This window comes from Diadema antillarum, unplaced genomic scaffold (genome assembly GCF_040938485.1).
Source record: "Diadema antillarum isolate AM-2024a unplaced genomic scaffold, OU_Dant_1.0 seq00000901_RagTag, whole genome shotgun sequence".
NCBI classification, from domain to species: domain Eukaryota; kingdom Metazoa; phylum Echinodermata; class Echinoidea; order Diadematoida; family Diadematidae; genus Diadema; species Diadema antillarum.
The window spans coordinates 459,669-529,296 of NW_027271761.1; the positions used below are offsets into that span (position 1 = coordinate 459,669).

Below are 69,628 nucleotides of genomic sequence, written 5' to 3' on the forward strand. Positions count from 1 at the left end.
TTTAAGTACACATTCCGTCAACTTGTAACTGACATAATGTTAATGATAACATTACTGCCCATGCCTTCTTAAAGAGGCAATTCATGTGCTCTATTATGTTGTGAGAAAAGTGAAAATGTTTAATTATCTTTATTCACTATTTTCTTTATACACTTTAACACTGTCCGCATTAAGAGAGAGCACCCTTGCCCGATTTAGCGGCAGTCTCTACCAATTACAAAGCGTTGAACAATCAATGCTTTTTAGTGTTAATCTTCCCTTTTCAATCATCACCATCTTCATTCTTCAATGTCATCATCATCATCATCATCATCGCCATCACCATCACCATCACCATCACCATCACCATCACCATCACCATCACCACCATCACCATCACCATCAACATCACCATCACCATCACCATCACCATCACCATCACCATCATCATCGCCATCGCCATCGCAGTCACCATCACCATCACCATCACCACCATCACCATCACCATCACCATCACCATCACCATCACCATCACCATCACCATCACCATCACCATCACCACCATCACCATCACCATCACCATCACCATGCATCACCATCACCATCACCATGACCATCATCATCGCAATCGCCATCGCAATCACTATCACCATCACCATCACCATCACCATCACCATCACCATCACCATCACCATCACCATCACCATCACCATCACCATCACCACCATCACCATCACCATCACCATCACCATGCATCACCATCACCATCACCATGACCATCATCATCGCAATCGCCATCGCAATCACTATCACCATCACCATCACCATCACCATCACCATCACCATCACCATCACCATCACCATCACCACCATCACCATCACCATCACCATCACCATCACCATGATCACCATCACCATCACCACCATCACCATCACCACCATCACCATCACCATCAACATCACCATCACCATCACCATCACCATCACCATCACCATCACCATCACCATCACCATCACCATCATCATCGCAATCGCCATCGCAGTCACCATCACCATCACCATCACCATCACCACCATCACCATCACCATCACCATCACCATCACCATCACCATCACCATGATCACCATCACCATCACCACCATCACCATCACCACCATCACCATCACCATCAACATCACCATCACCATCACCATCACCATCACCATCACCATCATCATCGCCATCGCCATCGCAGTCACCATCACCATCACCATCATCATCGCCATCGCCATCGCAGTCACCACCACCATCACCATCACCACCATCACCATCACCATCACCATCACCACCATCACCATCACCATCACCACCATCACCATCACCATCACCATCACCATCACCATCACCATCACCATCACCACCATCACCATCACCATCACCATCACCATCACCATCACCATGCATCACCATCACCATCACCATCACCATCATCATCGCAATCGCCATCGCAATCACTATCACCATCACCATCACCAACACCATCACCATCACCATCACCATCACCACCATCACCATCACCATCACCATCACCATCACCATCACCATCACCATCACCACCATCACCATCACCACCATCACCATCACCATCACCATCACCATCACCATCACCATCACCATCACCATCATCATCGCCATCGCCATCGCAGTCACCATCACCATCACCATCACCACCATCACCATCACCATCACCATCACCATCACCACCACCACCATCACCATCACCATCACCATCACCATCACCATCACCACCATCACCATCACCATCAACATCACCATCACCATCACCATCACCATCACCATCACCATCACCATCACCATCATCATCGCCATCGCCATCGCAGTCACCATCACCATCACCATCACCACCATCACCATCACCATCACCATCACCATCACCATCACCATCACCATCACCATCACCATCACCATCACCACCATCACCATCACCATCACCATCACCATCACCATCACCATCACCATGCATCACCATCACCATCACCATCACCATCATCATCGCAATCGCCATCGCAATCACTATCACTATCACCATCACCATCACCATCACCATCATCATCGCCATCGCCATCGCAGTCACCATCACCATCACCATCACCACCATCACCATCACCATCACCACCATCACCATCACCATCACCATCACCATCACCATCACCATGATCATTACCATCAACTATCGATCGGTCCATCATCATTATCATCAATTATGATTATGTAATCCTCATTTGTGTCGATTTTGGTAAATAAGTATTTTGATTTTTTCATGTATTTAAAGGACAAGTACACCGTCACATGTGGATTGAGGTAATGCAGCAATATCAGTAGAACATAATTATCAATGAAAGTTTGAGAAAAATCGGACAATTCGTTCAAAGGTTATGAATTTGTACATTTTCTGTGCAATTAATGCTGGATGAAAAGACTACCACTAAAGTTGATGATGTCACATCCGTAGAACTATATGAGGAAAATATAAGAGATTCAACATAACTTCTCTTTTTTAAAGGGACATTCCTGACGATTTTCATAATTTCACATCATGTAGTACATAAATCGACAACTCCATGTAAAGATTTGTGGAATTTTTTGTGGTTCTTGAGCAGAGAAACAGTACTTTGAGAAATCTTTAACAAATTACACTGAACAAGGATGATGACATAGGAGGTTCACATATTACAGAAATGTAATTGTGTAATTCCATTACAATACCGCTTGCTTGCAAGTTCACCTGTGTATAATCTATGCATGCCTTCTTCTTTTGTTCCGCTTTCTTGAGCCCCAACTCATGCATTCTTATAGTGACTCTGACATGTCATCATCCTTGTTCATTGCAAGTTGTTCCATATTTTGAAAATATTCTTATATTCTTCATCCCAATCATCATAAATTCTGAAACTCTGTCCTTAGTATAACTAATTTATGGTTGTTCAAATGTAAAAAATTGAAAATCATCCGGGGTCTCCTTTAAGTACACATTCCGTCAACTTGTAACTGACATAATGTTAATGATAACATTACTGCCCATGCCTTCTTAAAGAGGCAATTCATGTGCTCTATTATGTTGTGAGAAAAGTGAAAATGTTTAATTATCTTTATTCACTATTTTCTTTATATCTTTTAACACATAGCATGGCATAGTAGTAGTCTTCACATCCAGCAATCGCAGAAACTTCAAAAATTCATAACTTTTGAATGGATTGTTCGATTTTACTCTAATAGTAACTTTCCCTAATGTGTTCCACTAATATTGCTGCATTTCTTTTCAAATCCACATGTTTATGATGGTGACCTTGTCCTTTAAAATTGAATATGGAGTCAGTAAAATAGTAAGGGGAAAAAATATGACATTGTTGATTACGTCATTTCATAAAACAGCCTCACACAGAGTGCCCTGCTCAGTTATTTGTGTGTTGATTTCTGATTGGTCAGGGCCCTGTTTTATGAAGGGTTAAGATTGATTATAAAGATTTGAGCTGTTAGTCTGTGGCAGCCTGTGTGGTAAGGAAATTTAAAATCGATTTTATCTTTTGATAAAACGGGGCCCAGGAGAGCCGATGGTGGCTTTGAGTATAGTTCCCCCGAAGTAGCTTCATGTTTAGCCATATATATCACGATTGTGGAGAAAATCCATTTTGAAACACAAAAGTGATTGAGGTCCCTTGGAAAAAAATAACAAAAAACAACAACAAACAAACATATATGTTATCCCGATTCTTAACGAACTTCCTGAACTTTGGGGAGTTGGAATAATAGTAAAATCAGTTGATGCACATGGTGAACATCGTGTAAGTTGAATTATAGGCAAATGAATATCCAAAGCATCAAATGCTATGAAATATCTATAAAGCGAATGAAAGGAGCAGTTCCGTCCCGTGCATCAAGACGATTTTCTGCGATTCTTTGCTAGTTATAAGTATATAGGCCGTACAGTTTGTGCACACGTTGAGATTACCTTGATGTAGTGGATTACCATTTAGTGTTGCGCATTTCTTGAGCGCCTTATGTTTCTTTTTTTTCCCTTAAAGCTGATAATCAAACAGGGGATGTGGGTTGCCCCCTTTTATGGCTCTTAAAATGGCTTCTCAGCCAGACATACAGAAGCGGGTAGGTAATATTGACCCTTGACCCCATAAAGAAAGAACAATTCGCCTTCCTTATCAGATAACGACAAACACAAACAGATATCATACAAATAGGGAATGCTCTACGATGCACTACACTGGATTGTAGAACGACAAATACTAAATTTTCGCGAGTGTTGTTTTGTAACCGAGGCCGCAGGCCGAGGTAAATAGAACTGCACGAGGGACAATTTAGTATTTGGAGTTCTAGTCCAGTACTGGTGCATCAATAGAGCATGATGCCCGAATTGTTAAATAGGTCCCTCAATCTACATTATTTCCGTAGGTCTAACGTTAGGCCCTTTTGATCTAACGTTAGACTCACCTTATAGGCCTACTGCGATTTATTGCACGCAGAGAGAGAACTGCCACAAACCAATGTCCAGAGGCAAGAGTCAACCGAAATATTATTGATAAGTATCTCCTTCACCTGTTTACTTTGAGATATACCATGAAATATATGTATTATTTACATAATCCTACATTTCTAATGAGTGTTCTTGCTTATATTTTCATGTGAAATGTTGTAAAATTTTGTTCATATTGCATTCATTCATACAAGAGAAGATATAAAACTTTGTACTGAAAATAAAACTAAAATAATTCACTGCGCTGCGATTGACACCAAAGACCCGGTAGGCTGCGTGGGGATGCATTGGTGTCCCGATTAATTCAGCTGCCCACCGGGGTACATTCGCACATGATTAACAATAAGGCACGTGCCGAAATGTGTCTTGCCCACAAATTATTGTACCACAACACATTTGTAAAAATCTAACTTTGATTGTTATAAAGTGGAATCAAAGCAAAGTGTTAGTACAACAAGAGCTTTGTAAAACAAGAATTATTTGCAAAGAAAAGAATTATGGAACAGTACATGTATTTCAATAATATTTGTGAAAATGTCACACGGTTGAAAAAAATGATGCACTATCAATTCATTATTAGAAAGAACATGATCGGAAAAAAAGAGAAAAAAATATTAGGTATAGACACAGTCAAACTTAACATTGGCCCCTAAAAGTTTGTTGACCCCTGTTTGTGACCTTTTACCTTGTGGTGACCTTCACCTCCACAAGGGACACCTACCGTTTAAGTTTGGTCACACGCGCCGTAAAAAACTTAACATTGGCCCCTAAAAGTTTATTGACCCCTGTTTGTGACCTTTGACCTTATGGTTACCTTCAACTCCCCAAGGGACACCTACCATTTAAGTTTGGTCACGAACGGACATACCAATCAAAAGTTATGAGCCATAATCGAAACGCGCCGTAAACGCTTAACATTGGCCTCTAAAAGTTTGTTGACCCATTACAATGTGCTGTGACCTTTGACCTTTTGGTGACCTTCATCTCCTCAAGGGACACCTACCATCCAAGTTTGGTCACAAATGAACATACTCAACAAAAGTTATGGGCTATAATCGAAACACGATGTAAAAACTTAACATTGGCCCCTCAAAGTTCGTTGACCCCTGCCTATGTCCTTCTTGTTTGGTAACATGTGTAACTTTGCATAAACACTCTTCTCTCAAAGTTTGATTGACATTAAAGCACTCAGTACAAAGAACATGTAATTTAAGTTTTTGTAACGTTACGGACGGACGACGGACGTCGGACAGACGCCGCAGGCGATCCCTTAGTCTCCCCTCACCTCCGGTGGGCTCGACAAAAAACCACTCCACTGTAAAACCAGTTTTCCTCTTCCCTTCTCTCCCTCTCTCATTTTTTTTCCTTGCATGAAACTATCGCGAATTTCGCAAGGAGTCATCTATTACTGTAGAAAAGAAAAACGCACGCGTAAGTGTTGGTCTACACACACCATGCAATGAATGCAAGTGGCTTTTCGTGAACGTCTCATGGCGCGAAAAGCACGTCGTCTCCATCGAGTCTCAAGCCAGGAATATTATTTTCTGGTTTCACAGTCGCAACAGTTGGTAAATATGCGCATCGAAATGTATACCCTCGTTAGAACGGTCAACTCTATAGTCGATAATAATCGGCTGTGTCGGATTTCATAGACATCAGAGAGAGAGAGAGAGAGAGAGAGAGAGAGAGAGAGAGAGAGAGAACTCTATACAATGTTTAAACCCTACAAATCCTACAAAAATTGTTAGTCTTACAAAAATTGAATTCTGTATAGTAGGGCAAATGGCTGTGATAGGATAAGCACATCAGTTCTTAAACATAATTATGTCATTTTGTATGTCATTTCGTCGACAAAATGTCCATTTCGTAACGAAATATTCCATGCGACACTTGGCGCCCCATGTATTTTGTCCATGGTTCGTGAATTCGGGCCCAATGTGTTGGTCTCCTGGGCCTTGTTAGCTTAGTGTCAAACTAATGAGCTGTGTGACTAATGTGAGCTGTATAACTCATGGGCTGTTTGACTGGTGAGCTGTATAACTCATGGGCTGTATGACTTGTGAGCTGTAGGACTCGTGATGGGCTGTATGACTCTTGGGTGTCGGTCTCGTGACGTGCACCCATAAAAAGCATGTCAAAGGGATAATTCAAAACGTTTGATATACATGTAGTTATACAATGATATTTTACTGAATAAAGTTGCATTTGTTTGTGGACAGTTGGTGGAGTTACACTCTCGCGGTTAGGGATTATCTATCATAATTGTATAGACAGCAATATGTTGTACATAATGACATGTCATCCAATGTTTTCGAGATCAACTTAGGGCGTGCCCAAGGGATATCAATGACTTCGTTAATTTGTCGTCTATGTCTATCTTATCATCTCATACTTTATGTATTTATGATACAAATATTTTTCATTCGCATGGTAATAAAGATAATATTAGGTTTAGTACTCACACTTACTGCAGAGTTAACAAATCATAATGTGTCAAACTGGTTTAGAAATGATAGATTATCACTTAATATTGATAAAATAAATTGTATTTATTTTAAGAATACAACTCACTTACAATGATTTTGCATACAACGAATGATCGATTATGCACCATTTGAACGTAAAAGTTCTATCAAATTCTAGTTATTCTCATCGATGAAAACCTTACCTGGAATGATCACGTAAGTTATGATACTTGCATGACTTGTATTTCCAGGAACATATAGGCATTCTTTATAAGACTAAAAGTTATCTTCCTAAACATACTCTTTTTAGCCTTTACAATTTCCTTATCCTACCATATATTATGCATTGTAATCCAGTGTGAGCTACATTTAGTGCGAAGACTACACTCAACTCTATTTATTCACTACAAAAGAAGGCCATTTGTATATGTACAGTGGCTCAAAATATTTAGCCCACACACATCCGCTGTTTTATCGGTTAAAACATTGAATCGATTTGATATAAATGCATTTCATTATTTCCTTCTTATGTTTTAAATAATTGAATAGTACTCCCAATCTCCTTTCACGAGATTTTCAAACTGAGTATAGTGATTGTTCATTCTTATCCCACTCGTACTTCGCAAAATTTTCATTTAGTAAATCCCAAGTTATTACAAAAATCCATAGACATAATGAACCAGACCTGTAGAACACACTTCCAGATTATGTCAAGTCATGTAAAACGTTGTATTCTTAAGGCTGGATTAAAACTACAGTATGTCACTGTCAGATTACAATCTGTGAATGCAAATATAGAATCTGGCTAGCACATGTATACATTTTGTTTTGTTTGATTTTTTTTGTGTGTGAATTAGATTTAAAACTACAGCAAATATACACAACGTTTCTGTGCCTATATATTTCATCTTATCTCCATTGCCTTCATCACCACCACCATCACTATCATCTACATTATCACTTTTTTAAAACCATCACTCTGTACTAATTGTAACTGTAATTTACCATATATTTGTTAGTATTCATGCACTAGATAATAAAACCTTATGCATTATATAAATAATGTTCAGGCCTCCCCCCCCCCCCCATTCCTCTAGATAAAACACGTATAATAATGTTATGTATATCAGGTTTTCTGGGCTGCAATGTGTTCAGGCATCGTTTGGCAATACTTGTGCATAATTTCTCAGGTCATTATTTGCAAATTTGGTAATATATGTACAATACAGTATAATGAAATTTTATATTTTGTTAATGGAAGTAATTTACAGATGAAGTAAATATGAAGTTAACATACAGCTATATTCTAGGAAATTCAACTCATATCCACGTTACTTCACGTAGCATGGAATAAAAACATTTTGCACATCATATAGAAGGAAGTTACAAGTTAATGGAACAAGCCTGATCATTAGAAAATTGAAGCGTAGGCCTATTACAAATTCTGACTAATTGAAAAAAATCAAGATTTTTTTTTTTTACGTGATATGATAATCACAATTGATGCAATATGAATTGGAATAGACATTATATCTTAAATCGTACCATTTTTTAACGATCAATGGCAATAAATCAGTGACATCAAATTAACAGCTTGTGATTCACAAATGCAGATGTCAAATATGGGCTTGTGTGTGTGTGTGTGAGTGTGTGTGTGTGTGTGTGAATGCATTGCAGGAAAAAGATATGTTTCAATCTCATTCCTTTTTCTCTGCCCCCCCTTCCTTTTCTCTCTCTCTCCCACACAGTACATACAAAAAAGTATGATACGATGACTACTTTCTTGTACCAACGGCGCACTAGCAGATTCAGTTTGGTAACTGATAATTAAAAACAATACAATAATTTCAACACAGACAAACACAGTCATGATAAGCATATTGTAAATCTATAGAAAATATGTTTTTACTCTTCAACAGTCACGAACATTTACACGTAATACCACTTTGGGCCAATGGGCTCTAATATACATACAAAATTCGAAAATGGGATCTCACGCACGGCGGTATCTCTACTGTCTAATCATAGACCTAACACACACGGACATTCATTGTATCGTTAATTATTTCGTGCACCCGTACATCTCAAAAGCGCCACAAAGACATTATTAGCATGCTTCACTGCTTTGATCCCATGATCGTCACCGCCAGCATGCCGGGAGAAGAACATGACGGAGATTCGAGAAATCTAAAACTATATGCAGAAGAAAATAACTCACAAAAATCAAGTAAAGTGAATGTGCAGTTGTGGTGTATGTTAGGAAATCATACCTCAAACAATTTCGCTTGGGAGAAGCAGGCAGTTTTTAAAAGAAAGCTATCATTTTGGCAGAATGATTGCCATTTCACTTTTCTCCAGCTTATTCCAGAGCAAAAAGGGACGGTAATGGTAGAGAACAGGTATATCTTGCCATTAGGCAAGGTCTTATGCGTGCGCGAAAATGTGCGAATCAGCAGTTGCCCATCTTTTGACACCAAATTTGTATTGAACCCAGGTTTGCTGCTCCTCATCATCTGTATTTATTCAACGACATTTCCGTCTGAAAAAGGCACATCAGCGAAACAAGACTAAAATGAGGGAAAAGATTATTTTGTTAGTGACGACAGAGTATGATCACAAAATCGTTATTGTCCAGACACCTGAATGTACTCATTAAGATGCACATAATCAGGTGTCGGCGACGATCATTACGCAGTGAACAGTCCGTGTATATTAGGTCCATAGTCTAATAAAGATGGAATACATTGTTATAATACAGACATGATGGGTGTAGTAAAACGTTTATTGGTAAGCTATTACTTTCGGAAGCCCGAACTATGCTACTATAGTATGTACATACGTTGCCACATGCATATTTTGAATAATGAGAAAAAGACTATATACATTATTTACAAATTAATGCTCATCATTAACTTAAGCATCTGTATGAAAACCGTTAAAAAAAATGCTTTTTACAGGAACTGAGAATAATTTGGCCATTTTTTAAATAGGTGTATTGCTATAAGTTTACTCGAAGAACGCACGACCAATAAAATAAGAAGATAAGATGATACATGTACAGGATTTCCGTGTATCAATAAGAACAGTCAACCCGTACCATTATTGATATCCAGTGGTATTGAGCTGCAGTGGTGGTGACGGAGTTAAACACCAATCCACGAAGTTTATATACACCTGATGGGTTGCGGACGTGATCTGTAGTTTATGAATCCTCGAATAAAAATCAAATCTCTCAATCAGCAAAGTGAGCGAAATGATTGAGCAGAATGAATCACATTCATTCATCCTCTTCGCATTGCAATTATATTTCTATGGATCTAGATATTGAACGAGAGAATCCTGTGAAGTGCGCATGCACGTTTCGTTTGTTTCTATACCCATAAATGGTAGCGGCACTACAAAGTTATTCATATTTTATGGAGTATGTGTGCCAAATTTAGGTTCAATCTGAATTTCTTTTTCTTTTACTTTCCGAACAAAATAAGATAAAATGTGTGGGGTATTAATTTATTTTCTTCAATAATATTGTCTCCCTATAGATCGCAACTCCTGCTCTACATACATGCATCGGATCAATAATCTCTTGCTTTCAAAACAAATGTGGTCATAATTGTAATTTGATTTTAGTGGGAAGTTACCTTGAACAGCACAAGGAGTGGGGTGGGGGTAAACAAATGAAATTCGCAATAGCCGGTCTTCGTTTGTTTATTAAGGTATTGAAGTCTTTATACAGTCACCATGTAATGCGATAATTCTTATGTCCAATTGGTGTCTGTTATTTACCAAGGGCTATGCTTTCGTGTAGATGTTTGTAAACTTAACAATCTCTCAGCAATCCCCCCCCCCCATTCTGTATATATTATGTAAATTCACATTTACCCGATGCAATATTTAGATGCAGCAAAACAATGTCATATAGCAGTGACGGATCCAGAGGGGGGCGCACCGGCGCACGCCCCCTTTATTTTTCGTTAAAAACAAAAGAAATAAAAAGAAAAAAAAATGAAATGAAACCCAGAAGTGGCACCAGAAATATTAGTCACGCCCCCCCCCCCTTTACAGAATTCCTGGATCCGCCCCTGATATAGTACATGGACGGCATTGCAACTTTTGATTGTATACCTAATGAACAAAAAAGAAATAACGAGAACAAAAGAACCTATAAATGAATTGATGGGAAACGTGAACCAAAAGACGAGGCGACGGTGATACGAGGAGTGAACGATTATTCGACAGACTCCACGTTCTTTGGCAGCTCGGCAGATTGTAGCGATGGGTGCTCACTGAGCTGCTGACTGGTAGCTCCACCGTAGTCTTCACGTGGGGTCTTCCCTTGTCGAGAGGATGCCTTGCTACCGCCTCGCCCGCGACCGCGTCCGCGACCGCGACCACGACCCGGACCAGACCTGGCGGTCGTCGCCTGGCTCGGTGCCGCCTCGCCTCGATCCAGACTGCTGTCCCTCTGACCGCCATCCTCGGTGCCTTCTGCCGCTCGAGATTCTCGCTCACCGCGATCTCTGCTAGCGTCTTCAGAGCGGCTCCGTTGCCGGCCGCCTTCCGATCGGCTGGGGCGACGCGATCGCCTTCCGCGTCCTCGCGCTCGGGTTCCCCTGCCGCCGGATTCTCCTTCATCGGCGTTCCCTTCACCGCTGCGGTTACCGGTACCCGCAGCGCTTGCCGCAGCGCTCGCCGCACCACTGGCTGGGCCACTACCTGGACCGCCAGCCTCCTCATCGCCCCTCTCACTGCTCTTCGCCCCACTCTTCTCGGTCCTGGCAACGCTCTTGGCAACGCTCTTCCCGCCGCTTTTGGCGCCGCTTTTGGCACCGCTCTTGGCGCCGCTCTTAGTACCGCTGGCATCATCTTTCAAGGCGGACGAAGAACCGGCGTCATCGGGGGGTACGCCAGATGGTGCTCCGCTGCCACCTACTGGTACACCCGATTTGTTCTCGATGACACCGATGCGAGCATCCATTTTGTCCAGTCGATCTTTGTTCTGCAAAGCATCATGATAAAGTTATATTCAAAACGTATACATTTGCAAACCTGTGGAAGAGAACACATTGTGCTGTGTATAGCTACAATTTTCATCTCGCAAATACCGTCAGGTGCATAATTTCCTTTAATATAATCGTCGTAGAGGGGTCTCAGTTGTTGACTAACAGTGCAATAGTTGACCTGAGTCAACTTGATAACCAGTCTGCCAGTAAAGGATTCTCATTTAATGTACCCAAGAGATACCTAATTTATACCGCGGGTTCAAAAATTCAGTGTATTCATGTGAAGAATGGTACAAGGCATCCCACCGTAAATATAACAGGGGTGATCCGATCTAAATACATGTATAATATCATCAACACTTTTTACAGTCTTCTACACCATATCGATTTTCTTTGGAATTTTAATGCAAGTGTGAGTTTCACTCATTGTTCGTGAAACTGCCTTTCATTTTGTTTGCGCTTACACATTTTCACGCGCCTTTTTTGTTCCCTTGCGAAGGTATAGGCACATTATTGGGACACAAGTTATGTAATAGGGAAGAAGTTTGGAAACCTTAGAGTTAGAACTATAACATGTAAGATATCTAATCACAATATCATAAGCATAAATAGGCCTTCTTGTCTTTTCTCCTGAATTCAAATGCAAAGTTAATGGAGAAAGCTTCTCTTTGTTTTTAACACCAGCTGCCATTCGTCCGTGTTCTATCATATCAAACATTAATTTTGTTATATCACAACGTGAAAGTCAGATATACGAACTATATTCTTATCGGTTCTAATAAAGAATTGAAATAATGCGCTCCACAAACCATATACACGTATATGTATCTACATATATATAATTATATACATATATATGTATGTATGTATATATATATATATATATATATATATATATATATATACATATATATGAAGGCAAATTATGTTTCAAATGTCCTTTGCAAATTTCTTCTGATCGAAGGTTTCCACAATCTGGAAAAACTTCTGTGAAAATCTTACGTAACAGGGTATCCATCCACTTCTTTTTTTTATCTCTCTCTCTCTCTCTGTGTCTCTCTCTCATATTATCCCACACTGACGAAACATATACACGTACGAAATAACTAAACATAAAGACAGAACAATCTTCCAACGGATAACGATAGTAATGAGAATGCCATAACCCAGGATGTACGAGCATTGCGCGTGATACAACCGTCTCTATAGTAGCAATTACGTGTATGGACAAGTTGATATATATACGTTGCATGCTGGACATTGCTTATATTTCACGCAACGTTTGACTGAATGCAAGTGTACTTAGCAACTTTTGTGGAAAAAACAACAAAATTCAGCGGGATCATACTCGTTACAATGATAAGCGACATCACTTTAACTTGCAAATTTCACCAAAGAGCGATGTACGGAAACAAAACGCCCTTTAGGCAAAGTGACTGATAGAGTTACCATTCTATTCTCATTGTACATTGTATTGACAGACGTAGGTTTATATCTGGAGTAGATTACTCATCTCTATGTGAAAGACACAGAGGTCATTCGTAAACGCACATCCATGGTGGATAGCATTCTCTCGACCAATCAAAACAAACCGTGATACTTACGCAATATCCACAGACGCGTTGGAGAGAAGGAAGGGTGCGTGGACTGCAAATAGGAAATGTCACGCGGCACTTCAGTCACATTAGTACACTATAAGCGATTACTGTGACTGGTATTTCAATTGTTTTGTAACTATACGGTGCACATTATTACTAATCTCTACCGGTAGAGAGCAATTACTATACGTGTATATCAATATCTTGTAGATCGGCAAGATTTTATCACCCTGTACGAACACAAGGTTGACGAGTTGTTATCATCAACATCATACAAGGGGAAAACTTCTTTGGAACTGAAAGGGATGGTATAGTTTTTGTTGAGATGGGGATTCACATTCAAAGCTTTTGCAAGATAATTAGAAACGGCTTGTATTGAAACATGTATTAAAAACATGCAATTTAAAGAGGAATTACAGGTTTATTTGATCAAAACTGGTTTTAAATGGCTGAGATATCCAAAAACAAAGTGGTCCTCATAAGTGTGACCTACCTTTTATTAGGACAACTTTGTTTCACTTACTTTGTTCTACTTGGAATGCATCATCAAAAGTATTTTTGATGAATTACTACTGTACTGTCTTAAATTGAAGAGGGCGTTAGTAAGTACAATCTTAACCACATGGTGTATGAGTTGTGTGATTGAGTGTTAGTAACAACAACGGTAACAAACCAACGGCACTGCACACGTGAAAGCAAAGAACACGCTTATGCACTGTGATACACCTTTTCTATTGGAATCATATTTTATTACATAAAATAGGCTAAAATACCTGATGATACGCATACATGGCATTGTGCGTGTAACTACATGTTGTATAATATGTATCAATATAATTTGTTCTGAAGGTGATAAAGCTCAAGATTTTTGCATATAAAGTCTTTGCAACAAGCCTTTCAATTTGAAATATTTTCATAACACATTGCAACTGCTGCACAATCTAGCATAGCAATCTCACTTTAAAGCACAACATTGTATGAACATTGTTATCAGTTTAGAAGTGTTGTTGGCATACACTGTATCTTGACATGTGGTGTATAAGTACAGCGACCTCGGTTTTCACAGCATGAAAGAAGGTAAATTACCATGATCCTAACATCAGCTTTTGACTTTGGTCGCAATACCATTACATAGAACTATTACTTCAGTCTTGGGAGCTATTCCACCACCCGGGGTCTGTTCCACTAAGCTCTACACTCGATCCTAAGTTCAATTCAACTGATCTTTTGGACAATGTTGGAATTAATCGGCCCTAAGAATTTAGGAACAGCTTCACTAAGCCACTTGGAAACAATATACACTGTACATGTATTGCCCCTACCTTGCCACCATCTACAGTACATCTTGTAGCCTTCCCAACTTGATATATATGATCTTAATCTGTCCCAACTTTGGGGGCATTGTTAGGCTTGATATACAGTAGGTCTCATGCTAGTGAAACAGGGCCCTGGTTACCAGGAAAAAAAAAACAAGAAGAAAACTACACAAAATTATCTGCAATAAAGAGTTGTATGAATTAAGTTGCCATGTTGTGTGTAAATACGCATGCATATGTCTATGAGGGATCAATTAGTCCACGGAAGTTAGAAACTGTTTCATGAAGTCATTTGGGAACAATCTCTTGCACCCTACCCACCTTTCCAAGTTCTAGAATACAAGCACATCTTGAATGTCTATGTATCTTTCCCAATTAGATTTGATCTGAATCTGCCCCAACTTTGGGTTTATTGTTAGACTCAAAATAGTTCCCATGTTAATAAAGCAGGGGACCTGGTTCATGACATCTGTATTCAATATCTGACAATATGGATACAGCTACCCTATCATTAAAACATGCCTTTTTCCTTCCACACACTGTGTGTAAGTTTGTTTTTATGCCACCAGCAATATATATGTAACTACTTCCGCTTTACAATGTCGGAAATACATGTACTGCACAGCCAAGACATGACAGAAATGCAGCCTCTTTATGTGTGAATGGTTTGAAAGTTTGCATGGTAAATCACAATGTAAATGAGGAAGAGAGATTTGTGGTAATACCAGTCTCTTTCATGTTGATAGTACACTTTTTTCTTTTTTTCATTACTGACTTGAAAATCGTCATTGTGTGTGAAGGAAAGGAGGAGCAATTTTGTAGACCCATTTCTTCTGGTACATGCAACATGAAGAAATTATCAAAGATGCAGTTGCAATCATGACCTGAACTCTGCCACAAGCATTGCCATGTACGTATTGCAACATTGTATATTTTCATTGAAGTTTAAAGACTTTATAAACACAACTTAGGCACCTGTCCCTTCCTTCACATACAAAGCTCTTAACAACCAAATACTTCTGAATATATATATATATACAGTACAACTATCAAAATATGATTAATCGCTTTAACACTGTGTACATGTATATATATATATATATATATATATATATATATATATATATATATATATATATATATATGTATACATCAACACACACACACAGCTTTTACAGTCACTGGTACTCTTATTTACATATCATATTGACTATTTAATAATGCACTTAAATAGGCTCTTACCTGTACTGCATACAACAAAAAATATGTTTCCACTGTAAAAAGAAGACTACAGTGTACTATAATTCTTTTTTTTTAAGTAACTGGGAAACTGCGGTGTTAAAGAATATGGGAAGATATCTCGTCAAATATATTTCAGACACACTAAAACATCAAGGTGATTGAGTATTGAAGTATAGATAAGGCTGACAGAAAAAAAAAATAGCAACTAAAGAATGGACAACAAAAGCGAACTGGTTTAAGCACTTTACAACCCTTAATAATTATCCAGATGTGGCATGTATGTATAACATACCATGAGTAAATATAATTCCTCAAATATGGTTTGTGGGAAGCCTTGAGTTTTGAAGCAAAACAAAATAAATAAATAACCATTACAGTTACATCTGAGAAAAAAATATTTTTTCATTATCTCTCATCAAACATTGTAAAACAAAAGCAAAATGGAAGTTAAAGACCTATCTGTAATGAAGGGGGGGGGGGGGCGGCACCCAAAATCACAATCAAAAATCATGTGAAAGAACTTTTCTTTTAAGTCGCCCAAATGTGGGACATCATGTCCACTGTATTTCTAAAGGAAGATATCACACAGGATGACTGTTGGAGAAATGTGTGCATTCAAGCCAAGCCACTTTTGTGTGTCGAAAATTTCAGAACGGATTAATGCATGCTCCTTTCCCACTATCCTATGGAAGCATGATGTTCTAATTTTCAAACTGAAATAAAATTGCACTGGTGTATCATATTTTCTTCAAACTCAAAGCAACATCATCTAGTATTCTTACACCAGCCACACAAAAGCTTTTATGGAACATGTCAAACATGTTCAAATCAGCTATTAAAGGAAAAATATTTACTGTTGCGAACATTTAGTCACTGTAGGCAGGTTTTGGTCATTTTGAGTTGCATGGCAAAAATCATACCAAAGCATCTACACACACAGCGAACCAATGTGCCATACCATCATCATAAGCTACAGCGGGCGCGGATGGGAATTATGTAAATAGCATATACAGTATATATTTATATACAACATCTTTCTTTCTTTTTTTAATCAAGATTTGGATTTGTCTCGCTGAATTGATGAACCGTTACTGTCATACATACAGCCTATTGAATTAATCTATTGGGTAATGAACTGCTGGTCATTGCAATAAGTTGAATACATTGTACTGACTATTACGCACCAAGGCAAAGAGCACTGGCCTCGTGCAATATCACAGCACTAAATAAATTGCTATCAACACTGAATTCTTCTCGAGAATACACTTGTAATTTCAATGGAATCCTAGGGGAGTTTACATATCACGTAATTTACCATCACAATAATTTCTTCAAATCAAGTAAAACTCCTTAATTCATAAATGGCACAGCTTCATCAGTTTTCCCAACAGACCAAGGAAACTGGACTTCAGACTGGTGGCAAGCTCATCTGATAATTTTCACTTGTGCCAAATACAGAACAAAACAAAAACAAACCTTACAGCTTGCTAAACCTGTGGAGCCCTAGCTACATTTATCTATCTTATTTTATTTATTTGTTTATTTATTTATTTATTCATTCATTTATCAATCTGTTTATTTATTTATTCATTTATTTATTTATTTATTTATCTATTTGTATGTTTCAGTAGGGTACCTCTGTCAGTGGCTACAAACACTGTTATTCTCGGTGTTCGATGGAACTTGATGGAGTTGAACCCCTGGTATAGTTTGATCTAAGAGTTGGAGAATTTGTAGTGAGATGTCATCTATGAGATGTTAAACAAAAGTGCACTTATACAAGACTCTGCTGCAAAAAAAAGAGTCAAAGTGGAATTGACGTGAAGTCTTATCTGCAATTAACATTTGGCAAGATTTTGATTCTTCAGTTGCCTCTCATGAAATGTAGGCTTACACAATGAGATGTCAGAAAATATGTACATGAGGATATAATGTACAGAATCAACATTTTTGGCACCTCTACACTGCAGATAGGTGAAGGCTACTTTCTTGTTTCAAGGTTTTACATTAAAGACTTTGGATAGCTGCCTATAATCTACAAGGACCTCGTAAGAACTTCAAGAATTTTCATTCACAGGGTTTTCACTCTGTTCACTTCAGGACAGAAATCATTCCAGCACTAGGACAACTCCTACATGTACATTTATCAATTAACTGTTATTCATATGCATCACAAGCATTAATAAAAATTTTACTCATTCTAGCATGAGTACCAGAAGAACTGAGTCAACACTTAGATCTGGATTTGAACACACACACACACAAACATATTAAGACACGCACGCTCCCACACACTTGATGCAACTAAGCTTGCACATGCATGGCTCATACAGCTGATACTGCTTCTCATGCTAACTGTAATCTGCACACAGTCATCGGACTGTGAGCCATTTGTACAGTTGGTCAGCTTGGCTTTCTGTCTGAGAGTGCAATTAGCCTTCTACAGGTATTAACGTACCAAGACAAAACATACCAAAACTCTATGATATCTTCCTACTCAGGAGTTGATTCAAGGTGCAGTTTTCATCAGGTTCTTACTATAAATCTTCATAAACAAAATACTGTTGGTAAAATAATGGACTTTGTCAAAAAAACAACAACACCAATTCACACCACAACACTGTAGCTGTTACAAGCACTGCTGCAAAGTGAGATGTCATTGATTATCACCCCTACAGAGGGCTGTTTTCCTTGTAGGAAGAATACAAAAGGTAAGATCTTTTTTCTGCTCATGTCCCTCAGTCATTTCCACCACTGCCACCTGCATCTTTGTCATCTTTATCTTTGTCTTTGCTATCATTATTATTCTTTTCCCCATCATCTTTCTTATCATCTTCCTTGTTCTTCTTTCCGCCATCGTCTTCTTTGTCGTCTCCTTTTGATGATCCCTCCTTATCATCATTCTCCTTATCCTTCTCTTCCTTCTTCAGTCTCTCGATGATTGGTTCCAGCTCATCTTTAAATTCCTCGAGGACCAGCTGAAGGTCACGTATCTCTTCCCGTCGCTACGGTAATGCATCACACCATTGCACGGCACACCAAGAGTGAGAGTTACGGCAGAGGAAGGAGAGGAAGTGCGGGTCAAAAAGTGAGAAAGTGGTGGGAGTTAGTTGGTGCACTGTTCTCCTAAACACAAACATCTCCGTGACTGTGTAAAATCTTGTTAGTTAAGTGTTCACAAGTTAATCTTCTTACAAATAGTACAAAAACCAGCTCACAAAACACTCAACATTTTTCGACGAGATGACACACCTGACTGATAAAACATCATGCCCTCTTTCTTTTTTGTGCAACTTCCTGTCATGCTTTCACTTCTATATCACTAATTCCTGACACACTCCCTATCCTCAGTTATTTGGGTGTAAGCATCTCAGAAATGAATGAAGTTTACTTTGTGCCCCTTATTCTTAGAAACTCCACTCCCCCTTAAAAACAAACAAACAAACAAAAACCAACAAACACTTACAAAACATCAACATACTCTCTACCACGATAATACGTCAACTAGGATTTTGTATATGTGCTTATTTATCTTTCTAGAGCATAGTCCCACTCATAGGCACCAATCCACGTTCTGCTTGCACCCTTTTGGTGTCATTTACATTCTCTGCTGAGGTGCAACACTCATCGATCACGCAATCTCTTGAACAGCAACACTTCCGGCTGTTTCATGGTCAACTCACCGCTTTGGTCTCACTCTCCACCTTCCTGGTCAGATGGACCCTGACCGTTTGGACACTGCTCTCCACCTTCGCCATCTGCTCCTTGACCTATGGGATTATGACCACACAGTACTCAAAAGTGACCAAGGGGTGAAGGTATTGCATTATCATATTCACTGAAATGTAATGAAAATTGAAATAAACCAATATTGTTTTGCACCTGAATCTTGAGCTATTTCATACTTATTTCTAAATACACTTCTCTTCATCACGATACAAAGTATGTATGCGATCAATGACGTGAATAAGTCTGAATTTCTGTTCCTTTACTTCGATATGAATGATAATAGAGCTACTTCACAATTCGCCACGACTACAGTAGTATCTACATGTTGTATGGATAACATTTCACAGAAACTGAGAGACAGCATTTTTTTTTTTAATAAAGGGAACTCTAGAGCAATACCAAGCTGAAGAGATTCCAATTTCTTGGAAGTTATTCCAATTAAACTCAAGTTTGCAAATCATTACATAATGCAAGAGAGTGGTCATCACCAAAAAAGTGACCTGTTGGTTTAAACTCTTCAATAGAAACTTTTCATTTATTCACACCAGTAACTTAATGTTTATCTGCAACAGGCATGACAAAAGAAAAATAAATTCATTAAAAAAACAACAGAATTTTCAGCTTGAAAAAAAAAAAGTCAAGTACAATAACACATACATTTTGGATTTACACTTGGTTCGGGATCATGCACATGATGGTTGAAATAATGTGACAACATTCATCAAAACTTCATGACTATCACTCTATAAGCAATATAAAATGGGTCATGCAAACATATTTTGTATATCATACACAGCAAATTACAAACACAAACACGTTTCCTGGATGATTATCCTAGAAGGTTTTTTTTTTACATTTATGCCATGGCTTTCATATACTAATATGAGAGTTGCTGAACACGTAGTGTGTGTGAATGAAGCTAATATTCATGGTCATACAGTCAAAGTGTTGAGATGTGGAATAGAAACAACAAAATGTGCATAGTTATATAGTGGTAAACAACAATTATGTATCAGCAATACAGGGGATAAAATCAACTCTGAAAACACAATCAACTTTCTGACATAGTATGTTAGGGGAAACCAACCAACTACCAACTGACATATTTGACTCTATATGTCATGTGGTGATGGAGGTGTCATCAAAAACAAACCAACCAAACAAACATTGGAGGGAAAATAAGTCCAGGTTCAATATCATGAACACTGGTAAAGGAAACTCACATACAACCAGAATATTTTGTTAGTAAATAAGATATTACTAATGTGTGGGCTCTTACGTAAAGCAACAGTATATTCACCTTACCTGGACCTAATGCAAACTTAACATCACTCATTTACAATGTACAGTATGATTGATCATAAAAACAAAAATGCGCATTTGGAAGGGGAGAGTTAAAACGTTTGATGAATAGAGTGCATCAGCACAGAATAAGTGCATATATCTAAGACTAATTCTGTGACAGCACTCTTTGCTGCTGTTTATTTAAAAAGCATCTGAAGAAGGGGTGTTTTGGCGCCCATCAGAATGCTGAAATCAATCTGCCTGAGCCAAAATTATAGTAATGACCAGCTGTAGTCATTTTTTTTTCTCAAGTTCTACATTGATGACTCTGAGATTCTAGCCTAAACATAAAATGCCAGTTTGATTCTGATACAGCAAATACCAAACATCTATTGTCCATGGGAGGCATTTTATCCTTGTCAGAAGCATCTAAGAGGTAAAATAAGGGTAACTCTGGTCACTTTAATGTGTGACGTGGTGCATGCAGACTCATACAAACACAATCTACTTTGCAAATAACAAAATGTAAGTCAAACTATTATCTGTCTACTTGAAGCTGTAAAAAAAAGGGGGGAAGGGTCTCTGAATTCTTTAGAAAGCAACTACAACCAAAAGAGCATTAATATTATCATCAATGGTATTACTACATTTCCTTTGTTTTTATTATTACACATGCTGTCAAAGCAAAACGTATCCACCAGCTGTTGGTTTACTTGCTTAATGTGGAATACTGGAAACAAATCTCAACATCATTTGTCCTTCTACTCTATGTATCAATCAATTCATTAATTAGTTAATGATTCATGAGAAATGAGGTGGTAAACATCATGTGCTACATTGAGCGATCTTCATACACATACACATACGTGTGAAAACAAAGAAAGAAATCACAGGTGTGCAGAGTGCATACGGCAATCAATTACTCGGTGTGAGAGAGCAACAAAATAATAACAAACGAGGCACCAACGACGTTGTTGGGGATACAAACCTCATCAACCTTTCTCCTTTGCTGTGGTCGCAATGCGGGATGAGTCAATACAAATGTTAACGTTAAGACACTGAGCACAGCGACAGTAATCACGGTAATGATTGCAAGAGGAAAGCAATTGCCATGATCAGACAAGGATCAAATTTAATGCAAAGAACAGTCACAGATGGCTGTGAAGCAACTATCAAACCACTTTGGCAGAAGGAAGCAAGTGAGTAATTCTTCCAGCTCTGATTCAATGGTGTTTTGCTCTCTGTGATATCAGATCGAGCACATTCAATTTGGATGCTTGATTTGGAGCAGAAACTCTTGTCCTCCTGGAAGATACAGTGTATATGAATGAGATATGGAGATGTAAGTGACAGTATGTTTAGCTCATTTATAGATATAGCACTTTCGTCACACGCTTCATCAGAAATGCCAAAATATGAGACTAGTTGGTCTAAATCTTTGTGTGAAAATGGCCATGTTATAAAGATTAATCTTGCAATTGGTATGAGGATGTTTTACTGGGAATTCATTGTTCATATTGGGTAGGCTCCTGATTTCTGTTGAGACAGATTTCAACTTCATGCCCTATCAAAATTCTGAGATACAGACTGAACTTTAGATCTGCCAAAAACTTGATTCATGAGTAAACGAAGATGGGTCTTGTTTGTGTGTATGTATGAAATGCAGTAGTCCAGCAAACCATAAAGCAGACATGATAGACATCAACAAATCAGGCAATGATCATCACATAGAGACGTTACTGCTGCCTGTGAGCCTTGTGAAGCCACTTTTAACCTTCTGTCTCCAAATTACAAGTTTTGCATGATGCGCAATCTTCTAATAAACAACACATGGATGGATCACTGACGTGTCCTGAAATCATTTCAATAGCACATTCTGCAACAATGTAGCAAAATACATCATACCTCCACGCCTTCATTTCCTTTGTATGAAATGATTTCGCATCAATTCCTTACAGATAATTTTTGACATTGTTTCGATGATGTGTCACATTTCACATTTTGGGCAAACATGCTTGAAGAGAATTTGTATGTAAAGGATCTAGCTGTTCTACATTGTAGCTCCATGACATACTGATATACTCTGACTTAGCTCATTTGGAGAGTGAACAGAAAACATGGTACACACTTGTAGTCTTCATGAGACAGACACACAACAACAACAACAACAACAACAACAACAACAACATGGCAATATTTATTATGAGTTACATTGAAACTGACCTTATTCAACTCTTCGTCCATGAAATCGATCTTCTCCAGGACGGCAGAGTCCACCTTGCCTCCCTTGCCTGCTGCTAGCTTCTCCTTCTGGGAGACAGGGATGGGCGCGGCCTGGGGTGCCGCACCGGCTGCCCCACCCTTCTGGGCGTTGGACTCCAGCTGCTGCTGCATCTGGGTGAACTTGACTGAGAACTCCTGTCTGATCATCTGCACATCTCGGATCCTGCAGGAAGAGAGGGAAATGGGGGATCAAGCAGGGTGAACAGGTGCTCCCCAATACTTGGGGGGGGGGTTATTAATCAAGGCATGGCATTCAAACAAGGGGTGTAAAGGTTAAGACCAAAATTGTATGGTATGGACCTTATTGCTTACCATGTAGCAATAGTAAACGAGGGTGTTAATGGAGACTGTATGGGAGGTAAGATGAGTAATAAATGAAATAAGTCAAACCAGGAACACACAGGGAATATTCACAATGTGAGATTTAAAGGGACTGTACAGTTTTGGTTGAGGTGAGGATTTAGCTTTTAATGTTTTGCGAGATATTCAGAGTATCAAAGGTTTATTTGAAAATCGGTTTTGAAATGGCTGACATATCCAAAAACAAGGTGAAACAAAGAGATCCTAATAAAAGGCGTGGCCTGTCGCCTTTTATTATTATCGCTTTTTTATATCTCGGCCATTTGAAAACCAATTTTTATCAAATAAACATTGAATCCTTCTTAAAATTACATGCTCTTTCATATTTCATAAGAGGTTTCTCATTATCTCACTTAGGAATGTTAAAAACCTGAATCCTCCCCTCAACCAGTACTGTACAGTCCCTTTAAGACTGTTGTATCAAACCAATGACTTTCCACTCAGCTCTTGATTCTAAAGAGCAGTGATAATCTGTACAACTTGTATCTGTACTTGAACAAATCAAGGACATACAATCATTCAAGTTCTTTACAGTCCATTACCCAATGTGAACTTGGTAGATTTCAATAATGGTGTTACATACACTGCTACATCAATCCCTGCTCACTTGCAGTTTGAACCAATACAACCAGCAACACACACACAAACATGGAGGTGGCCGTGTAGAGAACAAGAGTGGGGTTGAGAAGGGGGAAATGGAAGGGGGAGGGGAGAGGGGTGGAGGGAATGCTTAATGGCAAGAAGCAGTCCTATCATCACTTATCATTCCTTAGGCTCGGAGTGGATGGGGGGGGGGGGGGGGAGGGCAAACAGGAAGAAGCCATCCTATCATCACCATCTGTCCTTAGTCTCAGAGTCAATGGGGGGAGGGGGGGGGGGGACGAGGGTCAGAGGGGAGGGTTCATGGGAAGACTTGATCCTATCATCCCCACCTGTCCTTAGCCTTGGAGTTGTGTGTGAGAGAAGAGGGGCAGAGGGGAGAGGAGGATTAATTGGAAGAAGCGGTCCCATCATTCCCACCTGCCCTTAGCCTCAGAGTTGGGGGAGGGGGTAGGGTTAATGGAAAGAAGTGGTCCTATCATCCCCACCTGTCCTTAGCCTCCGAGTCGAAGGGGGGGGGGGGAAGGGTTAATGGGAAGAAGCAGTCCTATCATTCCCACCTGTCCTTAGCCTCAGAGTTGAGGGTGGGGTGGGGGGAGGGGTTAATGGGAAGAAGCGGTCCTATCATTCCCACCTGTCCTTAGCCTCAGAGTCGAAGGGGGGGGGGGGGGAAGGGTTAATGGGAAGAAGCGGTCCTATCATTCCCACCTGTCCTTAGCCTCTGAGTCGATGAGGCCCTTCATGTCTTCCTGGAGTGTCTCGTTGGTGCGATTCATCTCCTTGATCTCCGGCCCCAGCTCGTCCATCCGCTCCTTGATGTTGCTCATCTTCTTATCTGCACTGTCCTTCCAGTCTTCCATAGTGTCCAGCTTCTCCGTGTGCTCCTCCACAGCCTTGGACATGATCTGAAGGGATGGGGGGGGGGGGGGGGGGAAGGGGTTCAAAGTTCAGTCTGATGCATGACAAAAGGGCAAAGAATTCAACTATGGGAAGATTGATACACATGTACATTTGTTCTGAGGGTAACAATTTATAAAAACATCAACCAAAGCACATCTTTACCCCTCTACATGAAAAATATGCAATGTCAGAATTTTAGAGCTTGGGTATTCATTCCAAGTTCATCATGTCACTGCCAGCAACCAGGGATAGCCTGGTGGTAGTGTCGCTGCCCGGAAAGCAGCAGATGAAAAGTTCAAATCCTACTGGTTCCTTTTTTCAGACATGTCTGTTAAAATGTACGTCAGCAGTTGCGATCTTACTAATGCATTTGTACAAAGAGTGACAATAGAAAAAAAAATCAGCAATAGCACAAGGTTTTGTTTAGTTTTGCTTTTTCATTTACATTTCATTAAAAGAGGAGAGCCTAAATCTCTCATCATTTTCCTCCATATAGGTACTCTGGCCAATGAACACACAACAAGGATATCTAAACACTGATAAAAACTAAATACTGCTTCCCAAGCAGAGCAGACTATTAAATCATCAATGAATGTCAACTTGGATTTGAGCTACTGAGATTTTAATCAAATATATACCATGTCATCAACACTTTACCATCGCCTACATTGAAAATGGCAAAAACCATTCAGTGTTTCACTTCAGGCAATTCACAGAAAAGTCATTGAGCATATTCATATGAATCAAGCCTCGTACGTGATGTCATTAAAGATGAATCAATCAATGTTGATGTAGCAATTAAAAGTCTCTATCCCACTAGAATATGTCGTCTGCAACCATATTTCATGGTCAAAGGAAAAGAAGACAGGAAAATAATCAATCTCAACACAATGTTAAAAAAAACCCAAAAGAAACAAAACAATATTGTACTTGGTAGCCACAAAGCAATATCCACAAAACCTTATGCCGATATTGAAGTCTAATAATAGCAAAGATGATGAGCCGAAAAATGTGTGTGGCGGAGAAAACGATATTTAGAACTCACCTGTGAATCCTGTTCTGCCATGGAAGCCTCCACAGCCTGAAAATGAACAAGACACAGTGAAAAGGGAATCAGACGTATGAGAGGAGTGCAAATGAAGTAGGTTGGGTAATTACTGGTAACACAGAAGCAGTAATCATGATACTTTTACTATCTAATCACTGCTATTGATAACATAAGCTATGCATACGCTAGCTAGCCAGACGTAACAATTTTTGAAATGCATGTTTAAACAAAGAATGAGCTTGTGAGTGCAACTGACCAGAATAGCCCATCAGTGGACACTTGGGAAATCTTACTCTTCATTGTTTTGCATTGAATGTATTAACAACCTTTTTCTTTTGAATTGCCAAATATCAGGCTTACTATCAGGTGGATGTACTGGCAAGATGAAGCACAGTTCTATAAAGATCACATGAATAATCATCACGTCACAGATGCTCATTTCAGTGAAATTAAAACCAACACGCCTGTTGGTACAAATGACCTTTTTTTGCTCAAGCGCAAAGTGGAGCTACATACTAATCTATTGTGAGGAAAATCTCTTACGGTCTGAAATCTGGTGACAAGAAACTTGTTGAAGTTTAAGATCTCACAGCATATATTTTCTAAAGTTTCTTTCCTTTTTGTTGTACACAATGAATGGACTTTCTTGCACGTTTATGTTCTATGTTTACGTAATTTGTGTTGTAGAATTTCTATCCCATACATTTGCATTTATTCATATGTTCTTTCTTAACTTTTCGTTGTATGTAATCAGATGAAAGCATTTTACTTGTACATTCATGTTCTTTGTTCGTATGATTTGTGCTTGGAATTTCTATGTCTGATATTTTTATGTTACAGGGCCCTGTGGAAGACCGCGTATGCGAACAGGCTACACTGTCTACTTTTCCGTATGAGCAAATTAAGTTTGAAATCTTGTGGCATTTCACTAGTAGTGTGAATGGCTGATGCCCTAGACGATGTCACGCATACCGCCACTATCCTGTCTTCTAGAGTCTCCTCCTGGGTGTTGAGTTTGCTGTTGATGGAATTCAGCCTCGCATCAAGGTCAGCCAGTCCCCTCAGGCTGCTCTGCTTAGCCTCCTCCAAGGCCACCGACAATTTGTCTTGGCTCTGCATGGGTTAGGGAGAACAGAGAGGGTTATCAAGAGAGGGAGAGACAGACAAACAGACAGACATACGACACATAAAGACAAGCAGACAGAGAAAGGGAGAGACATAGAGGGAGAAACTGTCACTTTCATTCTTTGTATGATTTGTTATTGGGGTTTTTTTTTCCATATGTGGATGCAATACGTTTCTATGTCTTGTGTAGCATTGGAGTGGCTCAGTGTTGTTTGGGAGGTACACATGTAGTATCCCTTTCACAAGTTAGAAATAAGCAGTTACAGTTTCCATCAGAAAATGAAATGCCCTAACAGTAACTAACTCTAAGAGAAACCCTGCTATAGCATACATTGTAGATCAGTCAGCAGTCAGGATTACTGCTTGTTATATCATGGGAGTTGGAATCATATTTGAATCTATGACTAGCATTCCAAGCAACAAAGCCCTCAAAAGACATGTCTTTATTTGCAAAAGAAGACTGGTCAAGCATGGATGTTCATAAAACAATAACTTTGATATCTAAGAACTTGGCTTTCAGCCAGTGAACATCTACTCTGCCATGTAACAGAAAGGAAGTCAAATCAGAGATGAACTTGGTCAAATATGGCACTACTCAAAGACTTTCTGCTTATCAGTTCAACTGTGTTCACAATAAAAAGTGAGGGCAGTAGTTTGTTTGTATCATGTATGTATTCCACATTTTCATACATTTCTTATTCAAGTTGACTATTGTGATCTGAACCTTTCAACTGTGGTGCAGTTGACAGATCAATAACAAATCAATAACATATTAAATTGTGGGCAACAGAATACCAAAGTGTAATATCACAGCCATTCATCGCTACGGAAACTGGTTGTAAACAACCTCACCTGACCCAACTATTTGTAAACATTATTGTTTGCTAGCCATGCTTGCACCTGCTTCCAACCCATATTATCACCTGGTACTCTATTGTTTCTAACCATGCTCACACCTGGTCATCCCACATCATCACCTGGTACTCTATTGTCAGTAACCATGCTTGCACCTGGTTTCAACCACAGCTATAACAAATGACTGTGACATCATCACTTTGGTACTCAATGCAACAGGTGGAAAGGGAATATACATACAAACAAACACATTCTTTGTGTGACTTACCACATTGGATTGCACTGCCACCTGCTCATTGATGCCACCAATGGCCTGCTGCAGGGTGGAAATAGCCACGCCCAGTTTCTCTTGGACGTCTTCAATCTTGGTCTCAATTTGCTTGTCTTGGCTTTGCCTAAAAAGAAAGAGACAAAGGGGGGGGGGGATCCTTCATCAGCAGACAATCTTGATTAATATACAAGACAAAATTTGTCTTTTCTTCAAGGGATGTAACGATACAAACTTCATACTACTCAGTATATAGTACAGAACTGCAACCATTCCCAAGTATGGAGGTTTCAAAGGGCAGTGAGGTGATATCAAATGCACCTCCTTGTTTATGACTGAATCTCTAATCAGTGGGGGCTTTGACATTCTCTCTTATGAAGACATGAAAAGACATTAAACATCTTTTTGGGGAAGCCTCTTGCAGAATCAGGAAGACTTAGTTGTTCTGTTGTGTGTGGGAGTAACATCTATCATTTTGATTTTATCTAATTCGTGGAACTTAGATCCCGTTTACAGTGCGAGGCTCGGCCGCGGCCGAGCCCACCTTCATTTCAGTGTAAACGCGCAAAAGGCCAAATGCGAGGCCAAAACTGGCCTCGCATTTGGCCACACTCTGGAGGTGGTCTCGGCCACGGCGGCCGAGCCGCGGCCGAGCCCGGCCTTTTCTCAGTGTAAACGTAAACTGGGCCAAATGCGCGGCCAATTTTAGTCTGGCTTCCAAACCCTCTGCATGTACTATTTCGCTGTTCAGGATATTAACCCCCTCAACGTCGAAACTAGTATAGTTTAAGGTGGTTTTGTCCTCCAAAGGATTTTTTCCTTCTGCAAAGGCCTTTGCCCGAACGGTGACTTCGTCGCCACCGAATTCATTTGGCAAAGGGTCTGAAAACCAGACAATACCAAATTGCATTTGTTTACAAGCAGAGCGCCACTACGACAAAATATTGAAAGGTTTGAATCAAAAGCGCGGCCGAGCCCAGCAGTGTAAACGGACAAAATTGCAGGGCCCAGCCTCGCAATTGAGGCTGGGCTCGGCCGCGGCTCGGCCCAGCCCAGCCCGGCACTGTAAACAGGGTCTTATATGTATACACAACAAATGAGCACAGACCCTCCAGTCTCACCTTGTCTTAATCTCGGCTTTCATGACCTGCTCCAGCTGTTTCCTGGTCTCGGCTGCCTGCCTCTCCAGCTTCTCCACCGAATCACCCATCTTGTTGATGCCTCCTAGGTTCTTGTGCCTGTCCAGCTGCAGATGAAACGTAAGAGACAATTACAATACTGAAACTGAAAATATATCTCTTCTTCTCCTTTCTTTCTAACCCTCCCTTTCAAATGCCTTTTAACTTATCAACCTTCTTCCACATCCCTCTCCTCATCTTTATCTTCCAATCAAATCCTCAATCCCTCTTCCCATTCTCATCCTTCTCATTCCTTTCATCCTGTATCTCTTTTTCTTCTTCTGTCTCCTTATTTTCTCTCCTTCTCTCCTTTCTTCTCCTTTGTCCTTCTTAGTTCCCTCCTACTAATCCCCAATTTCTTCCTTCTTTTCTTTTTACATTCTTTGCTTTCTCCTCCTATCAATCCTTTCTGACACTCATGCTAAAGCCACCAACAGTTTCATCATTCAAATTCATGAAATTCTTCCAGTGAGTTGTTTTTATTGCAACTGATCAACAAATTGCCCTACATCGACGTAAATAAGCACTGAATTGATCAGTGTTGTAGTAGTAGCCATGACAAAAGAAATCATGGGCATTCATACTCGAGTAGGATTCAAAGCCACAACCCCCTGCTCTCCAGACAGGCATCTTATCCACTAGACCAATGAGCTTCCATCCGACAGCCAGTGCTGGTTCTAATCCTTGTAGTTTCCAGTGGGTACTGCATGATTATTCAAATTCATGGAATTTTTCCGTTGAGTTGTTTAAATTTATTTCTTAAGCAAAACTATGCAAACGTAGCAAGCTATTGGCTGAGTTGGGTGTGTGAACATTTCAGTTAACTCAAAGACAAGCACACAGCAGACATCACAGCTTCTCACCTTCTGTCCTTCCCTGACATGCAGCACCTCCTCCTCCGTCAGCTTCTGCAGTGCTGCCCACCTCTTCTCGTTCTCCTCCCTCATGGCTTGCTCATGGGCAATACGGGCTGCCTGCTCCGCATGCAGGTACTGGAAGAAACAACATTTTCTGGTTAAAAGACAACGTTGCTAACCGGAAAACAAACATGGGAAGAAGAATAATAATTAAGTTTTCTCTGACACGTTAACATTTTCCTTGAAACTGAATGGCACGCATCTTGGACAGGGTATAAAGCATGCATTGATGGGACAGTTGGCCATCACTAACAGAATCAAAATGTAGTTCAATGAAGGTAAAGGCATAGAGACTCAGAGAGTATGGGACAAAGAAAAACACAGACAAAGCACTTGGATGTGCCTGAATTTCATCGCAATCAGTCCTGAAACATGGCTGAGCTGATAGAGGAATATTTGACAGTGCAATGAGAAGAAAAACATTCTATATTGACGGGTGATTTTTGTGCTTAACAAGAAAAGAGATACAATGGCAATGAAACCATGGCTAATCCAAATTTCAAAACTTTACGATACTAATACAAGAACTCAGTACATCATAAATATATCATAAATGTATCTACATCATACATTCATAGATATCAAAACTTCTCAAACCTGACGGAAATTTCTATAATGAAAACCGCCCTATCAGAACTTCCATTACTGGATATTTCATGGCTTTACACATGCAATGGCCCACATATCTCTTCTGTTTTCCCACTTTTCTGCAATGTTTGCTGTAACCCTCCAATTAAAGGACAAGTCCACCTTCATATACATAAGGATTGAGAGAATGCAGCAGTATTAGTAGAACACATCAGTGAAAGTTTGAGGAAAAATTGGACAATCTGTTCAAAAGTTACGAATATTTTAAGTATCTGCGAAGTCACAGCTGGAAGAGAAGACTACTACAGTGTATGATGTCACATGCGTACAACTATATAAGTAAAATAAAAAGAGAATTTCACAAAACTTTACTTTTTGAATAAAGTGCACATTTCTTTGACTTGCTACTGATGTATGTTAAGGGTAATATTATTCCCCCTGCCTTCTGAAAGAGAGAAGTCTAGCGTTCTTTTGTTATGCGAGAAAAATGGAGATATGTTGAATTTTCTTTATTCTTTCTTTATATCGTTGTACTCATGTGACATCACAAGTTATAGTAGTCTTTTCATCCAGCCCTGACGGAGCAGAAACTTCAAAAATTAATAACTTTTGAACGGAGTGTCTGATTTTGCTCAAACTCTCACTGATGTGTTCTACTAATATTGCTGCATTCACTCAACCCACATGTCTATGAAGGTGAACTTGTCCTTTAAAGTTGGAAGAAAGGAAGAAGCAGCCGAAGAAGGGAAGGCATTCTGCGTACCTTTTCGATGTTTGAAAACTTCTGCTGCGCCTCCTCCCGCAGACGAATTTCCTTGGACAGGATCTTCTTGCTGACCTCCTCGGCAATCTCCGCGATCTTACCGTGCATCTTCAGCCGCTCGTTGTCAGCCGCATGTTCTCGCTCCCGCTGCACGACGTCCAGGGCGTGCATGGACTCGTCCCGCTTGCGGCCGACCTCGTGGATCTGGGCCTGGAGGTCATTGGTCCTAGGGGTTGAGATGTCACAGACAGGGTCATTGGGGGGAAAGGTCGATGAGATCACACAGGAGAGCTCCAAGCAGAGATATTTAAGGCATGTTAAACTTCTAATATTTTTTTTTTCTAGGTGGAGGAAACCAATTCGACGTCTGGCTTTAACCTTGATGGGAGAACTTTTGAGCGACTACCTACATGTTTTGTGTACTGATACCCAGTGATTTGTGTCAAGTCAGATCAATCTTCTTTTTTTTTGAATGATTTTTATGAGAAGACAAACCTTTAGCCAGCGTACATTTTGTGCCTTTCACAAAAAAAAAAAAAAATTACACTTCCACTGGGGCATGTATGTTCTGCATTGCGATACCTTTCTGTTGGTTACCATTTGGTTTGTTCTCACTTTTGTCACAATTTTACTGTGCATGACTGCAAACAATCTCCAAATCTTATGAGTTGCTCTCACTCTGCACAGATACAATATCCCAAAATTCATCTGGTCCAACTTCCCACATTCCATTGCTGTTCACTGGATCTTTGTTTTGCACTGGATAATTTGGATGAAATGTTTGGTTTGTGTTATACATATGATTGCGTAGGTGCCCAACTCTAGCAACCGAGGGACTTAACCAGGGACCTCGTGATTGAAAGTCAGTGGAGTACAGTATGACCCCCAAAAAATTACAATCGGATTTTTGCAGCGATAACACCCAATATGATTAAACCATCTAAGGGTGTGTTCGAGTGCTCTCCTAAAGCGAACTGTACCGTACCATACCCGCACCAGAGGAGCGTTCGAGGAGCGTTCGAACTTTAGGAGCGTTCGAACGCTCCTAAAGTGTACCGTACCGTACTGTACCGAGCCAAAAGTGGACCACTTCCCGATGTGCTCCAAAAGCGTACCAAAGCGTACCAAAAGTTCGTTGTAAAGCATGCGTGTATCATGCGCATTCATCACAATGCAAAGACATCATTCTCTTTGTTCGGAACAGCTGTAAGTAGTTCAAGCGCCAGGTGAATGACATTGTTGCTACAAACAAGCATGACCTTTTCTAAAAATAACTTGTGTGGTACGCTTTCTCCCTACGGTACGCTTTGGTTCAGTTCGCTTTGGTTTGCTTTAGAGCGCTCCAATGCACCCTAAATGCTACTTCAGGGTCTTAAAATAGAACATCTTAGCTCTATTTTGCAGAAAACCCCATTCAATTTGGTTAAGCGGTCACAAAGAAATGTGGAATACTGTAAAGCATGTCATGAGTCTGATTCTTCCAAGTTTTGAACTTGGATGCTCGTGGAACTGCATATCAATGTGTAAACACAATAGACAGAAATTGGAGGGAAGAGATTCCTGACATGCTCTACAAAGATCCTCATTTCTATTTGACCACTGAAGCAAATTGAATGGGGTTTTCTGTAAAATGTGGGCAATGAGTTATAGTTTCATATCCTGAAACTGTGTTTGGTTTGATTCACTATTTTCAAAGTTATCATTGGGGAGGGTATCATTGTAATTTTTTTTTTTTGACATACAGTATATTCTGTATACACCATGCATATACACTGTATCAATGCATCACACATGCCTTACACATCCTATACATTAGTTTGCTAGCTGGGAAACAGAAGGGGCAACAGGTTCAAAGACTTTGTAAGGTGTATCAAAGAAAAAGGTCTTCATGGACTTTATAGGCTTACTTGATCTGTATGTTCTGCTCCTGCTGTCTCCTTTCCGTCTCCTCAGATGTTATCCTGTTTCTCAGATCCATGAGAACATCTCGAATCTCTCCCAGCCTGTCAATGTGGACGAGATGCAATTCATGTTCATCACCATTTTCATTTCATGTACTCTCTATCTATCTCTATCTATCTCTCTCTCTCTCTCTCTATGTGGTAAACTATGCATAAAATCTTTGTGGAATTATTTCTATTATTTCAAGCAGAGTTAATCCAAGAAGCAACTTGGACGTAGTTTACTTTTTGCCAATACTGAACCAGTTGAATCACTGCTTGTCAGCTTTTAAACTCACTAGCTTTTTTCTTCTCTTTTCTTTTCTTATTTTTTTAAATCAGGATCCTAGCAACAACTTTTTGTGAAAAGCATTAAGTATAAAGGCATTCCAACTAAACATGATGTCATTAGATATATATAAAACAAGAAAGTAATCAGTCTTTTACCACAATGAAGTAACTTACTTTAGCACATATTCAAATGCTGTGGCTGCAATACAAACTGAAACTGACAAGAACAAAGCAAAGATGAACATCTGCAAAAGCATGCAAAGTACACATACATGTCTGATCATCATAAAGCATTGCTCACTGCTCTATTCACTACCACTTTCACTATTAAAGTAATAAGTGTATTCTACAGCTCTATGGTGTAACTTTCATTTTGACATCTTGTGCACTGCATTTTGTCTAATTTTAGTAAGAACATCAGACCAATATATAGGGTCTACATTGACACTAATATCCAGGGGAACAAAGGAACACATATTAAAGATGACAAGGGTTTGGCTTGTGATTTTTTCCTCAAACTGGTGGCAATCTGGTGGTATATTCTTAGACAAAATCAAATTGATGAAAGGCCCTTAAATCATGCAAAGACAAACTTTGCCTCTTTCTTCTTTTTTTTTTTACATGTTGTCCACATGCACAAAATGTGCATGTGGCAGAAAGTATTATCAACTATGTCTTTCTAATCATGGCATCATCCTTTATACCTTTTGCTTTATCCTATCTACAATGTTTGCTCAAATATTATGTTAGTCACTCAAGGTCATGATGGAAATATAATTTCAAGTTCAAAGGAAATGTCAATTCAAGCTGGAGACTTATACTCCCATCAATTGTTTTTTGTCTGGCATGCGAGCATACAGTATGTGGTTGCCTTCCACAAAACCACCGCAGATGAGCAAGGATGACAATCGCTTACTTAAACTTGTTGACTTGGGATTCGAAAAGTATTGAAATTTGTCATACTCCCCCCCCCCCCCCCCAACCTTCCAATGATATCTATAGAAGATTATGTCTTGAAAAAGGAAATTCTTCATACACATTCTTTCACAACACATTTTCAAAGTGTGACACAAGACAGTGCATCAGAGCAAGCTAATGGAAGATAAATGGAGGCCTTTCACGAAATATTTTCCCAATCAACAGATTGAAAAAAAAATGAATAAATTTAAGATTAAACCAGTTGTTTTACTTTTCTGATTCAGTACTTCATGTTAATAATCTTAATTCCCTAGACAGCAACCTCACAAGACCTTTCATTCTTCCCTATGGCTTCTCCTACTTTTTAGTTGGATTTCTCCTGCCCCTTGCCACTGTTGACAAATGAATCAAGTGACTTTGGGAGCTTTGGCTTTTTGACACACGGATATAACATCTTAAAGCCGAGAGTCACCTCTGTTCGGACAGGACAAACGTAAGATTGTGAATTCTGGTGACTCTTTGGCCAGTATTCATTAAGGAAAGTTTAAATCTAGTCCATGGTTCATTGAAATTATTTTCTAAGTAAATGACAGCATGATGTAGATCATGTATGCCAACAGACATCCAATAATAACTATGCATTGATACTCCCATAAGGTGTGCCTGTTTCATGCTTATTTTAGTCCATGGACTTAATTCAAGTGATGGCTTTGATTTTAAACCATCTTCGTCAATACGGGCCTATGGGTGGCTTTGTGGCAGGCAGTCATTCTAGGGAGCCACAGCACTCAAACTACAACGCAACATTTACCGAGCATCGAGCTGAGATCGCAACACCGCTGTCGTTTGAGTAGTGTGGTGTTGGTTTTCGTTGTGTTTTCTCTGATGATCCATCTACCCGTTCGGCCAGGGAGAATACAAATGCAAAGCATGCACAAAAGCAAAGCAAACAAAAAAGAGGAAATAAAGAAAATAAATTTAAACACCAAATTGACACACAGCATGCACAAATAGGCATAAAGAAAAATTTTACAAGCATACTGTTGGAAACAGAGAGAAATGGGAGGGAACTGTCAGGGAATAGCTACCAGGTAATCATCATTGAAAAATGATTATAAATTTATGATATTATGGACAGGAGATTTTGATTTTCTACTACATTTGCCCGGCCAGGAATTGCTATTAAGAGAACTTTGTAACATAAAAACCAGAGCTGCTAACTTTTGTAAAAGCCTTTCAGTACTTTGATGGCTGAAAATCAGTAATTTGCACCTTTTTTGAGTGAAAATCAGTAATCCTTCACAGTGTTATAGAATTTATCACAGACAATGATTTCTAAAATCAGTAATTTGCTTGTAACCTTCAGTATTCTTGTCCAATTTCAGTAGAAATTACTGAAAATCAGTACTAGTTGGCAGCTCTGAAAAACTGATCTAAAGGTAATGACTATAGTCATTTTTTCCCCTATCAGTCTGTTTTGTTTTGTTTAGTTTTTAGTCTTAGCTAAATCCAAGAAAACTGAGTATAAATTTTGTTATTATGATACCTCAGAAGAGGATATCTATTCCTTGTTCTGATACATTTCAAAGAGTCACGACAATGAAAAAAAAAAAGTACATTATCTGTGGGCCACTGTCGACCAATGTAGTTTCTCAAGATGACTCTTTTGATATTCATATCAATTCAGATGGATCACTTTCCTTCTAGCACTACACAAGGAACGTCCAACTGTAGGTTGACTCATACCGTTCAATACTTGTATAGCATACTCTTTGCAGGATGAGGTTTTCATTTAAAATGACTAGTCAATCAGTGCTTCAATAAATTAATACAATCTTTCTATCTAACAGATGTGATGGTTTCTGCACAGTGTGTGGTATCCATGCTACATAATACATAATGCAACACTAACACTGTTAATGGAGTAAATTTATTCAATCCGAATGCATCGCCTCATTAATTATGCCCTAATCAGTGAAGGTCAATTCTGCAATTCTCACAGACATCCACAGTTATGCATCCAGACAGACAGTCTGTTGTTGAGGTCAGGTACGTGCATAATTTAGTAACCAAGAACACAAGGTTAATTCTGGGCATAATTATGAACGTCAGGGCAAGGTCGGCTCAGATATGTCATTAGACATTCTATGCTCTGATTAAAACATTAAAGGGGCCCACGCACCACTTTCAATTTCAAAATTGTGCTGACCCACCACTGAAGGGGAAGAGGGGAAAGTGTTCAACACAATAAACAAAAATGCCTCACAGCTGGGACATAAAAAAGCAAATTTAACCGACTGAGAATTTTACATTAAATGGTTGGATGAGACAAGAAAAGCTGCGCATGGAATCAGCTGCAAATTCACATACGCACAGAATTGATAAATAGACATACTGAGTAACCATAAAACTAACAGTCTGTTACTGTGTGGCGGGTTGGAGTCACTTCTCAAGAATGCTGAATGTAATACAATTTGGTGCATGCACACAAGGAAAATTAGGCTACTAGATTACTGCAATATCACATCAGACTGGACTGTCACAAAAGTGCCTTTATATTCAGAAAGGGCAGATAACATCAACAAATAATTTGTGGAACATGCAACACAAAAGAAATATAACAGTTCTGTTTCAGCTGATTGGTTTTTAAAAAGAAACAGCACGGAAAGGGGATAAATTTCACTCAATTTTTCTTTATTCTATTCAGGCACACTAAAATAACCACAACAAACCAAAGAAACAAAAGAAGCAAATACTTTGATGGTGTGGCCGACTTTTACCTGTCATTCACTTGGGACTTCAACTGATCTATGAGTTTTTCTAGGAAGGGATCTGGCACATTGAGAGAAGTCAGCTGGGCGGACTATTTAGTGCAAGAGAAGAGGAAAGATAACCAACACAGCAAAAAACAGAAAAAAAAGGAGGTAAAAAGATGTCAAATTATCACCCACATTAGTGGAATGGATTGCGAGTTAAATGTGTTATTTGTACTGCCACTTCACTGTGCAATTCACATCATGTGCTGAAAAGTATTTAAAGGGAGATATCGTGTACTGGTATCAGTCCTTGCAAAATCCTACATGTACAATTCAGAGAGCAGACATTCATACACACACACACACACACACACACACACACCTTTTTTTCTCACTCTTAATTGGCTCTTGTTCATCCAAATTCAGTTAGCTACGAATCTGTAGCTCAGTTAATTCACCACCTTGATTTCTATCCCAATGACTGCATTTTTACAACCACATGATTAGCAAGCAGGGTTTTTCAATTGTCTTTCATTATGAAAGAATTTCTTTCATTCAAATAGCAGTTCATGATACAATTTTACAGGGCAATTCTAAGCCCAGTAAAATCTCAACCAGGCAGAATTAGCAATTACTATTGACTTGCCAGCATAAATGCTCTAGAACTGATATATCCACATGTTAAAGGGGCTGTACAGTACTGGTTGAGGTGGGGATTCATGTTCTTTACATTCCTAAGTGAGATAATGAGAAACCCTCTTATGAAATATGAAAGTGCGTGTAATTTTAACAAGGATTAAACGTTTATTTGATGAAAATTGGTTTTCAAATGGCTGAGATATCCCAAAAAGTGATAATAATAAAAGACTACAGGCCACACCTTTATTAGGATCTCTTTGTTTCACCTTGTTTTTGGATATATCTCGGCCACTTCAAAACCGATTTTCATCGAATAAACTTTTGATACCCCTTAGAATTGCATGCTCTTTGACATCTCAAAGAGTGGTTTCTGAATATCTCGCAAAACGTTAAAAGCTAAATCCTCACCTCAACCAGAACTGTACACACCCTTTAATAATTAATACACTTATCTAAAAATATATTTGCAGTTTCACTAGGACTCCTAACTTGCTTTATTATGTACACAGTGCATTATTTTCATCACATCACATGCACTGCACATAATACATTATGTATGAAAAAGAGACATGTATACAAGTATAAAACATGCATGGCAAAGAAACCTCATGAATATATCATCAAACCAAGGGGATGAGATCTATCATGAAATCCATATTCTATGCCTTTCCGAGGACAGAGGAATTATGCCAAAGTGAGGCAAATTCATCTGCCGCAATTCCCATCTATCTCTCTCCCCCTCTCTCTCAATTTCATTTCCCAACATCGAGCTGAACAATGTCGCGTGGTTATCATCAGTTGTTGATTCCACGGCAATTTACCCTGGGTGTCTAATTTTCGCACAATCATTTTCAATTTTGCTGCAATTGCCGACTCCCAAATTCTGGCTGGTAAATTTGGAGCCAATTCCACAGTGCAATTTTGCAATGTATTGCATATTTGTCAATGGAAAAAAAGTCTGTTTGAAGAACCTATACTAGGTATTCCACTATTAGACATATATGCTGACCCTCTTAATTTTCCTTTCCTGCAATCATAACTACACTTATCATGTAAAGATGGTATGGTAGTCTGGTATGCATGGAATGCGGTGTCATTTTTACCAGTATTTTCATATTCATGCATAGGAACGATAAAACAAATGTCATACATTACAACTGAGAGTCAAGTTTTAGTCCCACAACACCACACATGACAACTACAGAAGCACTCTGAGAGCGCAGACCTCCGCCAAGCATGCAGCTCATTTCCACCATTGATCTTATTCTTCCAGAGAGACCACAGTGATATCAGTGATTTCCACCCATACGTACTTATAGCATTGTGTGCTGAAAGCCTTTGTTACGTCACAAACCCTCAGCTGCACGGCGCGCCGCGCCCTAGCACAAACTAGAGCACGCACATTTAGTGCGTGCATGCAAACCTCAAATACGTGCAGCGTGAACTCCCAAGTTCATTGACCCTACCTGCCAAAATATCAAAAATCCTTCATAAATTCCCCCAAAATTCTCGGATCACTACCAAAAGTTAATCGTTTGTTACTTGTGTCATTCTCAACCTTTCCTGCAAGTTTCATCCCAATCCGTTCACTACTTTTTGAGTTATTTTGCACACGGACAAACTACATTGTAACTAACGAACGAATGAACGAACACACAAACCAACGGTAACGAAAACATAACCTCCTCCCTTGGCGGAGGTAATAATAAACGTGACAGTGCACAAACCAATTTTTTTTTCCATAACAAAGAAAACATGTAAATCCACCGGAAAAAAAACACACACAAAAATAATACACACATTATTTTCTATTCACTGGTCTACCTTTGGGGGAAAAAGAATGTGTTACTATGTGGATAAAATATTTCTGGCTCTAACATCATTTCATAAATAGCTTGATAAATGAGAACTAGGCTATCAAGTGATGCTGATTGCACATGTAATGGAATACATAAGGTATGGTAATATTTCATTATTGATAAGAGCATGGAATATCTCCATTATAGTGAGAGGGAGTAGGGGGATCTGAGAGGTAGGTAAAAGGCAAGTGGAAGAGAAGGAGAGGGGAAGAGGGGAGCAAAAGAAGAAGGGGAGAGGGAAGAGGAGGGGAGGGGAGGGGAGGGGCGGAAGAAGGCGAAAAGGAAAAGGGAAGGTTAGGAGAGTGGAAGGAATAGGGGAAAAGAAGGAGAAAGGGTGGGAAGGGGGAGGGGAAGAAGAAGGGAAAGAGAGAGAGAGGGAGAGGGAGAGGGGGAAGAGGAAGAGGGAAAGGGAGAAGGAGGAGGGGAAAACGAGGGAGAAGGAGAGGAGAGTAGAAGGGATAGGGGAGGGGATAAAGAAGAGGAAGGGAATAGGAGGGAATAGGAAAGGAAGACGGAAAGGCAAAGGGGAGGAAAAGGTATGGGGAAAGAAGAAGGGGTAGAAAGGGGAAGGGAAAAGGGAAGGGGTGGCAAAAAGGGAAATGGAGGAGGGGGGAAGAGAAGAAGAGGAAAATTGGAAGAAAAGATTGGGGAATGGAGAGAGGAAGGGTACCAAAGAGGGATAAAGGGAAGGGGGAAAGGAAGATGGGGAAAGGGGGGGAGAAGGAGGTGAGAGTGGAAGGGATAGGGGAGGGGGAGGTAGAAGGGAATGGGAATAGGGAGGGAGGTGAAAGTCTGCAAGGAAGGGTGAAAAGGCAAAGGTGAAGGAAAAGGTACATGTGGAAAGGGAAAAAAGAAGGGGACAGGAAGAGGAAGGGAGGGGGAAAGGGGTAGGAAAGGGAGGAAAGGACAGGGAAAGGGTTAGCCCATACCAGTAACCTAGGCAGAAGATGCAGCTATTTTCTATATAAGCTGTTAAGCTAGATGTATGATGCGGCGAGACTATTGTCTTCACTATAGAGACACATCTGATGAGGTGAGACTATGAACAGTGGAAGCATCCACTGCCTATAAAATCCACTCGTCTTGATTTAGTCATAGATTTTTAATTATCAATTTTGAATCTGTGGCAGTTTTTTGTACAAGAGAAAACAATGACTAAAGTAACACAAGTGGATATAGGATATTTCCCATTTTGTTCTCCCTTGAAATTGACTTTTAAATTATTTCAGCTAACTCATTTCAACCCACACATTTCAACTGTCACTACATGCATAGCTGGTTCTTTCTGTGATTTTCAAAACATGGCTGCACCCCAGCTTATCTCTCGCTTGTCAGAAAGACGGTACACCACATATCATGAAATCGAGTGCCAGAAGTTACTGCCACAACAATCACTTCGAAATGCCCTCCCATGGGGACAGCCACACAACTATGAATTGTAATCATCCGAAAATGACCACCACCTTTCAATCATAGCATTCTGATGAACTGACACATGCAAAATTAAAGATGGAATGAAGCATGTATTGCTCTTGCTCAAACTATCTGCTCCCCCCCCCCCCCCATCCCCTCTCTCTCTCTCATAACTTGTGGGACTCGATGGTGTTTTAGCATATGTGGTGGTTTATAAAAACTGTCCATCTTTGCTAATTAAGCTGTGTGGTGATATTAAATTGTTCAAAATCATGAAAAGACACTCCCTGTATCCAAAGTTTATTTGTTATTTTTTAAATTCTTTTAATAAGTACATTGAACCCTGTTCTAATCAAGAGATCAATGAACCACTGTCACAATACTTTTATACTATTTACTGCTTCATGATTTCTTCCATTCTGCCTTTGGGAAAATACTGTATTTTAAGTGGTTATTTTCGCAAGGGTTTAATTTTCGCGAATTTCGCAAATCACTTTTGGATCGCAAATTTAACAACACGCGAAAATGTCGCCATACACTAGAGTAACAATGCATGCAAGATAGCGTAGGTGTCAATTCGCGAAAACAACATCTCGCGAAAATGTCTGTGACCTTCTAATTCGCGAAAATATCTGTACACAAAAATAACAGCTTATCCAGTATTGGGTGGTGCCTATGGTATGTGGTCACTTACAGATTTTCACATTTTTAAATTGTCTAGCTATTCTTTTTCTTTTTTTTTTCTCTCTTTTTTTTTGTGCTTCCCATCTATATGATCGGAGATCCTGGTAACATGTGGTACAAATTGGAGGACCATGCATCTCACAATTTTTTAAAGCTGGAAACTTTATTAAAGGTTGCCTTTAGGAGCACATTTGCTCAACTTTGTGGCTCTTTTTTTCATTGCTCCTTTGATAATGCAACATACAACATTCAACTTCTGATTCCTATACATCAGACACAGTCATTAGTATTTAAAGAAAACCAATAAACCATGCGCGCTAGACTCACATCCATGCACACAGATAACTAAAATACAGCATTAAAGGGATGATGTAGTTTCGGTTTAGATGGGGATCTATAACTCACTTTATATAAAATATGAAAGAGCACAATATTCTATGAGGAATCTAAAGTTTACTTGATGAAAATCAGTTTGAAGATGGATGAGATATCCAAAAACAAAGTGGTCCTAAAAAAAAAAGGTGGGACACAGCTTTTATAAGGACAATTTTGCTTTGTTTTTGGATATAGTATCTTACCTATTTCATAACCAATTTCATCAAATGAACTTTTGATCCCTCTCAGAATTGTGTGTTCTTTAATATTTCATATGAGTGGTTTCTAATTATCTTGTAAAAAGTTAAAATCTGAATCCCCATAGCAACGAAAAACTAAACATCCCTTTAAAGCTGTGACCCCGCCACTTCAGGTAGGGTTGCAGCCCTAATGCATTTAAGAGACCTTGCAATTGAGTACAATTCAATATATGTGTGCAGTTATACCAATCTTGCAAGCTATATTTGCTTCAGCACTACAGTTGCCATAATTGAAAATTCACTTACATGTAGTAAGTGTAAGTGCAGTAAGGCCTTTCTGCTTTGCCTAATCACTCAACTACACCACTGCAAACATAAATTCATTTTGTAAGATCCACTCTGTGTTAGTGGTGACTTTATTAAATAGATTAGAATAAAACAAACATTTTGACATTAAAATTTCATTAAAATTGGAAAAAAAAAAGATCTACAGTATGAGTGGGAAGTGTAATGTCAAGCTTTCATTAACTTTCCAAAAACAGCGATTTCAGTTACCTTCACAATACACAAACTAGCAAGATGATGGTGTCATTGATATCTACAGTACTTGTACACAAATAGACTCTTTTGATTTTACTATATTTTGTATATTATCTCATTTTGGAGTTGAAGCAATATTGCACTAATGACTTTGTACAGGGGAGAGATTTTAAGTACCACATGGTAGCAGAATTCTTCATCAAGAGAATTGATTGGAAGATTTGGATGTTCATAGTATTGGTCAGACATGTAAAGCTATGACATCATCAACTGCCTATTAAATTTGCATATGATATTGTATCCAATAGCACTGGTTAACAAAATCACGCTCATCTTGAAAATTCAATAACTTCTCATATTCAGTTTGATTTCAACCACTCTCTTTTCAATTCTGGTTGTATTTACTTTACTACCCTTGATATCAAAATCTACCTAGACACAAGGTGGAATTTTCCCCGAAGAGGTAATGCACATTATGCAGATAATTCTGTGAATGGTCATTGATTAGACTTTTTTGGGAGTTGGTTATTTCCATAGAGATATATACTAAGAACACTAGAGGGCGGACTCCGTAAAATCCCTGTGACCGATAGAAGGAGGCGTTCGCCATTTTGGTCCGGGCAAATTTCGACTAGCGACCGTACCGATAACGTATAGCGCTAGTGGAGCATGCAGGGAGATCGACGGCGGGATGCAACGGCAGTAGGCTAGCATCTTTGCCAAGGTCTCCATCGGAGTTTAGAAATCGAAAATGTTCTTAAATTCGCAAATTCTACTGAAAGTAGCATAGATTTATGTTGCAAAATGCCTGGGACATGTGCTGCTTTTGGATGTAGAAACAGGAGAAAAGAAGGGGAGCAGAGTTTCCTTTCACAAGTAACTAAAATTACATTTATAATGTGTGTTAAACAGAGAATTGATTCAAGACAAAAAAAAAAAGAAAAAGAAAAGAAAAGGTCTTGCAAAATTCGTCAGGGGGCACTCCGCCCTCCCTCAGCCATTCTCGATGTATTGCTACTATAGCTAATACAGTACATAACTATATGCAAGGTCGGCGGAACGGGGGGGGGGGGGGGGGGGGGGGCATTTGCCCCATTTCCAAAAAAAAAAAAAAACCCTCCTCTTTTTAAGTTTAAAAAGTGCTCTTTGCTAAGTGCCCTATTTGGCCCTTGAGCGCCCCCCCCCCAAAAAAAAAAAAACCCTCCCCTTTTTAAGTTTAAAAAGTGCTCTTTGCTAAGTGCCCTATTTGGCCCTTACTATGGTGATAGTGTGAGAAATGCTATAGAATACTTGTATATGCCTGGTGACAGGACATATTATGCTCCGGCATTGATATCTTTTTGAAAATAGAATTAGCATATGGGTCTGATTGGGCTTTTGGTTCAAGGCAGGGTGAGGATTAGGATTAAGGTTAGGTGTTATGATTTGGGTTAGGGTTTATGTAAGCTTCAACATTAATAGCGTTTCGAGCTTGAACTTAATATGTCATGGAACCAATAATATGCCTACACATACTTATAAAAATGATTTATTTCATTTCCACCAAAAAAAAGAAAGAAATTCAATGAAACACTCGTATACACAGATAGGACTATAGAATGCAGTCCCCTCATACAGAAAAAATATAATTGCCCCTCAAAAATACAAAAATTGACGCAGTATACTGTATCACAAGGGGCACCCGGCTGTCTAGAGACCAAGAGAACCCTTTGTATTGCATGGACCATGGTCGTGTTGGTCGGCTTGAAAGTATTACCTCGTGGAGAATAAAGTAAAATTTTGTTTCATTTTCATTTTCTTTACCACTCATAATAAGAGATTGCTAGCTACTTAAATTTTTGAGTTGTTTCCTTCTCTCATCTCCAACCCCCTCATCTTCTTGCTGAAAGCCAATACGTGTTTAAGCGCTTGTGTATACGTGTTCACGTGTCCACCACTACTGCGCTGCCCGGACGCGATGTTTGTTTTTGCCCGGACAAAGATGGCGCGCGGCCTATTCATCTCGGCACACGAGCACTGCGTACGCGCCACACGCAGTCCGCGCTCTAGTATATTATTAGTATACATCTCTGTGGTTATTTCAGACTTTGTGGTCTTCTAACCATCATGATAAAACCACTATAAAAATTTCAACATAAAACAATAATATTAATCTTTTTAAAAATCATTTTTCTCTTCTTCCAGGACACATAGTTTCAAAGACCGCAATGGGTCTATACACAAATGTGATATGGTAAGTTAGTGAGAACTCTTTGCAATGGGTATGATGAAACATGCAAACACACAGCAGTGGATGAATGAGTTATTAGAAGCAAACTAGTCTTACCCTCTGTACAATTTACAAAAAAAATACCAAAAAAATCCATGCATATCAATGATGCGGATAAATAACAAGGGAAAGAATGATTGGGACAAAGTTATTACATGGCTTGAATTAACACAATACTTTCAACCAGGGGTAATATGAAGGTGGTACAAATGTATATGATACTAATATTCTCCTCAGCCAGTTCAAATAATAATAAATTGTGATATTACTATTAAAGCAGACAAGCTACAAGTGGGAATGTAATATGATTGATGTGTAACTATGATTAATCCAAACTCTGTATTTTATCACAGGAAATTGAGATGGGGAAGTCATATGCATACAAATCTATCTCACTTCACTCCCTTTAATAGACAAATATCTAAAGGCTACACATTTGCAAAAGTTCCATGGCGCAAGAATGGTCATCGGCTCTCATTAGTGAAAAGTTTCATGCCGCTAATGTTCTGGTTTTTCAGTACCACAATGCAGACGTACGAGACTGGTATCTGAGCATATCTTTTGAATCTCCCTGAAGTCTCTACAGACAATATCTCATACCACACACAAAAGTACAGACTGGTACCTGACCACATCTTTCGTATCACTCACCAAGACTCGGTTGTCCTCCTCCAGTCTCTTGGTTCTCTCCTTGACGTCGTGCACCAGGCTGTTGATCTCCACCTGTGAGGCGTCGGTGCGGCTCTTGACCTGCCGGACATCATCGACCAGGGTCGTCATCACCCGCTCCAGCTGCTCCCTCATCCGGTTGGCCTCATCCAGATCATTTCTGAGCTCCGCATATCTTAAAGAAAAAGTGCAGGAATCCCATTAACTATCAAACAAATGAATATTTTAACATATTTCGTACCGTGCCAACATTTCAAAAGTGCATTCTAAACAATGGGAAAAAATAAAAATAATGATTTAGTTCATAAGGACACAGAGAGCTTCATACTGTGTGTTCAAGTTTTTAACATTCTTTACAAAAATATGAAATCCCTTTTGAAATGAAGTCATTTAATGAGTAATATCAGATATCATTTGAAGTTTGAAAGAATCAGATGCTTATATTAACAAAGTTTTATAAATTTTAATAGCTGTTAAAACTATTAAAAACACAAGTAAAAAGAGGTGATTCTTATTCAGATTGCATTGTGAATTAATAATTACACGTACATACGTGTTGTAACTCCACGTGTTTAATAACTTGATGTCCATGATATAAATAGAATATCATATGTCATCTTTTTTAGGGAAAGTGTGAAACATTTGCAGCTTTTTACATGACTGTCTTGAGATATCAGCGGAACATTGTGTGACTAATCTACAAAATGTACACTCAAATGGATCTAACTTTCTTGACATTAGTCGAAATGCCCTAATACTCTCATTGACGTAAAAAAATTGTTTTCACAAATTCATGAAATACAGATCACTTCTTTTATTCACTCTCCTTCCTTTTGAACAAGTATAAACAAGACATATTGCATTTCCTAATTTAATTCAGCAGCATTTATAAATCTGTCTTTCTAGTTTGCAAAGTACAGATGTTACAGTGTTGAAAATTGTAGCTCACTCACCCAAGTACAATTATATAATGTCAGATAGAATCTATGTAAGTGCTTATAAATTTAATTTGGCATGTAAATATGTACCCCCACCCCTGCATAAAAATATATAGATGAATGCTCTCTCTGATGATAAACTTCATCACAATGGGGGCTTCAAATAACATAAAGCTTGAAATAGCATACAAGAATTGAAAATCACACGCTTTGTAATTCTATTACTGAGAACACTTCTTTATACCACATTTCAAACAAACCAGCATATGAGCACAATTCATTAATTTAGGTTGTGTAACAGTCAACTCCACATATAAGGTCATCTGTTCATCTGGGGGAATGATTGGCTATCAAAGTTGATCAAAATAAAGAGTCCCAATAGATATATTCATATAGCCTTTTGTGTATTATTCCACTGTACATGTCTGCAAACGTCAAATATATTCCTAAAGTTGATGCGTTTTCTTCAGTCCTGGCAGACATGATTGTGTGTCATTCATCGAACTACATTTCTCTTGATATTCAGCTCCTGCATATTTTCTTACCAAAAAAGCACATATTCCAATACATTTTTATGCTTGTACTTAATTCCTTCTCTTTAGCTGTTGTAGTGCATTCCCTTATGTTGTAAGAGCATGGAAGGGTCGATGCCTAGCATTTTGGTCCATGTAACTAGTCTACACAAAATTAAATATTTTGGGGGCATACTCATGCAGCAGAATGTCAATCAATGTCACATCAATTGTGCAACACAAAAGAAAGAGCAAGGATGGCGAAGATGAAAGCAGTGTGCACAGGAATATCTATAATTAATCACTTAATACAACTGATGGACCCTGGCTGTCAATGTCACACTGTCAATGTACAAAGTTGCAATTCATCAGTTCGGTTCTTCGAGCAGACAACCGGGTCGAGATTGCACAGGGCAAACAAGATCTCATAATGGCCGATAATGCAGACCCATTCTCCCTGTCACCTAATACAATCATGCCTGCTCGCATGCCAAAGGTCCCTGTGCACTGGGGGCAGGATGTTTGTACATCACAAATGATGCTGCAAATTTATGCTGTACAGACCCATACCCACTTTTGCATCCTATTTCCAAAGCTGCAATACACAAGCATTATTTTCATCTCATCCTTCCTCCACTATTCAGTCTATTTAGCTCAAAAGTTTTCGGGTTGATAGAGACTAATGTGTACTTCATCTCTGGTCAGTTTCTGATCATTGTAATAGGCTGTCACCTGATAATTCTTCTATGTTTTGTACATCTGTAAAAAGATTAATGCCACTAATGTTATTAAAATGACAGGTGATCATCCTTGCAGATAATTATTTCTCATCTAGTTGAGCATCACTCTCCCTGTAAAATTCATATATCTATCATGACATTCACTTCATCCTCCCCCTTTCGTTTTCCAATCCATTAATGCTTTTACTGCAATTGGCAACCTGTTTTCATGTAATGTGCCAATGAAATGAAGTAGTTGTGATTCTGCGAGGGTCAGTAGTACCAAGCAGACGATACCATGACTGCAAACATAGGCATCTGACCAAATCCACATCAATCATCATCACCAACATCACCATATTATATTCAGTCCCTCATCCTCCTCCTCTTCCTCTTCACCATTATTGCTATGACTACCAATATCAACACATTGCTATCAGCATCAGCATCCGAGTAAACACCACCACCGCCACCATCAACACCACCATCACCGTCATCACCATCACCATCATCATCATCACCATTATCAACATCACCAAACCATGAACACCACCAACATCACCTCCACCACCATCACTATCAACACCACCACCACCATCATCACCACCACCACCACCACCATCAGTATTACGTGCCGTAGTACCACCACAGACATTACAATCACCTCCACCACCACCATGCTACCACAACCACTAGTACCATCACAACCACAATCACCATCATCACCACCACTACCATTACCACCATCGCCACCACCACCACCACCAGTACAACCACCACCACCACCAACTGGCATGCTTACTTGGCCATTTGCTGGTCCTTCTTAGCCATCAACTCCTGCTGGCTCCCCAGTACAGCCTGCTCCACCTGCTTGGTGTGGTTGACCAGTGCCCCGACCGCTGTCCTCTCGTCGGACACCCGCTCCTCGGCCCTCTTCAGCCTCGCCCCAAGCTGACCGATCAGGTCATTGGAGGCTCGGATGTTTTCAGTCAGCTGTTGCCGCGCCTGCCGCTCAGCAAGCAGAGAGTCTTCTGTTCTCCGGTGTGATTGTTTTAGCTCACCTGACAATAGAAAATAGGGATTCCACATCTTATACATGCAATTTACGCATGAATGTGATATAAAAAGGAATATTGCCCTGATATCCATTCACTGGGATTTAGGGCAAAATGAAAACAAACCCTTATTCAAAAGATCTCATTGATTCTGTGCAAATTATGGTGACTACAGCACATCAACTCTTTAAAAGTGGGGTACTTCAGATCGACTTGTGATTAGCTTTGAATCATTTGAGGGCAGTGTTTCCCTGGGTGTAATGAAAAAAAAAGTGCCTTCATCTTTTGCACATTAATACAACTGAGAGATGTCGAAACGAATAGACACAGAATTGGATATATTTCTTCGCAGTCTGTCGAGTGTTCACCTTGTAAGCGGACAACCTCCTCCAGCAGAGCACGGTTGGATTGCTCGGCGATGCCAAGCCTATTCTCCATCTGCTGCAGGCGGCCATTCTGGTAGTCCCCCATGGACAGCTGGCTGCCGGGGACCTGGGAAAGCTGGGAGCGACGCCCGCCAATCGGCACGAGGGCGTTCTCCAGGCTCGGCTGCGGTGTCTGCTGCGAAGGGATTCCCGGAAGAGGCTGCGGGCCTCCAAATTTATTGCCAAAGGCCCTACAGTGGAAAAATCAAAACAAATGTCACTGCTTATTAAAACTTTTGTTTGGGGGGGGGGGGGTCTCAATACGTGTCATGTCAAAGCAACGGTCTTTAATGTTTGTCATGAATTAGCCAAAATAAAGAATCAAATAAACTCTTAATGAGACTGAAATATAATTTCCATTAATAACATGCTATAGCTGGGCATTTAAAACTGGTAGTACATGTAGCTCTAAGACGATGTTTCTACCAGTAATCACTTTGGACAAATACTCACAATATACTACCAAGGATGCAGTGTTATACCCATTTCTTCCTTCATGCACTAATGGGGCAGAGCACCATTTCAAAGCTGGAGTTGGTTGACATGTGTCTACAGCTCCGCATGGCTTTGGTATGCATTACAAAGATAGCTTCTAAAATGAATTTCACACTAATGATACATTTCTTGAAAAATAATACTCTTGCAAATAATGGCTGCCCAGGAAAATTCATGCCAAATGCCAGACAGAATTATACACAATACAATTATCATATGCACTTTTTTTTTGCATCTTTTCCTTTGTTGTTACATACTATCATTGATATGATCATTATCTGCTTCATTTGGGCCATCCCTCTCTATTTTCCACCCATAATGTCCTCTGAGAACACAGTATGTCAATATGTCATTGCTCTATAAAGACAAAAGTTAAGCCATGTGGGTTTGTAACAACACAATACAATCGTTATCAACTAATTACAGTAGTACATACATGCAGAGCACACATTGCATGTACATAGTACGGTTGCACATACACCAATGTCCCTGTGTGCAACTGTAACTGCATCGTGTGTGTACATGTGTGTGTACAAGTGTAATTTACACTGTAGTATGAGATGATGTCACAGCATTGCCAGTAGAGAGGACATCTTAATCAGCTGACAGTGTGCCAAACCCCTTGTATTATATCATATACCACATATACCATTATATGTCATGGTAACACAAGTTAATCAAAACAAGCTTTTATAATACGATATCAAGCCCTAGAATAGCCAGGAATATGGAAAGATTTGCCATTTGGGAAGCTGCTCTGATAGTATTCCTGGCCATCAGGTCAAATGCCATCACATGAGTGTTTTCACTGAGATAACAACATCATCCATTCTGCTTGCCCGGTGCACTCCACAAAACAGCAATAAAAAACAAACAAACAAACAAACAAACATATATACCCCAACGGCAAACCATATATTTCTACTACTCTGACTTCATATTATCTTCACTTCATCTCAAATTTCCCTTTCATCTTTTTGTTATTTCCTTACCCCAACCCTTCACCACAGTACTGAACCAATAGAGCCTTGTGTCAACCTCCAATTGCACGTCAAATAATTCAACTTGGAGTATGCACGGCAAGCTTCTGTGCAAAGTGCAAAGTGCAAACAAAACATGACAGTCTACTGCATCATTAAAAGTTTTCCATACATACTTTACCGGCTGCCAACTCCATTTCCAAGGTTACAGAGGTGTGTACATAAATTACTGTATACGCCAAATATTTTGCGAGGTTTTTATTTTCGCGAATTTCGCGAGTCAGGTGCTATTCCCGAAATTAAAGACACACGAAAATATTGACTCTGATCCCTATGTGGATGTGACGTACCTGTACGCATGTTCATTATCTCCGTTCAGTACAGGACTCCACGATCGCGAATTTAACCTCTCGTGAAATCGTCGGGAATTTGGCATATACAGTATTACTACTACTCTGTACAAGTACTACTATTCAAAATGCGACATCTACTAATGATCTACTGATAACACAATAGTTACATTCAGATGGTGATCCTTAATTTCAAGTTAAGGATCACCATTTTAACTTCAAGTAAAGGATCACTGTTTACATAACTAATGATATTGTGCAGAGCTGCCAGAGCACAGGATTAGGCAACAGTGCCTCACATTAAGCAATTTTAAAAGTGTGCTAATAGTTACTAGTACTGTATTGCATACGTAATCAAGATTTCATTGACATTTCCCTCTTTATTGCTCCTCAAGCCATAGACTAGTGCTCGAGCACTTAAAATGTGTGTACATGATAAACATGAATGTATGATTCTTACTACCATTCTGTTTACTATAAAGAGTTAAAAGTGCAGTGACAGCACATCAATCATACAGCAAACCTGCATTTCAAAGAGTGGACTTTAATGTATGGGAACACAAGGACGAAAGGAAATGTTACTGACCCAGTGTTAGTCAAAGAAATCACATGAAACAGCCAATCGAGATGTCTTTTACACAATTACAAACAAACAACATACAAAATAATTTGAAAAAATAAAGGAAAAAGAAAAGGGTGTAGATTCATACTGTTGGCCAATATCCCTGTCAGGTGTGAAAGGGAATGATCCATCTGGATTGAACATGCTTGCTCTCTCTCGTTACTGTTCCGTCAGCTGCCTGCACACTTTCTCTCGCTACCCCTCAAAAACATCTCTTTCCGATGTCATCTCCTTTCGTGTCAATGGCCAAGCGCTTTCACCTGGAATAATTGTAGGAAATATGCAAATGCTTCCTCTTTCATTGTATGAAAAAAAATGTTAGAAAAAAATTAAAACACCCACACTGTAAGAGTAAATTCATAAGAACTGAAAGACATGTCATATACATGTAGCTTAAACAAATATAAGAACCAAATCATTCTTAAATGTTGATAGTAAGAGTAACAAAACAAAAACAAGTAAGCAATGAAAATCACAAAAATGTCCAAAAAAAATATATGGCCAAATAAATGCACACATATGCATCAGGAGGTTCAGGGAAAGCAGTATCATATGCTCCAAGTACACCTAGATATTATAATTTCATATGCTGTCCTTTGGGTAGACTAGATGCAATAATGCCTACAGCTATACCTTGAGCCCTGAACATAATGAGCTGTAATGGTTAAAACAAGGTATGCATCCCACTATTCATACCTCATTTGAAAACTGTCATCAAATGCAGCCCATGCATAATCAAGCAAATATAACAGGAAGAACAAACTGTACACACATTTTCATTTCTTTATTTCTTTCTTAGGAACCAATGTCATTGCATTCTGATTATTGTGGGTTGTGAGAATTTTCAAGTCAAGATACTGTAAAAGTGGAAATTTTCGTGGTGTTGATATTTTCGCGCATTTCGCACAACCAGAAACTAGCGCGAAAATAAATAAAAGCACTCAAATATTTTTGCTTGCCATACGTTCCTGTCCTTTGCGTCTTGATTCCGCGGAATCAAAAAGACGTGAAACTCTTTTTATCTGGCCAAGCGCGAAAATATCCACTTTTACAGTATTACTGAATGTGCACATACCTACATTGCAATTTATACATGACTTGGCAAAAGAGCCACATTTTGCATTCCGGAATGATGAGTGACCACTGTGAAATTTGGATTATCATCTACTCATCTGCGTATTACTAACATCAGCAGTGTATGGTGAAGGTTAGGCTGATTGCTATTCAGCTGCTTGCAACCATCGTTAAAATTGTATTGATCCAATAATTGATTCTGAATTATAATATAGCAGAGGAGTGGTTTGTCAGCTGCTGTTGTTTGTTTTAATAAGAGAGTTGTTCTGTTCTGTTTCAGAGTCATCCCCGCATATACCGCTATGCTCTGGGAAAATCCAATGAAACATTCATTAGTGCTCAGGAACATTTCCTGACATTTAGATGCTGCCTTTGGGGGAAATGAGTCATAATGTGATGTACATATTATTACATTACCATCTACACATTATATATCTAGGTAGCTCTATAAAACCATACTAGATTATCACACACACAAAAAAATCCCTAAATAAAATTTTGTGCGATTCTCTTTCGGTACAGTTTTTAGATAATTGTTGGCCTGTAGTGACATCACAAACTGCAGTACACCTACAATTGTAGTCTTTTCATCCAGCAATGGCAGCACTAAAACTTCATGAAAAAATTTCATGAATTTTCAACGGACTGTCTGATTTTCCTTAAACTTCCCTGATGGGCTCTACTAATATTGCTGCATTTAATCAACCTACATATATGCACAGACATATGTATTTGGGTTTCATTCCCCTTTAAAAGCTGGTGGTCACTATACACATACATACATAGGCTCTCAGCAACATGTTTTCTCTGTGGAGAATTTCCACAGTGGTTATAATGCACAGGTTGTTGTTGACAGGCGGTTGTCAGTTGCCACAGCAGGTTTGACTGTAATTCATAGATACATTGTACATGGTATGTATGAGTGAATATATGATACTTGAGGCTCGATTGTTGAGGCTTGAGTGTATTAGACACCACATAATTTACTATAAAAGAGAGAAGGCCCTGCAAATTAAACTTCCCTGATTTTTTTAAAGCCATAAAAACTACACGTAATAAGACTGTCTTCACTCGTTATAGTGAACCAGTTACTTTGATACGGAATCTTTCATGTTCCTACATTGTGAGTAAATATTGCACACTGTGATTTAAAAAAAAAAAATCATCATGCACTAAAGGGACTGTACAGTTCTGGTTGAGGTGAGGATTCAGCTTCTAACGTTTTGCGAGATATTCGGAAACCACTCTATGAGATGTCAAAGAGCATGCAATTCTAAGGGGTATCAAAAGTTTATTTGATGAAAATCAGTTTTGAAATGGCTGAGATATCCAAAAACAAGGTGAAACAAAGAGATCCTAATAAAAGGTCTGGCCTGTCGCCTTTTATTATCATCACTTTTTTGGATATATCTCAGCCATTTGAAAACCAATTTTCATCAAATAACATTGAATCCTTCTTAAAATTACATGCTCTTTCATATTTCATAAGAGGTTTCTCATTATCTCACTTCAGAATGTTATAAACCTGAATCCCCACTTCAACCAGTACTGTACCTAGACTTGGAATGTGTTCAGATTCTGAAGAAAAAAAAAAAAAATCTCCTCGGGTTTAATGCAAACAAGGCATATTTTACAATGATTGTGGAACTGTTCGTGTATTTTGTGTAATGTTAGATACAAGCATTCAAGACAAGAGATTAAGCATTTTTTTTTTTTTAAATGCCATGACTGGCAATGTGCAAAGAGCCAGCAAAATACAATGAATTTTGGACAAGTTGCTCTTACCAGACAGACTGTCATTTTTAAATTTTTTTTCGACAGTCTGTCTGGTATTAAAAGAGTACATGTTTGATGCATAAAAATGCGTTGATTCATATTGTCATAATGGCTATCAGCAAATGACTGCACTGCATCAATAATCCAAGCAATCTAGCTTCTCATACGAGCTGATTGCTAGAGGAAGGAATTATTTCTGTAAGGAGAACATGCACCAAAGCCTCACATTACACTGCATTGAAATTTATCTTCGAATACTCACACATAGCTCTGCATTCAGTGGGATCATCACACATCATATTCCCCCTTTGATGCTAATGCAATTTCATACCCTATCAGCATTCTCATACTTCATACCACAACAAGTCCACAAATAACCCTAACCCATACACACATATCCTATGGGCTGCCTATCCTATATGATACTAGGACTGAGGAATATGTGCGTGTAGGGACTATGAAACTGCATTGGCAGTTGGCACCCTTCCTTCTTCTCTCAGAGGTGTCATACGCTATCTCTTCTATACTGTTTACTTCTTAATTCTTACTGTAATTGGCGCTGTTACTGTTACAATCTACACCTTCACAGACTTTATAGACTTTGTCATACAAAGTCTTTTATTTATTACATGTAGACAGTCTACAATGGAAGCAACTATACACAGCCCTGTCGCTGTACACAAGTGGCACGGCCGAGCTTCGCACGGCGTCTGGTTGGGCTACAATGGAACTATATAACATTAGGGTGTCTGAAGGCGATTTTCATTTTCGTGATGAGACTTTTTTCTTTGTTAAAAAGAATTATAAAATGGGTTCAAGAATGTAGCCAATTGGAAGCGCTGAAATGAGTCACGTGTGCGTGCATTAATTTCTCACTAACATGCACGGCCTGACGTCACAATGTTTACACTAGCAGTGCGCACTCAATCAGTTGTTACAAGTGCGTCGCGCGCTACTATACGCGCTGTCAATCCTGTAAACAACTTCTAGTTCGGGCTGCCAGCCGGCCTTTCTTGTGCATAACACGTGGCGTACGTATACTCTTATATGTACAGTACTTATATGTGCGGGATTTCCGAGTGAGACATGCGCAAATATTTGGGACGAACATCTTCGGACATGAGCGAGTGCTACGTGTAGCTGACTGGTATTGACCCACAAAGGTACATGAAAAATGCTGTTAGTTTTCGACCCATTTTATAAAACAAATGATGCACAGGATTATTTCGTGGCGTTAGTGAAGGTGCGGCGCACTCTATCCTGTGCATCATTTGTATACTACATATATGATAAGACTATAGAAGCATCATAGTTTGTCGCTGTTTGGTGAAAATGCTCCAGATCTATCAATGTATCATCTGCTGAAGGATTTTATCGAATCATCCATGATTGGCATGATGAACAACACTGACGAATAAATGCTGCTGTGATGGGGCTCAAACGATGGAATACCAGCAACCTCAGCTCAACATGTCATTGTCAACATTGTGAGGGAAAAAAATAGTGAACTGAAAGCAGAGAAAGTCTTTAGCTGATATCTTTAAACTAGATCTAAATGTTTTATCATTCAGAAGATGAACCTTCTCATTCATTTCTAGTAGAATTGTCTACAATTAGAAGTAACATTAGATCTTATACTCCATGCGATACAGCATCACAGAATTTCTGTTTCACAATTTTGGATTTGCATCAAAAGTTTGGGAAAAGTTTACTCTACAGTGAAATATCATTGACTGTGTCTGCGTACATTGTAGGCACTAGAGGGTTACTGATCGATGCGATTGGCAATGATTATAACTCAGTCAGTACAGGGAGGTGGAGGACACAAAAATAGGCCTACTTAACGCAACGGTACTATTCAGATTCAGACCACAGACGACACAATCAATGTATAATTGAAGTAGAACTGACGGCAATTGAACCGACACTTTTCCTGGTTCATCAGACATGGTCATGGAGTAGACGCATAGCCAGCTTAGATTAATGACTATGCGCTGCAAGTCACAATTTCAATCTAACGTTCGAGTGCAAATTCTGATGGTGCGGTGATGCTGATGGATAGTCATTATTATTAATATTGCATTGCATTGTCAGCGCAGTGCAGTGCCAGCGCCAGTGGAACAACTAGACCTATCGATACGGTAAAGGCTGCTAGCTAGCTGCTCGCTCTTAGCGGGACCACGGCGGACATTTCCCCCGGTGTATCAGGGTCAGTTTGCTGTCTGTTCGGCATGGCTTCGCGGCAATCTGCAGCTGCACTAGCTGCGAACCGGTTATGATGGAATTTCGTGTTCCTCCCATCGCTTTGCCTAGAAAACCCATACAGAGCTTGAAATATGTAATGCCAAACAAAGCACTTGAACATTACAAAAAAAGACATTTATAGAAGTGGATAAATTTCTTACCTTTCCATTGGTTAATGAAATAGCCTTCGAGAATTCGCAGTCACGTACATTTTGTGTACTGTATCGAAGTGACAAGGATGAATGCTCATTGGCTGAAAATGGTCACATGGTTTTCATTCCTGATTGATTGATTCTCGCCAAAGAGATTTTCCCCAGTGACAACACAGTGGTGAGGAGGAGAAAAATCTCTTTGATTCTCGCTCGAGCGGCGCCCGAACGGAAAACGCATGCACCCCCCATAATCTTGATCAATGCTGAAAGAGGGATGACATATTATAGAACAGAGCCTGTAGTTTCAATTAAATTCCTTCTATATTGTCTTCATTCGAACAATACAACAATTTTAACATTTTTTACCATTATTGAATCGAATTTAAAAAAAAAGACCACGGAGCTACTCCATAAGAAGACAAGGAAACCTTGCTGGAAAGAAAAAAAGAAGATGTTAAAAGGTCCCTCTTTTTCGGCAATAGATATAATCAGTAACATCAATGGTGAAAAACACACCCATTTTAAGCGAAATTACAAAACGGAAAATGTGTGCCAGTCAAGCACAATAAAAAGTAGGAATATGTGTACTTGAATACATAAATATTATTTTACGTTAGCCGATATACACATACCAACAAGCTACAATTAAGCATTCAAAATGATTACTGATGTGTTAATGTATTAAAACAACACAATCTCTTTGGAGAAAATAAAACCTTAGTTTTCAAAGACTAGCAGCCTTTTTAAAACTTTGAATCAAACCCGCCAGGAATTTCCTGTAGGTATAGAGATCCAGTATCCTCGTGATGTATCATGCAATATCATAAATATAGGCTGTTAAGGTATTTTGAGACACATTAAGAAATATGGCGGCAAAACATCGGACTAGGTCTTGATCTATGTGCGCGTGTGCTGAGATTATAGCGAGCTGCCTATTTGCAAAAGGCTATCCCCGAGGTCGCGTCCTCAACTTTCAGACGGCCAACTGAGAGGTTATCTTCAGGTGTGATTTTGAAATTACATTGCAGTTCAAAGTATACGTCGTAATAACATGTCACATTGTTACACTCTTAAAAAGAAAAGGGTAAATCAACATTTAAAAGGAGCGAGGAGTGACAGCGTTTTTAAGATATGCACCCTTTTATCCAGCTGAATCCAACAGTTAGATGTGCTATAGATACAGCAAGAAAAGGGGTGAATACAACATTTTTAAAACGCTGATTTACCCTTTTCTTTTTAAGAGTGTATGGAAAAAATGACGCGAAGTTGATTTATTGGAATCGGAGAGAGTGAGCATGAGACATCGAGATATGATGAGGGAGGTGTTCGGGAGGGATGGAGAAACACGAATGGAGTGGTACCCATGCGCCGAGCCACCGCGAAGTTTTCTGCGCACTATTTCGCAGGTGTTAAATTTTTGATAAAAGACAGCACTTCTAAGGTATGAACGATGCATTATTACATTTGTAACTCTAAAACACAACGTATCGGACTAGCCAGCAACAATTCGCTGTCCCCTTCAATATTTTCGGCAGCAATTGTTCAGTGTCCGAAGAATATATAAGACACACGAATAAAATTAGTAAAAAAAAAAAAGTACTTCTATGTAAAATGCTATACCATAAGCATAAAAACACGCATTCATTAGCTAATAACTTAATTCGAAAGATAAACCTGTATGTCGAACAATAGTATACACAAAATGTGCGCAATGTGGTTATATTTTTATTTTTTTATTTTTTTATTTTTCGAGATACCGAATGCATTATACTCCTTTTTTTTCAGTCCGGGTATTAATTACAAGGAGATGTTATTGAACAAAAAAAACATTAAGTAGTTGTTCCGTACGCAAGATTACCACTTTCCTCATGGGATTCTAACATTTCCTCTGAAATACAGCTTAAAACGGCAAAATAACCCCCTTCTTTGTAACACAAGGGAGTTGCTTAATTGGAGATGTCAGGTAAAAATGTCAGAGGTAAAAATGTCAGAGGTAAAAATGTCAGAGGTAAGAATGTTCAGAGGTAAAAATGTCAGAGGTAAGAATGTCAGAGGTAAGAATGTCAGAAGTGAATATGTCAGAGGTAAAAATGTCAGACGTAAAAAAGTCAGAGGTAAAGTTGTCAGTGGTCGAAATGTCAGTGGTCAAAATGCCAGAGATAAAAATGTCATTGGTCAAAATTTAGACGATATAAATGTAAGAGGACGAGGTAAAAGTGCCAGAGATCTTTTTTTTAATGTTTCTGACACCCTTCTCGCAAAAAGCGCTTTCCGTGATGCCTTCTCCTTAAAAGCATAGGAGAGACCGGGGAGAAATGGGACACGGTAAGAAATATGGGACACTCTTGTAACTAGAAAAATGCTCGGCCAATCAACAATCCAATTATATATCAGTAAAAAGATGAGCTCGGTACACCTCAAAATAGACATATATTAGCCACTATCTCTACAGGTAAATATAATTTGAAAAAACGAAACAATTGTTTTATAATCCTTTTTGTTACTTTTTCATTGTTTCTTACTTTCTTGTCAGTAAAATATCAAACTTATAGATCTTGTAGGTCCTATACTACACTCTAAGAAAAAAAGGTTCTCAAATGGTTCTCGTAGGCTCCAAAATGGTTCTCATCAGATGGTTCTCGCAAAATGGTTCCGATGAGCACCTATAAATGGTTCCCAATCGAAATGGTTCCGTTCGTCACCATTTGCTAGTATGCGACCCAGTCCCCGAGTGTTATTTGTGGTACTCCTGCAGGTCAAACAATATCTTTAGGTCCACTTTCATTTTTTCCCTTGCTGTATATTCGAATGCCAGATGTAAGAATCACAAAAAAATGTGGTATTGGTACAAAAATATTGTATTTGTTTCTACTGCTGTGATAATAAAAAGTGCATGTTGTTTTTATCGTAGACTAATGACTTCTCTTGGCTGCGTGCCAACTGACAGCTGCCACCATCCAATTTTAGTGCTCGATCAGATTGCGTACGCGTAAACGCACACATACTAGTACTGCACTGTTGCACCACCGCATGGGAATCTTGTGTATGTAACCGCCGCGATGTAGCCCTGTGCTGCCTATCCTGCCTATAGTAGCGCCTGCCTATGCAAACCTACCACCACAGCGGGCAGAGTGCCAATGCAATTAGCATTCAGCAGCAAACGGCTAGTAGACACACATACACAGTAGAAACGTTCTAGCTCTATGCATCACACCCATGGGAAACGAACGGCACCTGGTAACGTTAGACATTAATTTTGTCAAAGTGGACTGGAAACGTGTCACTGTCAATTCCATTTTCGCCACTTCAGTCATCACAATTTAGGAGAATAGGTAAGATTTTTAGTTTTAATGTGGTTTTATCTCATTTTTAGATGACATTCGTTTGTACAAAATCAAGTTAATTCATCACTCAGTTTTCGTTTTCAGTCAGTGATTAACCTTTAACGGTAAGATCCTAATGTTAGATCTAATTTGATCGAAGCTGCTATCTTGTGTGATGTTTACCAGGTACAGTTGACCAGATCTAACAATGTTAGGCCTAACGTTAACACTTTACAATTAGAAATTTGGCATAGCAATTAATGAGCTAGCCCGAACAGACACTGTGCGGAGCATGGCTGTCACGTTTTTACAGCGACTGGGCCGGGCTAAGTTACTTAGTTAGGCCTGCATGTAACGTTTATGCCTATCAAAAGTAGAGTCTACTAACTCCGACACACAGCCCGAACGCAAAGATATAACTGTGTACAAGGAGCGCCCCGGGGTAAGGCCTATACCGGTACATGCAATAAGGAAATTTGTTCTATTAAGTTTATAACTGTTGTTAGTGTTAACGTTAGAGCCAATAGAGGTCTGTCTACAGCCCAGTAGGCCTAGGTCAAAATCTCTTCAGTATGTTTTCAGGCTTGTTCTAAGTAAGGAGTCACGTCATGTAATGCTGTCTTCTGTTTATTGAATTATAGCAATGACTTTGTTTTATTAACGTGGTGTAGGTCTATTGTATCTTTCAATTCATATGTCAGGGATGTGGACACACCAACATGCACAGAAACCAGGGAACAAGTAACTCCGGCCGGGACGATAACCAGTACGGAGGTGTTTGGGTCGCTGGTGCGGTTAGGGAACAAGGTAGACTCTACATTGATCAGAGAGACAGCCCGTGATAGACCGTTGACAACATCGGCCAGAAACGTAGGCTTAACACTAGCCAAGAATGAGCTGGGCGGCCACAAGAATTCATCAATCAGAATGAGAGCCCGGGATAGCCCATCCACAGCATCAGCCAGAACCCTGGGCTAGTCGAGAATGAGCTGTGTGGCTACGACAATACATCGATCAGAATGACAGCCCGTGATAGCCCGTTGACAGCATCAGACAGAACCCTGGGCTAGTCAAGAATGAGCTGGGTGCCCAAAAGAATACATCGATCAGAATGACAATTTTAGCCCGGATAGCCCGTTGACAGCATCGACCAGAAACCTACGCTAGCCAAGAATGAGCTGAGTTAAAGAGAAAATCCTGATGCTGCCAGAGACAACCTTTTAGAAATATGTAGATAGGGTAGGTAAGTCCGTTTGCATTGACTTATAGTGTATTTTATAGCTGCTCTTTCAGAATCTGCCGTCAACCAAAAATTCATGTCTGGCGACTTTTTGTTGGTTTGTGTGATGGAGGGTCACATATGTTTTGTTATGATCCCAATACAGTATTTGCAACTTACAATGTACCAGTGATAATGTTTCACTATGATTTGCATTTAACAACTTCGAATCAACTGTATTGGGGGGGGGGGGGCGGGGTAGGCGTGAGGGCAAGTCCAAGATAACGCGCACGTTACGTATGGGACATTCAGAGACTTTTATGACCTGAAAAATAGTGTTAATGGCCTTTGATCATATTGAACTTCATCGTGGTGATTGATATCTAGAAGAAGTATAATCATGTAAAAAATTGAGAAAAATGACCTTGACAATTACATTCTAGAAGAGAAAATATGTGCCGTTACGTATGGGACCAGAAAAATTTTGTTTTTTTGAACATTTTTTTCAACCTCAAAACTCTCTGAAAGTATATCATTCTACAACTTGTAACTCACTGTGATGAAAGTCACAACACTCAAGATTATCACAGGTAAGTTTCATGTCATTAGGCCAAAAGCTCTAATTACAGGTTCTAATTAAAGACAGACATGACGTGTTACGTATGGGACAGTTACGTATGGGACAGTTTGTCCCCCATTCATTTAGTGTGTGAAGAACCATGATTATGGGTATTTTGCATAATTATTGAAGTAAAATCAGTTGAAACTACTCAAATACTGATCCAGATTGTCAAGGAAACAATATTCCCCAAATATTCACCATCATAATCATATTCAATCATATTCTTATATTTTTATGACCAACCTGGGTATGCATGCCGTTTGCCCCCATTCGTTTAGTGTGTGGAGAACTATGTTTATGGGTATTTTGCAAAATAATTTTGCAAAACACCCATTTAAACAAATTTTTGCATAATTATTGAGGTGGAATCAGTTGAAATTACTCAAATACTGATCCAGATTGACAAGGGAACAATATTCCCCCGATATTTACCATCATAATCACATTCAATCATATTCTATATTTTTTATGACCAACCTGAGTATGTATGCCTATTTTTATCAGGATAGTTACTACTGACAAATTGAATAGTTTAAAGTGTTTACTTGCATTGATGAAGGGCACTTTGCCATTTAGTTTCAATAAAAAACAACTTGACACAAAAAATATGAAGTTTAATAAATAAGCAATACCTGCTGCATGGAACCCCAGTGATCGAGTAGATATATGATGTCTGTCTAGCAGTCAGGTCATTGATTCGAGTCACAACTCAGTATGTATACCCATGAATTTTGTTGTGGCTACTACTGAAAACTGAATATGGACAATTTGTGTATCACTTGCAATAAAAAAAAAATCATTTTACTTTTTTTTTCCTATATATATCACAACCATTTAAAATTGGATCTCCATCACATAAACTTTGAATTCCTCTGGTCGTAGGATTTTATGCTCTTAAGTAATTCATATAATTGGTTTCCAATCATCTCTTTAAATGTTGAAAACTGAATCCCCATTTCTACAAAAAACTATACCATCCCTTTAATGCTGATTTTTCGTTGCGTATTTTGCCATTTTCCCCTCCCCCTTTCTGAAAATTGTTCAGTCAAGTTCATGTATTGTTTCAAGTGTCTATAACTCAAAAAGTAGCTACAATGTTGGGATGCTTTCTTCAGGATGATTGACCATTTGTGTACTGAGAGACCTTCCCAGCTAGCTACATGCATTCACATGCAATATGTATGAGGATGTCCCATACGTAACGCGTTTGTCCCATACGTAACATTATTTCAATGCCTGATAAAAAATATTTCTTTAACTTCTTTTTCTTTTTTCTCTGGTATTTAATTTCTCTAAACAATAAATTAGAACTTTCCAAAAGGACATTAAAATAACCTTAGCAATTTCAGAAAAAACCTAAAAAAATGACCTCATTTTGTTACGTATGGGACATCTCTTGATAGGACACGAGCTAATTTGCATAATCATTTGCATAATCCCTAAATTTTCATACCAAGTTAAACTATGTGATGAACTTCTTATGTCCACATATTAATCAAATATTATTTGCTTTCCTTTGAATTAATATGAATTTTTATAAATGTCCCATACGTAACGCTGTGTTTCACATTTATGCAAATGAAGCCCTTGAAATTTGCATGAATTTACATAATATCATTTTTTCCTCCACGGAAATCAAAACTTCAACTTATAAGCTTCAAAATGATACCAAACATGTCAATATTGAGCAAAGATGAAATTTTGCCTTCTGAGGGGACCTTATCTTGGACTTGCCCGTAATGAGATCAGACCAGATGCCAATCTGAGAAGTGGAGTCATTCATAGTTTTAAACTTTAAAAGCACAAACGGAAAATGCTCTTTATACTTCTCCTGTCATTGTATGGTCGATTTCTGCACACTTTTAAAGTTTGCACCTAGACTGGTGAAACTTATTGCATTTATACCCACGCAGGAATTACGTATTATGTAGAGAATTGAAGATTATGTAATTTATTTCTAAGCACTGATGCACCTCTTGTCACCAGTTTATATTGTTTTTGCAGAAATACAAAATGTTTGTATGTACATGTACGTGGTGGTGGTGTTTAAAAGACTGTTGCCAAATTTGGTGAACAAAATGACAAATGCTAACAACATATCATTGTCATAGGCAGGTTATAGGACAAATTCAAACCTCAGCTTTAGGCCTGCATTACTCCAATGAATTTATGGCTCTGCTTTTAAAAAAGTGTAAATTTTTATTGATTCCCAATGTTATATATTTTAGGTGACGGTTGAGGAATCTTGTTCATTCATGCTTGTGAAACTATGTGGGTGTGGTATCCTAGCTCTTTTCCCCTTGGGATTCTTATCATCCTTCACATTATAAAACAATGTGTTCTTGTGTGTGTGTGTGTGTGTGTGTGTATTTTCGTAGGACATGCTGTAAATTGTCAGAGGTCATGATTAACCTGAATTGATACTCTTCTTGTATTTGCAGTTGTATAGATGTGTCTATGGTGCTTTCAAATTGCAGAACAAAAAAAGAAAAAAAAAAGGTCACTCGTATACAAACAAAGATAAGTTAATTCAAGTACTCAACGTTATAAATGTGAAGTGAAGTGAAGTGGAGAAGTGTAAAGCTTATCCTCTCCCAAGTATCATACCAGCAATATAATGTATGTTTTCTGTGACAATACCAAAGGTCCTGTTTAATGGAATTGTTTTCCTGCCCTTTGTAGTTGCTTGTAGGACAAATATGCTTTAAAAGAAAAAAAAACAACACCAAACAAACAGGCAAATATGTGGAAAAAGTTCCTCATACTACTTAAGTAATGTACTTGACTTCTGCCTATCTTAAGACTGACACAATTAGTGTATCTCATCCATGCAGGAATTATTTCACAGAGAATTAGAAATTTTGTTATGTATTTCAAAAACCTGATGCACCTCTTGCTATTTCATATCATCTGTACAGAGATGTGTGATGGTGTTTCAAGAACTGCTCGGTACACAAATGACACATTGTGGAGAAAAAAAAAATTAGTGAACAAATGAAAATATTTTGTTCAGAATATTTGACAGATTATAACATGACAAATACAAACCTCACCTTTAGATTGTAAAAGTTTAGGGTGAATAAATACATTTCTGCAAATTTGTGAAAGAGCAAATTTCTATGATTTTCAGTTATTGAGTGATGTTTCATGAAAAAATATTGGTGAATTCCATGTACATGTGAAAGTTTGTTTGCAAAATCCGATAAGTCCTTTTTTGAAGATTTTGAAGTACGGTCTCTGTCATAAAGTACAAAATAATACCTTTTAAATGATATATTGGTCACTGCATATAAAAGGTACATTTTTAAAGTTATGGTCAAAAGGAGCAAAAATTTTCTTATTATTCTCTTTATTTTTATTGACCTTTAATCGCAAATATCTCCATTTGGCAAATATGGACTTAACGGTTTTTGCGAACAAACTCTTCATGTGCATGTTTGTATTCATGCTTGTGAAACTGTGTGTGCATGGGTGTGTTATCCTTGCTTTTTTTTTTCCAGTGTCAACGATAATGTATGACATGCTTATCTATTGCTAATATGTATGTTTTGTACGTACGTTTGACTGATGAGATGAAATTCAGTTCAATTCATTTCATTTCAAATGAGTTTGTGATGCACATTTTCAATGCAGATATGTACAAATGTACCTTTAAGAATGGTGCCAGTGAAGCAACTTACCAGCACTGTGTGTGAAACACACCAAAAATACACAGACATCAATTCACATACTACATTCTAAGAAAAAAAAAAAAAGGTTCTTTTGAGCACCATTAATTGGTTCTTAGCACTGTCACAATAGCGACACCTTTTTTGGAGCCTGTGAGAACCTTTTTAAATGGTGCCTGTCAGCACCTTTTAACATTGGTGCCCATTAGAACCTTTTCCAATGAAATGGTTCTCATGAGCACCTTTTGAAAAAGAGTCAAAAAGGTGCCCATCTTTAGTCAAAAAGGTGCCCATGGGCACCTTTCAAATGGTACTCACGAGCACCATTTCATCGGGAAAAAGGTTCTAATGGGCACCTTTTGCAAAAGGTGCCGACAAGCACCATTTAAAAAAGGTTCTCACGAGCACCAAAAAGGGTGTCGCTATTGTGACAGTGCTGAGAACCATTTAATGGTGCTCAAAAGAACCTTTTTTTCTAAGAGTGTATATGTTAGGTAACTTATAGTAAGTGTGTAAACTTCTAAAAATAAAATTGCTTGATAACAGACCTGCAGGTATGAAGATTAATATATACATAGGACAGTGATATACTCCCGCGGCACATATAAATTCTACTTGTGTAAAATACAAATTTTATTGCTGTGAAATAGAAAAACCTTAGAAAAAACCTTAGAAAATCCTTATATTGCGCACTTAAGATTTTTTTTCCTGCTTAAAGTACTCGGAGTTGGCCTAATTTTTGTCCCAAATATCAATTTACAAACATACCATTTATTTTCCATACCACTTTTTTTTGTCGTAAATAATATACAGGAATCTTCAAAAAGTTATTATTCTATCCCAATACGTCTCTTATAAGAAAGCCTTCTGTTCAAAAATTATTCCCTTTTTGTCTTATATCTTAATTAAAAGGTGTTTGTTTTATCACCAGTCTATACAATTTGTGATAATTTTACGGATTCTTTTGTACATGCATGGTTGTCCCGTTTCTCCCCGGGGTGTCCCATTTCCCCCAAAATTAAAGGTTTAACAAATCATTAATTACAAGAAAATGTAATATATATAGGGGTATCACTAAATACTCTACTATATAAACTTCAGAATCTATAGTACATAATTATGAGCATGACCTAGCTTGACAAGATTTTTTTTTAAATGCTAAGCATTCATTTGTCGTGCTATAACATACGCGTCATAAATTTCCATAAATTGCGAAGAGATTACACTCCTTTCTAACACCTCCCTGATATGATTATACAAGGTACTGTATATAATCTCCACATGAGAAGGCAAGCATAGGCCTATACACACCTTCCACATTACCAAGCCATATCAAGTTGCATTCAGTATTTGCATTTTTATGTAGGGCCTATTGGAAGTCTGTTGGCGCACGCGATACTCGGTGTATTATCCTGAAATTTCAAAAGAAGAAGAAGAACTGAAGAAGGAAAAAAGTAGAGCTACATTTTCAGTAAAGACACAAGGTAGTCATGTATATAGGCCTCCTATTAAATTATAAATGAAACAAAAGAATATTATCTGAGTATAATGTTTTTGAAAATATCTGTTAGAAAACATCGGTTAAGTCCTATAAGATATTTGGCTACCATGAAACTAAGTGTATTGCCCCCCCTTCCCCCCCCCCCCCCAAAAAAAAAAGAAAGAAAAGAAAATCAGGATTATGATGGGATTTTCTTATCTACTCCAGTATCAGACTCCTGTTTGTTTGCTTTTCTATAGGCCCTACAAGTACCAACACTTTATTGTGTCGATTGAATAAGTGACTATAATTAAACATAATGCATGTTCAATATGTTTTCTCTACACTTTGAGTATAAAAACGCAAACGCAATGCACTCTCAACCAGCGCAGTGGTCTGTGTGGGCTTGATTGCTTTCAGTTCTTTGCTGCTGTACTCGGATGATATAGCTTGGCGGGCAAAACAACTGGCCAATTAGTCACGTGACGTGTCTTCGTTCCTGCACATGCTTTAAATTGTTCTTTCACTTTGACACCAACTGCATTCGTCGGTTTTACGTCGTTCGTGATCGCACAGACAACCGGATCCGCCTAGTCTGGTTTCCAGACCCGTTGCCAAATGTACTCCCTTCCACAATATCATCCACAGCGACTTTGTCGCCGCGGTGCATAGTATGGACCCACAAGGAGATACCAAAGTGTGCCAAAAGTGATTTTGGGCAATTTTTTTTTTTGGACATGCCCTTTTGAAAGACAATACTTTGAAGGATATTTTACTAAAATATCTGACTCAGACGCGCATTTGAACAGTAATGTACGTTATGGAAAATGCGCTATATAAAACCTAATGTATCATTGTTATTTTTATTATTATTATTATCATTATCATCATTATCATTATTATTATCAATATTCATTATTATTATTATTATTATTATTATTATTATTATTATTATCATTACTATTACTATTACTATTATTATTATTACTATTATTATCATTATCATTATTATTATTATTATCGTTATCATTATTATTATCAATATTCATTATTATTTTTATTAAAAAATATCCTTCCTGAAGTAGCAAAATACTTATACCAAGGGTTTCAGAGCAAATTGTGACCACTTTAATAACTAAGTTAATTCAACACGTAGTTTGTAAGATATCGACCTATCACATTGCTCTCACATATTCCTCAGAGTTCATCTTGATTTATGAATGCCGCAAAAATTCAAAGAAACTTAATCTTCGTGAATATTATAATATGGTAAATATCCCGGCAAAGAGGCTAATTATTTGAGTTTTTTTAATATATCCAAATGAAAAGTTTAGATTTCCACGGATTTTCAACTCAATTTTATTACCACCATATTC

General features: G+C 38.7%; 1 protein-coding gene across 1 annotated transcript; it reads right to left on the reverse strand.

The window, feature by feature from the left end:
• Positions 1-18,881: 18,881 nt before the first annotated feature.
• Positions 18,882-58,005, reverse strand: LOC139741092 (coiled-coil domain-containing protein 154-like). Its single transcript, XM_071651682.1, has 18 exons — positions 57,950-58,005; positions 52,783-52,954; positions 50,191-50,438; positions 49,570-49,828; positions 46,581-46,773; positions 37,975-38,057; positions 33,953-34,048; positions 32,046-32,271; positions 30,641-30,769; positions 29,721-29,845; positions 28,580-28,726; positions 27,324-27,462; positions 26,349-26,384; positions 25,112-25,308; positions 23,384-23,606; positions 22,149-22,169; positions 19,831-19,917; positions 18,882-19,152 (listed from the first exon to the last, which is right to left on the reverse strand). Exons 2-18 carry the CDS (start codon positions 52,836-52,838, stop codon positions 18,886-18,888), a joined length of 2,532 nt encoding a protein of 843 aa, XP_071507783.1. The 5' UTR covers positions 52,839-52,954; positions 57,950-58,005; the 3' UTR covers positions 18,882-18,885.
• Between the last annotated feature and the right edge of the window lie 11,623 nt (positions 58,006-69,628).

Bases quoted from the DNA above. Each gene is read 5' to 3' on its own strand.
- LOC139741092 (XM_071651682.1), bottom strand. From the start codon at position 52,838: ATGTTCAATCCAGATGGATCATTCCCTTTCACACCTGACAGGGATATT. The intron at 32,272-33,952 runs GTAAGCCTATAA...CTCAACCCCTAG, and splicing joins GAGCAGAACATACAGATCAA to GACCAATGACCTCCAGGCCC. The intron at 30,770-32,045 runs GTACGCAGAATG...TGTTTCTTCCAG, and splicing joins AGTTTTCAAACATCGAAAAG to TACCTGCATGCGGAGCAGGC.